Consider the following 72,089-nt stretch of genomic DNA (forward strand, 5'->3'; position numbering starts at 1 on the left):
ACTAAACTCACTAATAAAGAGCCACAGAGTAGCAGTTTGCATAAAGAAACCTCCCCAAAAAAAAAAACAAAAACAGAAAAACCTCAACCATATGCTGCTTTCAAGAGATACATCTTAGCTGCAAAGACAAATATAGACTCAAAGTGAAAGCATGGAAAACAATACACCAAGCAAATGGCATCCAGAGAAAAGTGGGTGTATCCATATATCTGATGAAACAGACATTGGGATTAAAAAGGTAAAAAGAGACAAAGATGGACATTTCATAATGATAAAGGGGACAACACAGTAAGAAAACATAACACATCAATATATATGCTCCCAATCAGGGAGCACCAAAATATACAAACCAACTACTAACAAAAGAAAAGGGAGAAACTGAAAAAAACAAAATTATCGTAGTGGACTTAAACACACCATTGACAGCTATGGATAGATCATCCAAACAGAATATGAATAAGGACATGTCAGCCTTAAATGACACATTAGACCAAATGGACACAATTGATATTTACAGAGCCTTTCATCCTAGAACACCAGACTATATATTCTTTTCTAGTGCACGTGGAACATTCTCAAGGATAGACCATATGTTAGGACACAAAACTAACCAAATTTAAGAAGACTGAAATCATACCAACCATATTCTCCAACAACAATACTTTGAAATTGGAGATCAACTAAGAAAAGGAAGCAGGGGTAAAAACAAAAATACGTGGAGATTAAACAACATACTACTAAAGAATGACTGAGTCCAAGAAGAAATAAAAGGAGAGATCAAAAGATACATAGAAACAAATGAGAATGAAAATGTATCAAAATTATTGGGATACTGTGAAAGCAGTATTAAGAGGGAAATTTATATCAATACAGGCCTATATCAAAAAACAAAAAAAAGACCAAATAAACAAATAACATTACGTATTAAAGAACCAAAGAATGAGAAAAAGAAGAACAAATGAAACCCAAAGCCAGCAGAAAGAAGGAAATAATAAAAATTGGAGCAGAAAATTAAATGAAATAGAGAACAAAAAGACAATAGATTGTATGGTAATTCTATTCTTAATTTTTTTGGGAACCTCCACACTGCCTTCCATAGTGGCTGCACCAGTCTGCATTCCCACCAACAGTGTATGAGGGTTCCTTTTTCTCCACAGCCTCTCCAACACTTGTTATTATTTGTATTGTTGATAGTAACCATTCTAACTGGTGTGAGGTGACATCTCATTGTGGTTTTTATTTGCATTTCTCTGATAATTAGTGATGTTGAACATTTTTTCATACGTCTATTTGCCATTTGTATATCCTCTTTGGAGAAATGTCTATTCAGGTCCTCTGCCCATTTTTAAATTGGATGGTTTGTATCTACCCGAAAAATCTGAAAACATTTATCCATAAAGATATATGTGCTATTATGTTCATTGCAGCTTTATTTATGGTGCCCAAGACATGGAAATGACCAAAGTGTCCTTTGATAGATGAATGGATAAAGAAGATGTGGTACATATACACAATGGAATGCTATTCAGCCATAAGAAAAGATGAAATAATGCCATTTGCGACAACATGGATGGATCTTGAGATTATAATGCTAAGAGAGATAAGTCAGACAGAAAAAGTTGAGAACCATATGATTTCACTGATATGTGGTATATAAAACTGAAAAGAACAAAGGAAAAAGACAAACAAATGAAGAAACAAAAATTCATAGACACAGACAGTAGTTTAGTGATTACCAGAGGGTAAGGGGGGAGAGGGGGTGGTAGATGAGAGTAAAGGGATCAAATATATGGTGATGGAAGGAGAACTGACTCTGGGTGGTGAAAACACAATGTGATATATAGATGATGTATCACAGAATTGTACACCTGAAACCTATGTAACTTTACTAACAATTGTTGCCCCAACAAACTTTAATTAAAATAAAAGACAATAGAAAAAATTTAATGCAACAAAGAGCTGTTTCTTTGAAAAAATTAATAAAATTGACAAATCCATGGCTAGACTCACTAAGATAAAAAAGACCCAAATAAACAAAATCAGAAATGAAAGAAAAGTTACCATGGATGCCAAAGAAATACAAAGGATCATCCAAGAATACTATGAAGTATAGACTATATGCTACCAAATTCAATAACATAGAAGAAATGGACAAATTCTTAGAAATATATAGCCTTCCTAGGCTGAATCATGAAAAACTGGAACATCTAAGTAGACCTATCAACAGTAAGGAAATTGAAACAATCATTCAAAACCTCTACAAAAGCAAAAGTCCAGGACGGGATGGCTTCACTAGTGAATTCTAACACACATTCAAAGATGATTTAATACCTGTCCTCCACAAACTCTTCCAAAAAATTGAAGTAATACTTCCTAACTCATGAGGCCAGCATTACCCTGATATCAAAATCTGTTAAGGGTTACACAAAAAAAGAAAACTACAGGCCAATATCTCTGATAAATATGGACACAAAAATCCTAAACGAAATACTAGCAAATTGAATACAACAATACATTAAAAAGATTATACACCACAATCAAGTGGGGTTCATTCCAGGGGCACAAGGACGGTTCAACATATGCAAATAGATCAACGTGATACACCACGCAAACAACATAAAGGATAAAAATCATATGATCCTATCAATAGATGCCCCCAAAACATGTGACAAGATACCACATCCATTTATGATTAAAACAATAAAATGGGTATAGAAGAAAAGTACCTCAACATAGTAAAGGGCATATATGACAAACCCTCAGCTAATATCATGCTTACTGGTGAAAACCTGAAAACTTTTCCTCTAAGATTAGAAACTAAAGACCTAAACATAAGACCTGAAACTATAAATTGCACAAAAGAAAGCATAGGCGTGCAGTGTGATCACAAAATATGGTGAATGTTTAAATAATAATAAAAAAATGTATTACAGTAAAAGACACATTGCCTTTAATCCCCCTCAAAATACTCCCTCTCGCTTTGAACACACTTATTTCATCGTTCTTGCCACTTTCTGAAGCAGTTCTGGAAGTCCTCTTTTGTGAGTATCTTTACTTCATCCTCCATCATGACAATGCTCCGTGTTACACATCCCTTCTGGTAAGGCAATTTCTGTCAAATAAAAACATTAAGGGGTGTCCTTATCCACCTTATTCATCAGATCTGCCACATGTGACTTCTGGCTCTTCCCCAAAGTCAAAATTACCATGAAAGGAAAACATTTCGAATTGTTTCAGGGCATCCAGGCAGCCACAACAGTGCAACTAAAGACGCAAAGAGGGCTTTCAGAACTGCTGAAAGCAAAAATAAATGAACGGACTATATCGAACTAAAAAGCTTCTGCACAGCAAAATAAACCATTAACAAAACAAAGGCGACCAACCGAATAGGAGAAGATATTTGCAAACAACAAATATCTGATAAGGGACTAAAATCTAAAATACATAAAGAAATCACGCAATTTCATAACAAAAAAACAAACAATCCAATTAAAAAAATAGCAGAAGACCTGATCAGACACTTCTTCCAAGGAGACAAACAAATGGCCAACAGATACATGAAAAAATGCTCAACTTCACTAACTATTAGAGAAATGCAAATCAAAACCACAATGAGAGACCACCTCATACCTGTTAGAATGTCTATTATCAACAAGACAAGTAATAGCAAGTGTTGGATGGGTTGTGGAGAAAAAGGAACACTCCTCACTGCTGGTGGGAATGTAAACTGGTACAGCCACTATGGAAACAGTATGGAGGTTCCTCGAAAAATGAAGAATAGAATTACCATATGACCCAGCAACCCCTCTTCTGGATATCCACCCCAAAAAATCTGAAAACATTTATCTGTAAAGATATATGTACCCCTATGTTCATTGAAGAATTATTCACGGTGACCAAGACATGGAAACAACCAAAGTGTCCTTCGATAGATGATTGGATGAAGAAGATGTGGTATATATACACAGTAGAATATTACTCTGCCATAAGAAAAGATGAAATAAACTATATTGTTGCTTCTTTATATAATTAACTTTATTTAAATATAGTTTATATACAATAAACTGAAATCATAAAAAGTGTCCAATTCCAGTTCTGACAAAAGTATCCGCCTATGTAACTGATACCACAATCAAGCTATAGAACCTTTCTGTCACCTCAAAAAATGTCTTCATGTCCCTTTATAATCACCCTTACCCTGGCCTCAGGCAACTAATCTGTTTTTGTATATTAGTTTACAATTTCTAGGATCTTATATAAGTGGAATTATACAGTATGTACTTTTGGGAGTCTGGCTTCTTTTGCTTAGCATAGTATTTTGAGATTCATCCCCGTAGTTGCCTGCATCCATAGTTCTTCTCTTTTTATTGTCGAGTAGTATTCCATTGTATAGATGTACCACGATTTGTTTTCCATTCACTTGTACCACATGTGGATTGTTTCCAGTTTCTGGCTGTTATGAATATAGTAGCTATGAACATTTATGTAGAAGTCTTTGTGTAGATACATGTTTTCATTTCTCTTGGGTATGAACTTTATAAGAAACTGCCAAACTGTTTTTCAAAGTAGTTGTTTGAAAAATTCTACATTCCCATTTTACATTCCCATTTTACATTCCTACAAGCAGTGTGGTAGAGTTCTAGCTACTCTATATTTTTGCGAATATTTGATTTATTAGTCTTTCTCATTTTAGCTATTCTATTGGATGCATAATAGTACATCATTATGGCTTTAATTTGTATTTCCCTGATGACTGATGGTGTTGAGCTTCTTTTCATGAACCATTTGTATATCTTATTTTGTGATGCATCTGTTGAAATATGTTGCCCATTAAAAAAAAAAAAATTAGGTTGTCTTCTTATTACTGCTTTGTAAGAGAAACAAGTCCTTTGTCAGATGTAGGCATTGCAAATATTTTCTCACAACCTGTGTCTTGCCTTTGTACTTTTTTAATGGCGTTTTCCAAAGAGCAAGTATCTTTAATTTTAATAAAGTCCATGAGTTATTTTTTTGAAAAGAAAAGAGAGAGATTAAATTGTGTTTAGTGTAGTTTTTGCATTGAGTCATACAATATTTCAATTCCTTGGAAATTGTCAACTATGTGTTAGTTAGAATATTGGATAAAGCAAAACACCCCTTTTCCTTATTGCCTTGGGTAACAGACTTTTCTATATTTACCAGTGTCCTCGTGTAGCGACTCTGAAATTTAAATGCCATCTTAAACCCCTTTTAAAAATGTGACTCAATTGATAAATATAGAAAATTGAGAATATATTAGATCTCTGCTCACCATTTAAATCGGAATATTTTTTCCCTAAATAAGTAGTCTACAAAAGTTTGTTGAGAGTAAAAGTAAAAACATATTTTGAGTGCTTACTATGTGTCAGGTGCTGTGTTAAATGGATTATTTCATCTAATCCTCACAGCAAGGACCCTGTGAATTGGTCACCATTGTTATCCTCACTTTACTGATGAAAAAACTGTTCAAGTTCACTCAACTTACTCCAGAGCTAGGATCCAAACCCCAGGTGTATGTGCCCAGGTGTCTATATGCTTTATACACCCCACTTTTCACTCATTCTGTGAGTTTCTTTTGGTGCATGAAAAGAGATCTATTATATGTCAATGATATGATTAACCTAGCAATGTAACTAAATTGTTGCACCGTAAGATTATTTACTACCCAAGCCATATTCTGATTTCCCAACATGTTCCCCAATATTTTAACACCAGTATTTAATACCTATTAATAGAATTGTCATGCTATTAAGAGGTTCACGATAACCAGCTATTGCATTTCAACCACATAGTCTTTACTTTTAAATAGCTTTTATATGGTTGTCTCATCAACTTTATTTAGGTATTTGTTGTTTTTGAGGGTAAACTATTTTGAGGGTAAACTATATTTTCTAATATTCATTTTAGCCTCAAAAACATTTTTTTTTCAGTGTAGAGGCTTCATTTTTAAACTCACATCCGTCAATATTCTTAAATAAAAAATTAGAAGTTTCTAGTATTGAAACTTCTAACTCTCTGGCAAGGTGTAGCTCAAAAGACAAGAATTTGGAAAAATAGAGAGAAATTGCTAAGGGAAATGAGGGCTTTCCCTCATAAATAAGACATTTTGCTGATTCACAGCTGTCTGCCTTCATTTTCAGATAGATTAATAAGAATTAGTGAAGCCATGCAGAGTTGAGGTCTCAGGGCATCACAGAGCTGGCTCCTTGGAAGGGACAGTGCATTTGGATAGTGCATTTTCAACAAGAGATTCAGAGGGGTGGTTATAGCATGATTTTTGATGGTTGAATATGGCTTTGTTATTAGGCTCTTAAGCTAATACTTCTTCATCCTCCAGAAGTACTCTAATAGTTGCCCTGGGGGACAACTTCTGAGTAGAGTTATGGAAGCCAATTGTAGGACATAGAGTAGGACCTCTTCCTTAGTAGTTTGTGCTTTGAAAATTAATAGTCAAATATACTGTGAATATTTTACTTTCTCCTCTCTAGTTTCCTTAAGCAAAAACAACAAAGACATGAAAGTGTATGGAAAAAAATTCCTTTTACCTCATATTAATTACTGAACTAAACATCATAAATTTATGGCCTTTCTTTAGTAATTTGTATCAGAAGGAATATTTTGGTGATAAAACTTTGGGGACAATAGTGTACTATGTAAATAGGAAAAGTTACTACCGACCCCATGTAAGAGTGACCATTAATTCCTGGGCCCAGGGTATATATTTTGTCAAAACAACTAGAGCCAGACCATTCCGTCTGCGTTCTCCCTCTCCCAGGCAGGTTTGGGGTAAGTGGAGGAATGAAGCGGGGAGGGTAAGTCCCCAGAGTTAGTGAGTTTTGTTCACTGATCCCAGCCAGGGCAAGTAGATCCCTGGAAAAAGCAGGGAGAGGCCCCCTCCCATGTACAGTCATCTTCTCTTAATCCATCCTGCCCTTCTCTCTATACCTCTTTTTAGAGTTTCTGAAAAGCATGTCATTGGAAGGGAGAACAGTGTGGAGGAGCAAGAAGAAAAGCCCTATTTAAGACTCAAGATGAGCTGTGTGTCAGAAAGCTCCTTGGGTTAACCTTCCTCATTTTCTAGTCTTATTGCTTCCATTTATTAGCTGAGTGGTCTTGGATAAGTACCTTCACTTCATTAGGCCTTGTCCTCATGTGAAAGGTCAGGGGTCTGGATTAGAGCTAGATGATCTGGGAATGCCTTTAGAGACTTGACGAAGGTGACTCACCTGTGATTCTTTTCGTTCCACTTGCCTCATCCAAGACAAGCAAATCAGTGTGTGCTTTTTGGCGGGGGAAGGGGGTCAGTTAGAAAAGATCCAAAGACCTTTCTTTTAAAACAACTCGTTTTCCTCCCATCAAGTGTTTCTTTAAAAACAAGTATCAGAGGATTGAATCGATCAGAATAAGGTGCTTCTAGAAATATCTAGTGGCAGTAAGGCCACTGATTGATCAAATGCAGTACTTATTTCTCCTTAAGGACTGACTATATATTGGCCAGAGTACAACTCCATAGGCGTTTCCTTCCTTTGAGCCAGATCTCAGCTTGTCCATTCTTAGTAAGGACTGAGATGAAACTGTGTGAAAGGTGAAGAAAGCTTGTCTTTCAAGAAGGAGAGTGAGCCTTGCCTCCCCACCTACAAATCCACTGAAATAAAAGTAAATAAGTCCAAACAAAAGTGTGTGATAGGAAGGGGTAGAAACCCATGGACTGGAGATTTCAACAAACTTCTAAAAGAGAAAAAGTAAAAGGGGAGAATTAATGATTGAATGGGGCAGAAAATGCCACAGGTTCGACTCACAAGGTAAAATGCCAATTAAGAACTTGAGAAACAACAAATTCTGAACAATATAGTCACAGACCACACATGAAACAAACGACAACCCCGCGTGAATACAAGCAGTTAATGGAGTGTAAGAAAAGGCAATCCCTTTGACCTTGATGCTCGAAATAGCCTCATTTGAGAGACCCAGACGTTATAACATTGGATCTGTGGAAAATATCACCCTCGCATATTAATATTGGACAATGTGTATATTGATCATAATAAAGTATATGCAACATATTGGCTTACTTCCATTTTTAATATTTTGATAAATTTTAATTTTTAGAACAGTTATAGATTTACAGAAAAGTTATAAAGGTAGTACAAAAAGTTCCCCTACATAAATATCATCCATTTGGTACGATCAATGGATGAATATTGATACGTTATCATTAACTGAAGTCCATGCTTTATGCAGATTTCTTTAGTTTATACCTAATGTCTTCCTCTATTCCAAGATCTCATTCAGGATGCCACATTACATTTAGTCATCCTGTCTCCTTAGGTTCCTCTTGACTGGAACAGTTTCTCAGGTTTTCTTTGTTTTTGATGACTTGGACAGGTTGGAGGAGTACTGGTGGGGTATTTTGTAGAATGTCTCTCATTTGGGATTTCTATGATGTTTTTCTTATGATTAGACTGGGGTTATAGATTTTGTAGGGAAGACCACAAAGTTAAAGTACCATTTTTGTCACATCAACTCAAGGTTACATGCTATCTACATGACTTAACATTCTAGTTGAACTTGGTAACCTGACTGAGGCAATGTTTTGTTTTCTTTAGGGTAAAGTTCCCCCCACCTTTCTCTCCCCCTGCCTTTTCATACTTTACTGTTTGGAAGGGAGTATAAAGTCAGCATTTTTATTGGTGGTTGCAATTTTGATAATGGTAAAATGTTGCTGACAAAAATGAAAAGGACAGGAAAAGTGGAGGAATGTAAAGAAGGGCCGACACCTTCATTTTATAGAGTAGGAAATCCACAATTACTCTCTTAAAAAGAAATAGCAACTGGAGTCCTCATTTAAAAATACAATAGTTTAGTTCCAATAGAAGAAATGAAAAACTATTCTTGCTTTTAAACATTGGGAAGATAAGGGTAGTATGAGATGCATGCTCATTTTCATAGTGTGGAATGAATTGATATTGATTACAGTTGGTGATCCAAGAAGAGAGATATAGACTGAGGGGAAGTCAACACCAAATGGCTTCACCCCAGATGAAACCAGAGTTTTCCTCTGCAGAGGGAACTAGAACTGAGCGAAAAGAAGGGGAAAGGCTGACGTTTTTCATTGGAAGTTCTTTTATACTGTTTGATTTATTAACACGTGCACAAATCATTTGCTTTACAACCAAGATGATGTGTAGGGTGGTGCCAGACTCATATTGAACCATCTATTATGACCCACTTGGTGTAGCACTTGCCATCAGTGACCCAAGCAAACCAGCCAACTTCCCAAACTTCATTAACACAAACCACACTACCATGTGGCGTTTTGTTGAGGTAGTAACCTCACTTCTGATAGAGTAAAGGGGTAATTTTCTTAGGTCTTTGGTTTGTAGGAAAAGCATCTAGTAAAAAAAGAACTCTTTTGGTTTCCTTGAAATAAACATTAGGAAGATTTCATTTGCAAAAGAGAAATTGGCTGCAAGATGCATCAACTCTGTCTGGTTGAAAAGTATCGGCAGTCAGTGGAAATCCTCTGTGTTTCCTGTTTAGCATTTATACAGCATGTTTTAGTTTAAAAGCCCTTTACTGTCATTAGCTAATTATCCCCCGAGGGCTGCAGGATAGTTGGAGCATTGGAACCAAGCCAACTGTTAGGCCTGTAAAATGTACATGTATCTGGACCAGCCCTGATTCAGGGTGTGGTTGTTACATCATTTCCCCCACATGGATTGATCGATTAATGTGTGGTTATTCAATCTCTAAAGTTTTTTTTCCTAGACTCCACATCTTCTCAAGTAGTACAATTTACTGAAACAGAAGAGAATTTATTCCAACAGCATATTTTGTAAGTATCTTGAAAATAGTTAAACAGTGGTAACAATTTTAGGTTCATCATTAAATCAGAATCCCCAAAGTGAGGCCTGAGTGTTGCCCTTGATGATTCTAGATGATTCTAAAGTAGAGACAGGCTTGAGAACCCCTGGCTTAAATAGCCAATAGAGGCTCCTTCCCTTCCTCCAACAAGATCTACAAAGAGAATGAAACATAATATTTGGCTTAAAGAGAACTTTTTATAAACACTAATTGTTAATAAATATTGCACCTTATTTTGTATCATATTTTATATGTATATGTATATTTACATTATAAAAGTACTCAAGAAATTTGGAGAATATAGAAGAGGAAATATGTATGCCTATGTGTATGTAAAATGTCATCACAAATAGAATCACTGTTCATGTTTTGGAATTTTTCTATTTTATTTTTATGCTTTGTCTCTTTAAAAAAATATTGATATAGCTGTTATCAGATTCCATACACAATTTTGTACCTTGTTTTTCATATTCACCATTATAATTAGCATTTTCTATTGTTTCATGCTTTGAAAGTCATCTCTCAAAATGAAATCTAGTGAAATGAGGCAAAGAGGAAAATTTATGCTCACAACTGAAAATAGAAATTGCAGGTATCTGCAGAGTATACACCCACAGGAATATTCTCTACCCGGTGTTCATTTAGAACACTCAAACCAGCAGGAGCTGGAATACACGGTCAATTTCTATAGTCAACTATCTATATTTAGTGTGTGGTGCCCTCTACTGGCTATCCTAGGACTGTGCCTTTTTCTGTTTGTAAACTACACATGTGTGGTGGGTAAGGTCTCTAGATTGTATGTTATGTTTGAATATTGTATGTCTGTATTTTTATTTATATGTGTTGCCCTAATGTAGAATTGAAGCTATCTAAATACAGGAGAGGACTCTGAGTCCTTTTTATTCATTCAACAAACATTTTAAAGAAGCTACCGTGCACCAGGTATGATGCTAGGGAGCTGGAGACACAGAGATGAAATCTCCACCGAGAGACACAGCTAGGTGGGGTAACCTACTAAACAAGCCTTGATATTCCAGCAGAAGAATTCGGTTTCTTGTAGATCCTTGTCCTCCTTTATCTAGGAAAATCACCCTCTTCAATGAAGCGTGCAGCTTTGGGAGAAACACACAGGGCAGAGCCAGGAAGAAAGGAGACACCTTCCCAGCAGGGCAGATCCACCAAATTGATTCTGGCAATCAGTGGGCCTGACAGATGTCACAGACAGCTTGCTCTCAACTTACTTAGTAAATTAAAATTTATGATGAGCTATAACACATTAATAAGATAAAATTAGTGGCAGTAATTCAGAGGTTTAATTGAACCTCTATAAGGGAATAAATTTAATTTTCTAGAAACGTATACTACTTTATATAATATGTACCCAAGGGAGGAAGGTAACTATTACATTTGAAAGCACCTTTGCATTGGAATTTTACCTTGCTCTTTTGGGAAGGAAATGCATATAAAACTAATTGAATTTTTCTAATTTTAGGAAGGCCTAAAGCACAGGACAAAGTGGGTAATCTATAAAGCATTCCTGACCACTTCTTTTGGTATGTAGTCTCTTCGACTACATTATACACAATTATGCGAGATGATCTATAGATTAGCTAAGTCAGTTTTCTTTTAACCTGAGACCCTGATGATAATATTGGGTTTACAAGGTTGGTTCCATACACCAAAAAAGAAGCATAACTGTATGTTTATCATGCATATGGATCCAGCAATTACTGATTGTGGGGTCTTGGATGAGTAACGTAACTTCCTCTTTAATTTTCCTCATTTGGAAAAGCATGGAACCTATCTTTTTTGTCAGGATTGGAAATGAGGTATGTAAAGTATCTGTCAAAATTCCTGGCCCACAATAATACCATGTTTCCCCGAAAATAAGACCAGGTCGTATATTAAGTTGTGCTCCAAGAGACGCATTAGGGCTTATGTTCAGGGGATGTCATCCTGAAAAATCACACTAGGGCTTATTTTCTGGTTAGCTCTTATTTTCGGGGAACCATGGTAGCTAGCTGCTCAGTAGAGCACAGTAGGCACTTTAGAATGATAGAAATACAAGCTTGGGCTCTGGAGCCAGGCTGCCTGGGTTTGAATCTTGACTCTACTTTTTCTTCAACTGTGTGACCTTGAGCAAGTAACTTTACCTCTCTGGGTCTCAGTTTCCTTATTATTAAAGTGTGTGTGTGGGGGGGTGGATGGCAGTACTACATCATAGGTTTATTGGGCAGGAAAAATAAGTTAATACGTGTAAAGAGCTTTGGAACATTTATTAATATGTAGGGTTTAATAAAGGTTCATTATTATTTTAATTGCTATTCCTTTTAGATTTTAGAGACACCTGCATCCTTTTGAAGTTGTATCTTAAATTCAGGGAGAGAGAGTTTCCCATACGTAGAACACATCAGTCAGCGCTGTCACATCAGCTGTTTTCAGCAGGTTTCCATTGTCCTGGCTCTGTGACCAACTCTTGAGATAAGTCCTCAGAGACCTCAGTAGGAATTACTTTGTTTATGTTAAGTTTGGCTGCTTTGCTATAAAATAGTAATTCTTAGTGCTTGAGTTCCCTCTCTAAGTAGTATTTATGAATTCCCTAAGGAACATGAAGAGGAAGAATTATTTGGAGCAAATCGGGAAAGCACTGAGAAATTAGAACTCACATTTGTAACCCCACTTACCACTTCTCTCCAGAATAATTGTAGGAGGCTGTGGTTTTGTGCAGATGAAGCTCTGGGCACCAATATTTCAGTCTGATTACATCTTTTCTTCATTGGCAATTTGGTTAATGCTCTTCCCCCTTAATATATAGTGACAATGTGCTACACGCAGGCCATATAAAGGGGTACAAAGAAGGGTCTCCACACCCAAGGAGTATGAACAAGAAGCTTGACAACGATCTAACTCATTCATTAATCATAACAAGAATCCAAGTGTGATGACTGCTATTTAGGGTAACATGAAGGAAACAGGATTCTGACTAAGCTTAGGGGGAGGTTAAAAAAGAGGTAACATTGGTAATAAACCTTTAAGAATGGCAGAGGAGGAGGTGAAACAATAGAAGCAGAGAGAACAAGGATGAGTAAAGGCATAGAAATGTCAAAATACATGGCTTGTGTGTGGAACAGCAGATGGTTCTGTGTGGTTGGAGCAGAAGGTATGTAGGTGGAGGGTTAGGAGAGGAGGAACAAAGGTTTCTGGGTCCTCAGGGAGTCCACTCAGGGAGCCTTCTTAGGTTCTAGGGAATGGCATGGGGGGACTTCTCTGACAACGCCCCCAGGGTCAGGTCCTAGGTGTCACCTCTCATTTCTTCCTTCTCCCTGAAGTCTTCTCTTGGTCTTAGCCCACACATTCTTTTGACCTGTGCACTTCAAAAGCCCTATTCTCTTCTTTTTTCCAAAGGACTTTGCTAGTCTTGCATTTACTAACCTGCTACCTATTATGAAATATATGGAAGACGAAATGGCATAAGAATTTGTACAAAACATTGGCTTCTCAAGGTAAAACAAACTGGGAACAGGCCGGGTCACCTGGCTAGACTCTGGGGGAGGAGGTGAGTAGGAAAGAGATAACAGTGAATTAAGAAAATTATGTTTGGCACATCGTGGCACTCAATCAGTATCTGTTTAATAAATGAATTAGGGGACAGCTTGATTAACTCGTAAGTATTATGAAGTGTCTCTGGTGAATGGCTGCCTGCCTCTGTAAAAAACACTTTCTATTTGGGAAACAGGAAGGAAGAAGAAAAGTGACCTGTGTATTTTGGCTCTCTGCATTTGTGCCAAGGCCAGGTTTCTTCTGGAGTTAGAAGTTCTTTGTCTGGCAGCTCTCTCTTTCAGGGAAGAAAGGTCTGTGTGTGTGTGTGTGTGTGTGTGTGTGTGTGCGTACATGACACACAACTACAAACAGTGACCCAATGTTTATTTCCTTCCAGTCATGCCAAGACTGAAAGACTTCAGGCTACAAATTCATTCCTTTGCCAGAGGTAAATTAGGGGAGAGGGCAGAAAATAATATGAAAAAAAAGTTAAAGATGTCAGGAAGAGCTCAGTTTTCCTTGTAAACATATGCACTTGGCACTTAGGATAAAAAGAAGACTTGATTCGAACCTCAAAGAGCTTTTAGTGTGGAGAGACATAAAGCCGAGCAAGTATGTAGTACAGTGGAGATAATGTTGTTAGGTTGGTGCAAAAGTAATTGCGGTTCTTGCAATTATTTTTAACCTTTTAAACCACAATTACTTATGCACCAACCTAATATAATAGCGGTTAGTCCAGGGAACTCAGAGGAAGGGCTTTTAATAGACCCCAGGGCCTTGCTACTCTAAGTATGGTTCAACCACCACCAGCAGCCTCTCCTGGAAACTTGTGACAAATGCAGACTCTCTGGCTCCAACCCAGCCTGACTGTGAAGCTGTGTTTTAATGAGATTCCTAGCTGAATCATATGCACATTAATACTTGAGAAATACTGGCCTAGGGGGCAGGGATGGGATCTGAGAACATTTCTTTTTTTTTTTTTTTTTTTTTTTTTTAAAGATTTTATTGGGGAAGGGGAACAGGACTTTATTGGGGAACAGTGTGTACTTCCAGGACTTTTTTCCAAGTCAAGTTGTTGTCCTTTCAATCTTAGTTGTGGAGGGCGCAGCTCAGCTTCAGGTCCAGTTGCTGTTGCTAATTGCAGGGGTCACAGCCCATCGAACCGGCAACCTTGAAGTTGAGAGGACTTGCTCCAACCAACTGAGACATCTGGGAGCTCAGCAGCAGCTCAGCCCAAGGTGCCGTGTTCAATCTTAGTTGCAGGGGGCGCTGCCCACCATCCTTTGCAGGACTCGAGGAATCGAACCGGCATCCTTGTGGTTGAGAGCCCACTGGCCCATGTGGGAATCGAACCGGCAGCCTCAGGAGTCAGGAGCATGGAGCTCTAACCGCCTGAGCCACCGGGCCGGGCCTGAGAACATTTCTTAGAGGAAGTAAATCCTGGGTTGTGTTTTGAGGATGAGTAGGGTTAGACAGATAGTGTCCAAGCAGAGGGAACAACATAAGCAAAAGTTCAGTGGCATGAAAAAGCATAGGAGTGATTTGGAAAATGCAAGTGGCTTAAATTGCTGATCAAAAGGGAGAATATGGGAGTGAGGATGAGGGAGAAATGTACGGAGATGACTGATCAGGCAGTGCAATGCCCAGATTCTGCTGGGTGTGCTCTATTTAAGAGCTTTGCTTCGATGTAATCCATGATAGAGACACATGATGACATGTTCAGATTTGCGTTTCGATCACTGTAGCCCCGAGGAGCCTGAGAACGTTAAAGTCAAAGGGCAGATAAATTAATCAGGCTGCTATGGTAATAGTTCTGGAAAGAAATGAGTCTAACTCAGGTAGTGGCAGTGGGGATGCAGAAAAAGGGGCAAGTTTAAGAAATTTTAGGAGGTAATAAACAGATGAAAGACTTTAATATGGATTGGAAGTGGGAGGGTAGAGGACAGCTGAGTCCTGACTGGATGAGTTGCAGGCTTCTAGCTGGGATTAGTGGGTGATTACTCATGATGAAAGAGAAAAGGAGGATGAGCAGGTTTGAGTAGGGGAATTATGAGTTCAGTTTTCAACACGCTCAGCTCAGGTGAACAGAAAACAAGACAGAAATAGACTCATACATAGAGAACAAACTGATGGTTGCCAGAGAGGAGGGAGGTTGGGGAACTGGGTGGAAAAGGTGAAGGGATTAAGCAGTACAAATAGGTAGTTACAAAATAGTCACCGGTATATAAAGTACAGCATAGAGAATATAGTCAACAATGTTGCAACAACTATGTATAGTGACAACTAGACTAATAGGGGGATCACTGCATAAATTATGTAACCATTATGCTGCACACCTGAAACTAATACAAAATGATACTGAATGTCAACTGTAACTGAAAAAAAATGAATAATTTTAAAAAAGAAAGAAAACAGGTATAGGAGAAAAAAAGAAAACAAGAAAAGGATGGAGAACTCAGTGAGTCAATCAGGGTGCAGGAGGAAAATAATCAGGAGGAAACAATGCCCTGCCCAGATTTGAGGCTACAGTAATACACATAGTATATATCTGTGATATTTCCAGAGGCTGCCTTCTTGGAACTTGGTTCCAGCAACTGGTTGAACTCCAAACCCTGCAGAAGAGCAAATGATTTGATTTATGGTTTCCTATCCTGTGATCAATTCATTGTTGACACCATTTGCTTTATGAAAAAAAAAAGAAATTTTTTTTTTTTAACTTGGAGTTTAGGCTGCTCCAGGGTCAGAATGTCCAAATAGCTGTTTTTTTCCATATTGCCCTGTAGGTAACTTTGCCTACTGTCCCTGACACTATTCCCAGGGGCAATTATACCATGCCAATATGTGTGTGTTTGCATGTGGTCGTCCTTCAGTTCTGGATACGGCCACAAATCTTCCCTGAATGTGAACTTTTACACTTTTATTTTGCACCTTAAAATTCAGAACTTGTAATAGTCTCTCTCGAATCATTCCCATAATTGTTTCCTATTTTATCAACCTGTTCTCTTCTGCTCACAGAGTTCTACAAAACTTCACGGACTTCTGTGTCTCCACGCCAGAAACTCCGAGTATTTTAACATTTTCTGATTAGCCAATAAAAAGCTGAAGGTCGGCACGTGGTTTATTCGTCTGGGCAGGAGTGAGGTATTCCATCCAGATCCCTTCGCTCTTGCCAGGATCAAACATGGCGGGCTGCAGCCTGCTCTTCCAGAACACCTAGCTCGCTCTCCAGCGACTCCAATCAGGTTTTGGCGCTCCTTCTTTTACCTTCCTTCCCCACCGCGGCTACAAGACGGTAGGCACCTGGGAGCGTGACAGCGGACCTGCTTCCCGCCCCCACTCGAGGGTCCGCCCTCTCGTCCGCGTCAGCCAATCGCAGGCTGCGCTACGGCGGCTGGCAGCTCCGGCCGGCCCCACCCCCCCAATCTCGCTGTGACCTGCGGCTCCGCGGCCGGTAAGCGCCGCTCTCTGTGGTGCGTGTTGGTCGTGTGGAAACGCGGTTCGCGGACGCTCGCTGCCGGCCACATCTCAGCCCAGCGCCGCGGAGGCCTCCGCCATGGACTTCGAGGACGGTAAGCGCTGCCCCTGGCTGCTTGCCGCAGTGGGCGGGAGGCGGGGTGGCCTGCGCTGGGGGTCTGTTTACCGTCTCAAGATGGCCGTGTGGGCTTTGTTCTGTGGGCCCAGCAGCCGCCCGCCGCGGGCCCAGTGCCGGGAGTCGGCCTCTTTGGGGACCCGCGCGCCGCTATCCCGCCCGCCCGGCTCCCGCTGTCTCCGGGGACCTGGGAGTTCCGTGCCGGCCTCGGGGGTGGGGGGAAGGACGCGCCCAGAGCGCGACGGCCTCCGGACTCGGGCTCCGGACTCGCCCCGGCCCCGGTGCCTGAAAACTGCCCCGACGCCTCCAACTTCCCGGTCCCGGGCAAAGGGGCGAGTGGGGCCTCCGCCACCTCGGCTCGCCCAGATCATCCGTTTAGTAAATTCTCGACCTCAGGCACAATTTTCAGAGGCTTGTTCACAGTGATACAATAGTTCTTAGTGACTTGGTTTAAGCTGAGTTTAAAGGGCGTCTCTAAGTGAGAAGGATAGGTAGATATATCTATACAGAATGGAAAGTAAGACATTGCTGGTTAGCAAACGGGGGTATTTACCCACCACAACGACCTGTTCCTTAATCCCTAATTGGAAATACCTCTGAATCAAAGCATTTTTCTCTGGATTGTGTATGGATGGGACTAAAGTTAGTCGGAATTCTGGCACAACATCCCATGCCCTTCAAATTCAGACCTGTCCACAGCTGCTTGGGTTGGATTTACACATTGTATTTTAGCAACCAGTGTCTTTCAGTCTTCTCTCATACCAGTTCTTTAAACCATTTCACACGCTCACGAAGTAAAATAAATTGGGTCTTTACCTTGTCTTCAAATCTTGCCCAACCTTGATAGAAATTGGTGTCAAGATCAAATGAGCGTATAATGACAGCATTTAGGGAAACGTGAAAGGGGGCTTGAATGATGAAACTGGATTTAATCCTGAGTAACCAGGCATTTCTAAATAAAAACAGTGCATTAACTAGTTGTAAGCCTGGAACCCAACAAAAAAATTTTAACATTGAATGTGGTGTGGTCTCAGCATGTGGGTGATACTAAATGATCTTTTGGTCTTTGATTTGATTTCATGCTACAAAGTTAGAGCTGCCAAATTTAAGTATATGAAAGTAGACTGGAATAACGCTTTTGTGGATACTTTTAAGTTACTTTGAAATAGGAAGGTCAGCTATTAACAATAGCACACACTGGTTGTTTCAGTTGGACTTTGACTTATTTTGATATAGATACTTTTAAACTATGAATGTTTGAAGTGCCAGAGTTGGGAGTTAAATTTAAAAATACTGTGTTTTTATGTTAAAGTTTGATGATAGTACCAACACCCAAAGTACAGCAGAAGCTTACCAAGGTGGGGGTTGCGGAACAATGAGAGTGGTCCCCTCCCCCCATAAGGGAGTCCATTTTCTGTATAGAATTAAAAAACAGTAATAAAACTTTGTATATTTGCTTTTTATTATCACTATGTACCTACAATTCTAAAGAGTGTCAGTGATAAAACTCTAAACAATGTCAATGGTAAAATACTCCCTCTCTCATGCCCGCTCCTCACCCCATCACTATATTTGGGGGATGGAATTTACTAACAATGTATCTGAATCTAATCCTGTGTAGTGTAGCTGGATTCTGTAGTATCCAAATGACCATTCTATTAAATTCCCTTTACTATTTATTAGTAAAATTAACTAAAGGATTTAACAATTGCTAAGTTAGCTTGGACAGGGAAATTGCCAATATGGTTTTCAGTTATGCTTTCTCATCCTGGGTAGGTATAGCTAGCGCACACACACACACGCACACACACATAATTTCTCTCATAAGAAAGAAATGCATTTCTCTCATAAGATTCTGAAATCTTTAGAGAGCAAATTAAGTGGTAAAAGAAATATTGACTGAAAAACTTGTATTACATGGAATGAATTCTCAGATGTCCTTGCATTTGTATTATTTGATACATAATTTAATCTGTCTTCCTTTTTGTTACTTTGTATAAATCAGTACTGCATCCTCTCTTTTGGCTGTTTTTATGTGTCAGGTGTTATAAACTAATTTTTACATTACCATAATTTTGATGATAAACCTGCCATTTGGGTAGAGAGTAAGGAGGAAGAGATATATGTTTTCCCATATGAAATATTTGTAATTATACCCTATTTTTGCAGATAATTGATTTAACGACATTTAAAAAATTGTATTTGTTTTAAGTAGATGGGTATATAATTTCAGATTTTTGCTGGTATTGCACTAATTCTTTTCTGTTAAATATGTCTTCATAGATTACACACACTCTGCCTGTCGGAATACTTATCAGGGTTTTAATGGTGAGTATCCGTTTTCATGTGCTCTTAAACATATGAAAGGAATTCATTTCATTATTTTTCTTCATACACATAAAGTATTAATGTAAAGAGCCAGTTCTGCTTTGTTTCAGTCGTTGTTTTGTCTCTTGATGTATCACTTCTTGGGATTAATGTTTTCATACCATATATAGTATTTGAATTAGGGAATTTGGGATCAGAAAAAGTTATGGCTATTCATATTAGCTTGACTCTTTGTTTTATTTGAATTATGATTCCTTTAATTTATTCCAAAAGGCCCTGCCTTTGTGTGATGAGTTACAAGAAACTGGATGAGATATTTTTGTTGAATTAGAAGCTTTGGTATTGAGTAATGTAGATTAAGTGGATTATTGGCTGGGTTCTGTATTGCTTCTGTTATAATGCATTGACCTTGTTGAGGTCGTTTGTTCAATGTGTTAGTATATAAAGAGCTGCCTAGAGGAGCACACAAGAAGCCTGATTATTAACATAAGCATGACATTGAGTTGTGACTACAAAGCTAGATAAAATCTTGAGAGATATGCAGAATACAGTTGGATATCATTTTGATAGCTATTAAACTTAAGGCTCTGCCAGACAGGATGATAACACAAAAAAGAACATGGAACAATTTAAAGAGATTAAAAAAGCATTATATGAAGGCCTCCAGGGAGTAGAATTAAAATTCTGATTGCCAGAGAAATGCAAAATTCAGTTGTTGTACAGAATATAATATATTCACAAAATAAAACTGAAGCAAATGTACAGCTGAATAAAGAAGATTATACCATTTTATGGAAATAATTACCATCCAGTTAATTTATATTTATCAGCGCTAAGAATTTAGAGAAACTTTGAGTTTGATGTGGGCTAAAAAAGTCTCAACATATAGGAAGTAGTCAGTATGTATTGAGTACTGAAGAATATATTTTTGAGCTGAAGAGTGACATAATAAAATTACCAAAGAAAGTTTAATTGGCATCCACATGTATGTTAGATAGAAAACTGAAAAATTATATAGAAAGCCATTTCATAAATGTAGGTATAAGGATTTTAAGACCCTTAACTTGGGAGATAACAGTAGTGATTTTAAAAATATTAAGACATTTCTAGAGGAAATTAGCAGAGCTTGCAGGCTGACTAGTAGTGAGTAGAAAATTGAGAGATGAATAAAAATAAATCCAGGATCTTAAACTAGAGGACTAGTGCTTTTACCAGACAGAGAGATTTGGAAGGGTAGAAGGCCATGATCTCTAGTAGGATTTACTAGAGAGTTGGATTTGATGTCTAAGTACAGGGCTCCAAAATGCAGAATCAAATGGGCCAGAAATTTATTTTCTTAATGTACAGTATTGCAAAAAGAGCTTCAGAAATTTCTATCACTAATGCTAGGATTTTTATTTTTTCTTTTAACTTGAGCTCCAACAGTGGTTCTCATCTGAGGGTGATTGTGAGAATTCCTGGAGAGCTCTTTCAGTGTATATCTGTTCAGGTCACGCTCTAGTCCTCTTCAATCTTAATTGTAAGGCAAGTGGTCCCTGACGGTGTATGTTATGAGAAAATCCTCTGAATGGTTTTGGAATGCACCTTTGGTTTAAAGCCCACTGCTTGACAACACTTTGAGATCTGGGTTGTCTACATTTTATAAATGAGGAACTTAATTTCAGGAATATAATTTAACTTCATTTAACAAATTTTTTTTGAGTGACTGGTTTGTGTCAGATATTGTTCTAGGAGCTGGCAACATAGCAGTGACAAAATGGACAGATATTCCTGCCCTTGTGGAGCTTACAGTCTAGTGGGGTGAAATAGACAATAAACAAGGTAAAGAAGGAACATATATTGTATATAAGGTGGTAGTTGCTAGGGAGGAAAATAATGCAGGGGAGAGTGCCGTGTGTGGGGGGGGGTGAGAGAATTTTAAAGAGTAGCTGGTAAAAGACTCGCTGAGCGGGTGACATTTGAGTATAGATTTAAGGGAGGTGAGGATGCAAGTCATGAGGCTATCTAGAGGAACAGTGCTATAGACTTGAGGAAATAAAAGTTGTGTAGTTATTAAGTGAAGCCAACAATACAATTAATCATGAGCATTATATTTTCCAGTGACTAAAATGAAGTAGAAGGCATTGGAAACCATGATACAGATTTCCTCCAAAACATTTCTTGGAAGAAAGTTGTATTTCCAGTGTGTCTATGTTTCCTTCTTGCTTCATAATACATATCTCTTGTATCAGCAGACACACAGTAAAAGCAGAGAGCATTTCAGATAGAGAGGAAGCAGGAACAAAGGTAGGGCAGAATGAATTGTCCGTCAGAGAGACTTAAGAAGACTGGCTTGACGAAAGCAGATGATTTTTGACTAGCAGCCTTAAGACAAGGTTAGAGTGGTGAGGTGTAGCCAGAAGGCATTGAAAATCAAAGACAATTTGCTTATATCTATGAAGCAGTAGAAAGTGAAGACATGAAAGAGGAGGGAGTGAGCAGTGCAGATACAGGGGGAGAGCATTCCAGGCAGAGGGAGCAGCAAGTGCAAAAATGATGTATGTATGTTGTATTCTAGAAACAACAAGAGGCCTAGTATAGCTGGAGTCAGTGGAGTAAACAAGGGGGATAGTGGATGAAGTTAAGAGGTGATAGGGCGCGTCATATAGGGCAGGGTTTCTCAACTCCAGCATTACTGACATTTTGGACTTGGTAATGCTTTGTGTGGGGTGATGTCTTGTGCCTTATAGGGTATAATTAGTAGCATCCTTAGCCTCTAAGTGCTAGATTGGAGTAGCACCTGCCCTTCACTTGTGACAACCAAAAATGTTCTTAGATGCTGCCAGATGTACCCTAGAGGGCAAAATTGCTCCTGGTTAAGAACCACGGGTATAGGGCGTTGTAGATTATTTTAAGGATTTGGCTTTATTTGGAATAAGATGGGAAAACGTTGGAAAGTACTGAGCATTGAACATGTTTTGAACAACTGACATTTTACCATAATTCTGGCTGTTTTCCTCAGAATAAACACTAGGGGGGCAAAAGTGGAAGCAGAAAAACCAGTTAAGTGGCTGTTGCAATAATCTGGGTGAGAGATGCTGGCGGCCTGCTCCAGGATGCTAGTAGTATGGAGGTGGTGACAGGTAGTCTCATTCAAGACTTAGTATCACACAACTTATTAGTTATTTTCATCATAAGTCAGTTGTTTTTTTCCTGCTACTTTACAGCTACTTCTTTGTGGTTTAATTGTAAATGAATTTGAACATTTTTTGAGTTTATAGTTTATAAGACAGAGAGATCGAAGTGAACAGATTTGATTTAAATATTAGGTCAGATTTATTTTTGAGTCAATTGGTTTCTCATTTAATATTAATACTAAAGACATAATGTGATATTCTTAGTTTTATTTTTAAAGTTATTTTTAAATTCATTTGATAACCTGGAAGAATATTTTTATATAAAAACAATCATCTTACAGACTCTTTAGCCCTACAGTCACACTGATTATATACAATATAAAGACATTGCCTCTTTTTCTTTTTAATTAACTGAATAGTAACAGTATTATGAACAATAAACCAAATCATTGCTATGTAAGTGTAGCTCTGTTAACTTTTGAGTACTCCACAGTACCTGGTACAAAGTGAGTATTCAATAAATAGTAATTTATAACTCCTTATGAAATAAAAAAACAATTAAAAAATTAAAGGATTTAGTATTTAAAGGCCGCCTCTGTTAACTCAAAATAGAAACTAGCAGAAATAACAAAATAAAAGTTTTTTTGATTTGTGTACCTGACGGAACCTATGAACCTAACTCTAAGATTATTTTAAATATAAGGCCTTAGAGGAAAGATTTTTATTTTGAAAACTTAATTTTAATCTTATAATTGTCCTCTGTATGAGAGATATGAGCATAAATTATACTGAATACTTAACTCTAAAGAAAAATACGAGGTGTGATAAAAAAATACAAGTGAATGTTTAAATAAAAAAAGTTACTACAGTAAAAAACACATTGCCATTAATCCCTCTCAAAATATTCCCCCTTGCTTTGAACACTTATCCCATAGCTCTTGCCACTTTCTGAAACAGTTCTGGAAGTCCTATGTCATGAGTGTCTTTAGTTGTGCTGTTGTGGCTGCCTGGACGTCCTGAATTAGTTAAAATCATTTACCTTTCATGGTCATTTTGCCTTTGGGGAAGAGCCAGAAGTCTCACAGTGCCAGATCTGGTGAATAAGGTGGATGAGAACATACCATAATATTTTTATTTGACAGAAAGTGTTGTACCAGAAGCGATGTGTGATACGGAGCCTTTGGGTTGTGATCACAAAATACGGTGAAGACTGCTGCTGCTCAGTGCCATCCAGTGGAAAGGCAGGGATCTTCAATATGGGAAGTGGCGTGTCGAACCTTAGTAACAGTATGTGACAAGTTTCAGCTTGTACGGTGCAGTCAGTCAGTTGGGTGTGAGCTACAGTTGAGAGAAGGTGAGTTTTAAAGTGTGCCGTAAGTCATCCATCATGACAGTGCTCCAAGTCACACATCACTTCTGGTATACAGAAATTTCTGTCAGATAAAAACATTATGGAGTGTCCTCATCCACCTTATTCATTGGATCTGGCCCATGCGACTTCTGGCTCTTTCCCAAAGTCAAAATGATTCAGGACATTGAGGCAGCCACGACAGCACAACTAAAGACACTCGGGAAAGAGGACTTCCAGAACTGCTTCAGAAAGTGACAAGAAGGTTGGGATCAGTGTGTTTGAATTGAGGGGGAATATTTTGAGGGAGATTAATGGCAATGTATCTTCTACTGTAATAAATTTTTTTTATTTAAACATTCACTGTATTGTTTGATCACACCTCATAATTGACTATTTCATTAGTCTAGAATTGTGTTGTCTAATATGGTAGCTATTAGCCATATGTGACTATTGAGCCCTTGCAATGTGGATAGGCTGAATTGTGCTGTAAATGTAAATTACACACCCAATTTGATGTCTTAGTATAAAAAAAAATGTAAAATATGTCAATACGTTTTGTATATTGGTAAACTTTTTGTACTCTGTCATATTGAAATCCATTGGTATATCTTGTGCTTTTAATGGATAGTTTTACCATGTAGGATTCTGTAATATCAGGCATTAGTTATTCGGAAAATATTGGTTTACTGAGTTATTCAGATTTTCCAAATGCATACTGACAAACTTTATTGTACAATATTTAAAAAATTATTCATTAATACTGCTATCAATTTTATCAGAAAAACCTTTAAGTATTGAAAAGCTGTCAAACTCAAGGTGGTAGATACAAGTTTTATAAAATTTTAATTTTTTGTGCGAAAGCTTGAATTTCATCATTGCCAACAAGTACTTTCACTTATTTTCCTTGAAGTGACAGTTTTACTTTGTTCGTTTGTAAGAAAATGTCTGCCAAATGCCCTAGTCTGAAAGCCATAGTTTTTTAATGCCAGTCTTTCTTTCTAGTAAAAATAGTATTCCTTGTAAAAAGTGGCTAATTCAGTTCACACACCAAACATTTACACAATGGCTTTTCCTGGAGACGACTATACTTTGATATGCAGCAAAATTGCTTTTTGTCTGCTTCCCATTTCACTACACAAATGTCTGAAAGAAAATGTACTCAAAGGTCGTGATTTAATAAAATTAATTATTTTTACTGCTTCATCAAATACATTCTTAAGTGAAGGTGGCATTTTTATTTTACTATTTTTTACTACAAGTGTTCAGTGTTGAATACGACTGCTAGTACAGTCTGGTTGCCACTGCCTTGATTTGTGCTATAACACCAGCAGTTTTACCCACCAGTGCTTTTGCATCTTCAGTGCAAATGTCAATACTACAGAAGGGTAATAACGTCTTAGTGTTATTTATGAAAATAGTTTGACCTTGTGGACCCTGTGAAAGAGTCTTGGCAACTTCCAGTGGTCAACAGACTATTGCTTGAGAACTGCTGCTCAAGGGTATATGAAAAAGTCAGACCTGACCACAAGAATAGTGTACATTTAAGATAGGGCCACAAATAGCAGATTATAAGGCAGAGAGTATCATAAGCACCTGGTAAGAGGTACAGACTTCGATAGATATTAAGAAGAAAGATGATAATCAGCTGAGACAATATCAATAAAAAGTGTTCTTGAAAGGATTAGTATTTGAAATGGACTGTAAAAGATTAGAAGATTTCAATAAGTACCATATTTCCCCGAAAATAAGACCTGGCCGGACAGTCAGCTCTAATGCGTCTTTTGGAGCAAAAATTAATATAAGACTCGTCTCTTTTCCTATAAGACCCGGTCTTATTTTTCTATAATATAAGACCCGGTCTTATAGTAAAGTAAGACCGGGTCTTATATTAATTTTTGTTCCAAAAGACGCATTAGAACTGATTGTCCGGCTAGGTCTTATTTTTGGGGAAACGGTAGGTATTTGGGGTGGTAGAGGAGAGTATTTCATGTAGAAGCAACAACATGTAGATAAAGAGGTAGATACTAATGGGACTTTGGGAAAATCATTTTATCTCTTTGGATTTTAGTTCTGATATATACAACAAAAAGATTGAATTTGATCATTTAGGTCACTTCCAGGTTTAAAGTTCCAAGATACCATGCAGTGGTTTTGTAAAGTTGCTATTGTCATTGTTGTTGTTAGACACAGAAATATTTAGATGTAATTAAAATTTATTTAATGTTTTTAAAAATATAAATTAAGGTATTTTCTCTGTGTATACGATTGTATTTATTAGTGCGTAAAATTTGGGAGTGGGTGGTAATGAAGACTTTTAAAGGGCTTTATAGAAAATACATTCTAAATGGTTTAAAATTTTTTTCATTCTTACAATCATAGTAAATTCATTTTATTACCTCATATTTATTTTTCATGTCAGAGGTTAGGATAGAGCTGGACTTGCAGTGCGCTAAAATATACTTAGGACTCCTATTGTATTAGAATTTTTTAGTGTTTGCATTGCTAGAATTCACATTCATTCCCTTTATTCAAAGTATTTGAGAATTTAAATATTTGTTGAGTCATTATTTATAGACACAGTACAACAGATTGGCCCCACTCTGTGATTTTTACTTTTTAAAAATAACTATTTCAATTACTGTATGAAGTAATTAAAATTCAGTTATTTGAAATTGTGGCTGCTTCTGGTTTTTTTAGACATTTTGAGAACAGATGCAGTGAACTATACTTGTAACAAAAATTTTCCCTTTTGACATAATTAAATGCTGATTTTTCTTGAGAATAGTAATTATTTATTATTACTTATGTACTCTATAGTATCTAACACCAGGCCTTATAGTAAGTGTACCCTAGTTAAGTAAATATTAGTTATATTGAAAATAATTCTAATATAGAACTTTTTAGTTGCTAAAGTTTTTCTTTGAAACATTAGGTTTCTATAGCAAATCTGATTTTTCAGATTATCATCTGTGTGTTTTCCTTGAATGTCTCGTGTGACTTTAGCTTAAATGTTAATGGTGAATTATTATTTCAGGTGATTGATGTGAATATCTGGTGTTTTATGCAAAGATTCCTGAAGAGAATGGTGTATTTTACTGACCTTTTGTTATGACTCTCTTTTAGGAATGGATCGTGATTATGGCCCTGGATCTTATGGAGGTCTGGCTTTCAAGGATATTTATCTAAAAATTCTTCTTTTGAGTGCCAGTAAAGGTGAGAGTCACTTAATTTTTTTCTTTTTAAACTCTTTATAGGGATGGACCGTGACTATGGCCATGGATCCTATGGGGGTCAAAGATCCATGGACTCCTACCTAAACCAGTCATATGGCATGGACAATCACAGTGGTGGTGGTGGGGGTAGCAGGTAAATTGCTTAATCACTTGGCCGAATAATTAGAAGACTATAAGATTCTGGATATTTTAATTTAAGTATTCCTTTGGCATGTTATGATACTTGAACTTACTATTTGGTGTTGAATAATCACCTTAAATGTTTAAAGGTGTTAGTTTACTAATGGTTATAAAAACTATCTCAGAATCACTGGCAGACATTATTTTAGGAAAACCTCAGATAACATCATTTCAATATAGAGAGTAAGATTTTATGTCTTTAGCAGTGAATATTTCTTTTCCTTCTTTTACTTTTAACTCCTTGTCTATCAGAATGTCCCAAACAAATGATATAAAAATGTTATTGGAAATATTTGTGAAGCTTTTTCTTAATGATTTTTAAAAAAATCTTTCCTAATGTGTGGTGCTGTATAAAGCAGCAAAGCAGTCTTTGACTAGAATAGGTTTAACTGAACCAGCCTAGCCACATTGTCTCTAAGAAACATTTAAGATAGTTATTTTTTTAATTTTAGTTTTAAAGTAGGTTGCAAAAGCATATTGTAATAATAAAAATGTTTTTTAAATCATGTCTAGGTTATTTGTTGGCAGGTACTACTTACATCAAAAACACTTGTGTTCTAGATAGGAACATTGTATTAAAGCCATGAATACTATACTTTTTGCTTATTTTAATGCACTAGAGTTTAGAATGTATTTATATTTGCTGTTGATACTGTGGAAAGCTTAAACCTAGTTGAACTTCTACAGGCTGTAGGGTTGACCATATTTCAGGCAAAGGGGTTGGGGGATCTGCTTTTTGAGATACAAGGATTCCTACTAAATAGAAGCAAAACTAGTTAGGAAACATTTTAAATTCGTCCTTCTTCATAAATTGAAGGATCCGGATTCCTTAAGGATGGATTGAATGATGCTTACTTTCCTTCTTTCTGCTTCAAGTGTGCCACTATGGTTTATAGTAGAGAAAAATCAAGAAAATGAACAGTTAAAATAATTTTGCTAATGTGATAGATATTTTGAAAAATGTAGTTGGAAAGAGGAATCATTTTTGTATGGTTACTAGGATTCAGAAGTAAATAGTACCTTCTATTTAGTGATCTGTAAATAATTGAAGTAATGTAACACATCTCAATGTTTTAATATATCAGTTATTGCCCTGTTACATTGTAAATATAATGTGCATAAATTATGTAGATGTTTATCGTTTATCTCATGTGTAATTGTGGATCTTTATAAAACTGTGTTGTAAGGTATGAGGCAACTTTTATAATCCATACTTTGGATTTGTGAGAAGATGATTTGTTTTCCTGTTGACTCTATTAAAACCTTGAGGAGACTGTGTGCTCCCCTTTTTAGAGTAGTTTTATAATTTCCTGCCAGGAAATAATTTTTCAAAGAATTGAAGACGTTATAAAATATATTCTTCCTCATCTGCCTTGAAAATTCATATGCAGAGGGTATATGTTGGTGGTCCTTTACTTTTATGTTCTATTTTATGTGCTTAGCCATCTAGATTTGTTAGATTTACTAGTCTATAAGTGAAAGTGACTGAGGATTGATTATTGATTGACCTTAGCCAAAGTTTGGCAGATTGTAAAATTTTATAACCAGAGATAATTCTCCAAATTTTGACTACTGCAGACATAATGAAGCAGTTTTGTGATATAGATTATTGGGGGTGCAAAAGGATCTCTTCTGTGTCACAAGTGGCCTACCTCTGTATAGTCTTCAATTTGTGTCCTATTGAAAGCCAAAATACTGTGTATATTTTGTATTTTCCAATATTAGGGATGGATTCAAAGAAAGTTTGAGTAGTTTGTGAATTTTAGCAAATGACTTTTTCCAAGACTAGGGCTGGGCTTAAATAATGACAGACAAATCTTATTTTTAATAAAATAGAAAAGCTGCTAAAAAGCAGATTTTTAAGCTAAGCTTTACTTAACTCAAATCATATTAAAAAACTGACTCAGATAGCTTTCTATCTGGTCTCATGTTAAACTGCCCAGCCCTAATCAAGCGTGAACAAAAGTAGAACTGTGCAAACCAGTATGGTATAAATGAATTTTAGTTGATAAATGTCATCTGATAATTTGTCTTTTGAATTGTCTAACATTAGTAAGCTTACTTTTGTTTTTTCCCTCATTGTGCAACTTTTCCAGGTTTGGACCTTATGAGTCTTACGACTCCAGGTCTTCTCTGGGTGGGCGAGATCTGTACAGATCTGGCTATGGTTTTAATGAACCCGAACAAAGCCGCTTCGGAGGTAGTTATGGTGGTCGATTTGAGAGCTCCTACCGGAATAGCCTTGACTCTTTCGGAGGTAGAAACCAGGGCGGGTCTAGCTGGGAAGCACCTTACTCCCGTTCAAAATTGAGGCCTGGGTTTATGGAGGACAGAGGAAGAGAGAATTACTCTTCCTACAGCAGTTTTTCTTCACCCCATATGAAGCCTGCTCCTGTAGGCTCTCGGGGGAGAGGAACGCCTGCTTATCCTGAAAGTACGTTTGGAAGCAGAAACTATGATGCTTTTGGAGGACCATCAACAGGCAGAGGCCGAGGCCGAGGAGTAAGTACAACAGAATCTTTTCAGATTCTTTTCACTAGTCACTCTTTTAAACCCTTTCAAGACCATGGTTTTCAACTAGAGTAAACACTGTTCATCCCAGTGTATTTTGAAGCAAAAGCTGAGTCATAAGCATAATTTTTAGGTTGCCTGTAAAAGTTTTTCCAGCACCTCAGAAAATAAGTGGCAGTTTGAGATGATTGTTCGTAAAGTTTTGCCAAATCTCCCTTTATTAAAAAGGTGAGGATGTTAGGTTTGGTCTAAAAGGGGTTAAAAGGAGTTGCATTTTTCCTTGTAAACACTAGCAATTTTGCTGGTGGGACAGTTCTTGGATTATTGTAAAAGGTAACTGAACCCTTTTGGAGTTTTTGAGTAGGTTAAAGGTGCAATGTATGATAAAATGTTTATACTTTGCTGCTAAACTAGCTCCATATCTCTCATTAAACACAGGAGACTGAAAGTTGGTGATAGATGAGGGTAGCTTAGCCATGTTTACATGGTGAAGAAGTTGATATGTATAATAGGTTGTAAAATGATTTGTGGTCAGTATAATTTTGCTAACTCACTCTCTTACAATATGTCCTATTACTGGGTGTTCTGTTTTCCCTGTGTCAGTAGTTTTATTATTGAGAGATAATTTCCCACCTGTACATGTGTATGGCTCCTTCCTAGGAAGTAATATTTTGTAAATTGCTTAAATGAATAGATACACTAGTCTTCAGGTGTTTAATTTCAGGATATGTAGTGTAAAGATAATGCCTATGTTCTTAGGTAACTTGACTAACATGAAATTTTATCTAGTAAGTGTATGTAGATTGTGGGGTTATTATGTAGTTTGATCATATAAAGATTACTGTATTTTTGCTATATGTAAGAAATGTTTTTTCTTTTTTTGAGTCAGTTGCTCTTAATATTCTCTTTGCAGAGGAAAGTAGTTCCGATAAAAAAATTTCGTAGAGTTCACATTTCTGACTATTCATTAGCTTTTGGTACATCAGTGTAGTTTGTAATACTTGTATAGGAATTTTGCATTTATAACAGCTAACTCTTTACTTATGTAAAATGCATTGCACCTTTAATGGATATTAATGAAGATTTTTCTGATGTGATTATATAAATTACCTGGAAACACTAATTTATTCAAATCTAGTAGGTTAGATAGGTATTCTAAGCATAATATACAAGTGTGAGCAACTGGTATGTGGCTGTTCCACCATACTTATGATTGTAGGTTGATTGAAAATAGTTGGGGTAATAGGCTTTGGGTTTTGAAATTGAAAATCTATTCCAGTTTGAAAATTTGGAAAATACTTAACATTTTCCATGTTGTATATTACTTTATGGGTAAATGACTTTTTTTCTTAATAAGATTTCAAATATTAATTTGTTTCCATAATAGAAACACAGGTATTCCTTTACTTTGTATTCACCATTCTAGTCTGAATGGACTTTTCTTTCTTTCCTCCTGTTAATGAAGTAGATGAATCAATAGGACTTTCTTTTTTAATCTTCACTTGTACAATTCCCATTGGATCCTTCTCTTCAGATTACTCCTCAATCTTTATCTTCTAAAAGTAAGGTTAGCAGAACAAATTTCTATGGACATGTGGCATCTTGGTGTAGTGGATTTTGTTAATGACAAGAGAAGAAGAAGGGACACAAAGAGTCGTTTGGTTACATGACTCTTCATCTTTAGAGTTTTGCATCTCAGTCTTTGGGTCAGCATATGTTTCTCTAGGTAAGAATGTGAATGGAACGTCAGATGCAATTCTTTATCTGAAGTGTGTCTTGGAAGTTGATGCATGGTTATGCTTTAACTCTCCTATTTCATGCTAATGTTCCATCTCGCCTTCTCATTCCCTTTTCCAACAGGGAGAAATCCTAAATGATTTCTGGATCTTTTTTACTTCAAACTTCAAATATGGTCTTCTTTGTGTTTGTTAGTTTTAAGCCAGGCTTTAGTAAAGATTTCTTTTAAGGTCTTTTCATGGGAAAACATCAATTAGGAACTCTGAAGAGGAGTTGTCAGAGAGTTGTACAAGTGGTAATATTTTGACAGGCGCCTATGTTGTTTATGATCTCAAGAACTTTGCATTGTAAAAATAAAAAATAGGAAATATCCACATTTGTTCTACTGGAAATAAAAATACGAATTCACTGGAATTGAGTTCATGTAATAATTTACAAAGTTTTTCAATGTGTTTATTCAGAGTGGACATGTAAAACTTAGTTACATTCCGGGGAGTTTTCAGGTGAAAATTATTAGGTAGATAACATGTAAATCGTGTATGAATTCATTATCTTTGAATATTATGCTAATATTTCTTGATTTCACAAATTTTCAGCATATGAGTGATTTTGGAAGCATTCATAGACCCGGAATTGTTGTTGACTATCAAAACAAATCCACCAATGTGACAGTTGCTGCTGCAAGAGGAATAAAGAGAAAAATGATGCAACCATTTAATAAGCCTGGTGGAACCTTTATCAAGAAACCCAAGCTAGCAAAACCTGTGGAGAAGATGATTCTCAGCAAATCACCTAGTAAGTAAGAAACCATAATTGCTATCATTCAGGATACTTTGAATTTTTTAAAAATTCAGTGCTTTTAGATAATTTTTTCATGTTTATATAGTCAAACGACATAATAATTATAATTGTAGCAATTAGGCTAGTGAATCCCCTAAATGTAGTTATTAGTCAGTCACGAACATCAAAATTACCCAAAGTTACTTTTTAAATTCACATGTCCTGGTCTACCCCTCTTCCCAAAATCCTGATTTAGGGCAGAGCCAGAACATCTGTATTTTTTAAATTGGCCTCACACATGATTTTTGAATCAAATTTCTTTTTTGAGTGTTATATTTATTGTTGGAGGTATTGTTGAGGAAATGTTATGTCGTATTACATAGAATCCCCTTTATAAGGAAAAACGGAAGAAATGTTTTGTGGATCTTCGTACTAGGAAAAGCTGTATTTCTTCTAGAAAATTAATCTGCTTTTAATCTTCTAGACAAGGTGACTCTTAGACATAATCATATTTCCATTTGTACATTGTTAAAAAATGGAGAGAGAACTAATTTGAAAATGAAATTAAGAAAACAATTTCATTCATGTGAGCATCATGGAGAATAAAATATTCTGTTAGGACAACCAAGATGGCACAGTAGTTAAACACTGTGTTTACCTTTTCTCACAACCACTTCAAAATTACAACTAATCTACAAAACAACCATTATTGAGAATCGTCTAAAATCAAGCTGAATTGAAGCATTTCAACTAAGGACATGCAGAAGAAACTATCTCCAAACTGGTAGGAAGGTCAGAGACGTGGAATGGGCTGGTCCCACACCCATGTGTAACCATTAAAGATTGGGAGGGCTATTTCAGCTGTGGGGGGTACCCCTATCCCCTGAAGGAGTGAGAGATCCCAGACCCACTCCAGCCCAGTGTTCCAGTGCCAGGGAGAGAAGTTCCCATAATTTTTGGTTGTGAAAAACAGCGTAGATTGTGACGGAGTGAGATAGTGCTGCTGCACTCACAGGTGCTCCTCTTAAAGGGACTGTGCGTGGACTTACCCACCAACGGAATCACTCGCTCTGAGCTGGAAAGGTGGCAGGAATTGAGTTGTCTGGCTTGGGACCGGGGCTGGAGAGGCAGCTTTCTCCTGGATGGAGGAACTGGCAGAGTCCATTATTTCTTTGTTGAGGCCTCTCCCTTCCTGGTGCACTTACACAGGCGGCCGCCATTTCTGAGTTTTCACTGTTTGGTCGCCCTGCCCTGGCGATTTGAGACCTGGCCCTGCCCTACTTTCAGGCACACCCAGGCTGCTTTCAGTGGCTTTTTTGTGTAGATTGCCTACCTTGGCTCAAGCTGCACTTTCCTAGGGTCTCTCAAAGGTTCGTGGAACCTAGACAAGCAGCATCTGGCTTGAGCTTGTCCTGTACCTCTGGCTGAGCAGTCCTAAGCCAGCACTAGTGACAGTCAGCCTTGGTTCCCAGCTTGGTCTCTCAAAGGCTCTTCTAAGCACAGCACGAGAGGCAGCCATCTGCGGATTTCTTTCTGGCTTCCGCTGGGTGGCCTCGGGTGGGGCACAGGCTGTGGCTGAAGTAGACCTACCGTGGATCCCCTTCAAGCTGGTCCTAGGGCTGGCGTCCCCAGTAGCCAGCTTCAAAACAGCTGGAGCATCACCCAGCCGTTTCCAAGTACGACACACCCAAGGGGTGGATTGGACAGACATCAGAGTCCTGCTGAGGCAGATCCTGCTTTATAGGATCAGCCCCTGCACAGCAACCCTTCCACTATAGTGAAGGCCAGTCCTCACAACCAGTGAGCCCAAGCGTCAGTCCCTCACATTGACGTGCAATTATCAACCAAGGCTCAACTACAAGAGGAGGGCAACACAACCCACACAAGGGACACACCTGGAGCGCATGGCTCAGGTGATCAGAAAGACTGTGCCAGTGAACCCCACAGCACATCTATAACATAAGGCCACTCTATTAAGACCAGAAGACATAGAAGCCCTACCTAATACATAGAAACAAACACAGGGAGGCAGCCAAAATGGTGAGACAAAGAAACATGTCTCAAATGAAAGAACAGAACAAAGCTCCAGATAAAGAACTAAGTGAAATAGAGATAAGCAATCTATCAGACGCAGAGTTCCAAACACTGGTCATAGGAATGCTCAGTGATCTCATGGAGAACTTCATCAGAGAGACAGGAAGCATAAAAATGGAGATGGAAACTAAAAAAGAACCAGTCAGAAATAAAGAATACAGTAATAGAAATGAAGAATATATTACAGGGAATCAACAACAGATTAGATGAAGCAGAGGATCTAACCAGCGATGTAGAAGATAAGGTAGCAGAAAACACCCAACCAGAACAGCAAAAAGAAAAAAGAATCCAAAAAATTGAGAGTTTAAGGACAATATCAAGTGTACCAATATTCACAGTATAGGGGTATCAAGGAGAAGAGAGAGAGCAAGGAATTAAAAACCTACTTGAAGAAATAATGACAGAAAACTTCCCTAACCTGGTGAACAAAATAGACATACATGCCCAGAAAGCACAGAGAGTCCCAAATAAGATAAACCCAAAGAGGTCAACACCAAGACACATCATAATTAAGATGTCAAAGGTTAAACACAAAGAGAGAATCTTAAAAGCAACAAGAGAAAAGCCGTTAGTTACCTACAAGGGAGCCCCCATAAGACTGTCAGATGATTTCTCAACAGAAACTTTGCAGGCAAGAAGGGAGTGGCAGGAAATATTTCAAGTGATGAAAAGCAATGACTTACAACCAAGATGGCTCTACCTAGCAAAGCTATCATTTAGAATTGAAGTACAGATAAGGAGTTTCCCAGACAAGAAAAAGCTGAAAGAGTTTACTACCAAATCAATATTACAAGAAATCTTAGAGGGACTTCTTTAAGATGTGAGTGGGGGGTTAAGTATGGGTGAAAAGGGAAGGTATTAAGAACTACAAATTGGTCGTTACACAGCAGTCATAGGGATGTAGGGTACAGCATAAGGAATATAGTCAATAATAGTGTAATAACTAGGTATGGTGCCAGATAGGTACTAGATCTATCAGGGTGATAGATGGGAATGGGGTTGGGGGCAGGGTGAAAAAGGTGAAGGCATTAAGAAATACAAATTGATAGTTAATACAGTATGGGGAATATAATCAACAGTGTTGTAAAGATCATGTAAGGTGCCAGATGGGCACTGGACTTATCAGGGCGATCACGTCATAGACTGTGTATGCGCTATACACCTGAAGAGCTGAAGTAGAATAATATTGAATGTCAACTATAACTAAATATATAGGTATATGTAGTCACAGGATGTGGAGTACAACATAGAGAAGATAGTCAACGGTATTGTAACAGCTACATAATATGTCAGAGGGGTAGTAACTTGGGGGGTGGGTTATCACTTTATGAGGGGTTTAAATGTCTGTTATGTTGTTTCATACACCTGAAAACATTAAAAATAAAAACAATAAAAATAAAATATTCTGTAATAAATTGAACAAAAGAAGTGCAGAACTAATACTTTGAAAACTACAAAACATTGTTGAAAGAAATTAAAGAAGACCTAAATAAATGATAAAAAGAAGTTTATAGGTCAGAAGACTTAACATTTGTTAAGATGGTAATACTCCCAAACTGATCTACACATTCAGCACAAATCCTTATCAGCGTTCCATCTGACTTCTTTGCAGAGATTAACAAGTTTATTCTAAAATTCATTAAGAATTGCAAGGGACCTGAAATACCCAAAGCAGTCCTGAAAAAGGACAAAATAGAAAGACTCATTTCAAAACTTAATACAAAGCGACAGTAATCAAGACAACGTGGTACTGGCCCAAGAACAGAAATATAGATCAATATAATCGAATCGAGAGTCCAGAAACAAACTCATAAATCTGTGATCACTGATTTTTAACGAGGATGCTGAAACTATTTAGTGGAGAGAGAATAGACTTCAACAAATGGTCTGGACAACTGGATGGCCACATGCAAAAGCCAAAATGCAAGACCTAAATGTAAAAACTAAAACTATGATACTCTTAGAAGAAAACATAGGACTAAATCTTCATGACTGGATGTGGTAAGGAATTCTTAGTTATGATACGAAAAGCACGAGCAACAAAAGAAAAACATAAACTGGACTTTATGAAAATTAAAAACTTTTGTGCTTCAAAAGACATCATCAAGACAGTGAAGACAGCCCACAGAGTGGTAGGAAATATTTGCAAATCATACATCTGGTTGGGGACTTATATCTAAAATGTGTAAAGAATTTTTATAACTCAATAAAAAAGACAACTAACCCAATTGAAAAGTGAGTAAAGCATGTGAGTACCATTTTTCCAAAAATATACAAATAATCAATAAGCACATGAAAAACATGCCCACCAATTACCAGGGAAATTTAAATCAAAATCACAATGAGATACCACTTCACATCCACCTGGATGGCTAGAATGAAAAAGACAGATAATAACAAGTCTCAGTGAGGATGCGGAGAAATCAGAACCCTCATACATTGCTGGTGGCAATGTAAAATGGTGCAGTTGCTTTGGAAAACAAGTAGTTCCTCAAAAAATTACCATGTGATCCAGCAATTCCATTCCTGGTTATATGTCCAAGGGAAATAAAAATGTACGTCCACACAAACACTTATATACATATGTTTATAGAAGCATTATTCATAGTAGCCAAAAGGTAGAAACAACACAAAAATGGATAAATGAATAAACAAATGGGCAATGTCCATATAGTGAAATATTTCTCAGCCATAAAATGGGATGAAGTATTGGTACATGGTACAACTTGCATGAACCTTGAAAAGATTATGCTAAGTGAAAAAAGCCAGTTAACAGAAGTCCATATGTTATGATTCTTTTCATATTAAAATCTAGAATATGGAAATTTATAGAGACAGAAGTAGATTAGTGATTGCTTTGGGCTGTGGGGTGTGTAGGGAGTAATACCTAAAGGGTACCAGGTTTCTTTGTGAGGTGATGAAAACTTGTTAAAATTGATCATGGTGGTGTTTGCTAATGTCTGCAAATATACTAAAAACCATTTGATTACATGCTTTAAATGGATGAATTGTATGATATGTGAATTATATCTCAATCAAGATTTTTTTTAAAAAAAGTTCAGAGCCAAATTACTCTGTTACTTTATTGTATTTTGTTTTTTAACTTTGTATTGTAGCTCTAAATGAAATCAAGTACATTTGACCAAATTAGGTTGTCAGGATTCTACATAAATAAAAGCTAAAGAAATGTCTCTTCAGCATTCTCTGTGATAATAGTAAAATAATACCCAACAAATATTTTGCTTGTACACTGAATTATTTTTTGTTATTTATATTTATTTTTGCCTAGATGACTGAGAAGTGTTTTGTCTTTCCAAGTTAGGTGATGTTCCAAAGGTTCAAAAACTGTTCTCTTCTTTAGAATTAAATTTTGATTACCTAATCTAGTAGTTGGGATTGGAGAAGGTTTACATAATTGTAATGAATGAATATTCCAAGTTTTCTGGTCAAATTTTTCAAATATTTTGCATACACTTTAAAAAATAAGGTCTGTTGAGCATTACAATGAATTTATTAGAGTGTATTCCTTTGATGTGGGAAGTACTAAACAAGTGGTGCTAACCTTCAAATAATTATTTTAAAAAAGAGGGAGAAGGAAAAGAAGTAAGGAGGCCTAGATAAGTCCTAGTTCAAAATGGTATTATTATATATTTTTAGATACTGACAGTATGTTTTGTTTTTTGAATTTTATCTCCATTTAAATCGCTCAAGGATTAATATATGTATCCATTTTGATAAAAGTGGGATTGTAGTTATTAATAATAGTAAGCTAGTACTTAACTGAATGTTTACTGCACATTAGGCTCTGTGTGAAAAGGGTATAATGTGAATTATTTATGTAATTTTCACATCAGCCTGCTCAGGTATAGGTATGCCTATCAAACTGTCTTCAGCTGAGAAAGTAAGCACAGGGAAGATAAATAACTTCTGCCCAGGTCAAACAACAGGTAAATGGCACAGCCAGGAATTTTTCTAGGACAAGTGTTGCTCTAGAAACTCTTCACTTAAACCTCTATGTGATTGTAACAGAAAATTGCTTTGTATTGTTATTAAGATATCTATAATGTTTTAATTAGAAAAAAGTTGTTTTTGTAATTATAACTTTCTAAAAAACAACTTTTTTCTAATTATAACATAGATATCTTAATATATCATATTTGAAAAAATTGAAATTAGAATATAAAACGCTGGAAAGATTTAAATACTGTTCTTAAATGTACTTTTCTGCCATGCTTTGCAAATTGATATCTATATTGTATAACAAAAAATAATAACAATATTCTGGAATTCTGGACACCTGATACTAAGTCGGTGGAATGTGTGTTGTGGGGATACCTTTTATACTTGTGTTAATTGGTAGGTTGTTGTTTACCAAATTGTGTAATCTAGATATTACTAGAATAGGCAATTCAGTTGATTCTCTTGGGACAGAGTCCAAAGATATATTTTGCAGGTACAGTTAAGTAAATATTGCAAAGTTTGATACAGAAGTTGATTTGCCATTAAAGCAAATATATGTTATCTAACGTTGTTTTTTTCTTTTTAATAATACTTGAGAATAGTGTAGTGTAGTTAAAACTAAAGCCAAAATTCTATAGTCAATTCAGGCTTCACTGTCAAGTGTGACATTGGCATTTTGAAAGGTATCTGCTGAATATTCAGGAATAAGAGGTCTTGCTATCCTTTAGTAGAGACTATATGGTTTGTTGAAAAGCAGTAGGAAAGGAATTATATTCTATTATTTGGCTGGAGATACAACATATATCACAGCTTTAGCATATGGAAGGGAAATGAATGCTAGTTTGAAGTCATATACAAGTAGATTTTCCATGGAGTGAGGGTTTTAGGGAAACTGAATGAGGATATTGAAAATGGTTAATAAGAATAGAATATGCATTTAAACTCTTATAAAATGATGAAAAATAATCTAGATACTAAATTTTAAGTTACTGATTTTATATAATTTTGAAACATCCCACTATATACATAGCAAGTGCTGCTTAAATATTTGTTTACTATTAAGTTTATGAATCCCCAAGTATTCATGATTTTGTGTTAGGTATTTGTCCAAACGTAATCTTAAAGGAGAAACAATGTATAAAAGGAAAAGTTTCAGGGCAGATAAGTTTTGTTGTTGTTGTCTAAAGTTAAATGTATTATAATAAAGAACCTTCTCACAATGAGATACCACTTCACATCGTGTGAACTGGAAGGGCATAATAAAATAAAGGAAAATAGCAAGTATTAGCTGGGATGTGGAGAAATTGGAACCCTCACACATTACTGTTGGGAATGTAAAATGGTGCAGCTGTTGTGGGAAAGAGTTGGATGGTTCTTCATATGATTAAACGTAGACCATATGACTCCGCAGTTCTACCCCTGAGTATATACCTCAAAGAATTGAAAAGAAGTATTAAACAAAAGCTGTACATAAATGTTCATAGCAGCATTATTCACATTTGCCAAAAGGTTGGAAATGATCCAAGTGTTTATTAACAAATGAATGATAAAAGAAAATGTGATATATCCACACAATGGGATGTTATTCAGCCATAAAAAGGAATGAAATACTGATACATGGTACAACATATGGATGAACCTTGAGAACATTATATTAAATAAAAGTAGCCAGACAAAAAATGTCACGTATTGTATGATTCCATTTATGGTGAAATATCTAAAACAGGGAAATCTGTAGAGACAAAAAGCAGATTAGTAGTTCCCAGGGGCTTGGGGAAAGGGTAAGTGGGGAACGACTGCTTAATGGGCATGGGATTTCGGTTTGGGGTGATGAAAATGTTCTGAAACTAAGTAGAGATGATAGTAGTTGCATAACATTTTGATGTACTTAATGCCACTGAATTGTACACTTGGAAATGGTTAAAATGGTAAATTTTGTACCAGGAGTTTTATTACTTTATTTACATTAAAAATGATTTTTAAAAAGAGAGGGAATTGCTTTTATATTAGAATTTATACATTTTAAGAAATTTTGGGAAAGTTGCTATAACATATATGAGTTTTTGCATCCAGGACTCTCCAGTGTTCATTTGATTTCCATTTTCAGGCAGGGTCAGGTTACTTCATTGTTTCCTAAAGTGGTATTCAAGATGACTTTAGGTGATATGGATATTATTGCTTAAAATGAAAATAAGAAAAAGTTAGTAAATTTAAAGAAAAATATGTTGCAAATATCACAGATGAAAAGTAAAAATGGCAAAATTTATGATTTTATTCAAATGATGTTTCAGAAATACTGGGTAATCTTGAACTTTGATTTTTTTTGATGAGTTCAGTTTAGACTATCACCAAATAAACCTTATGTGTCTGTACTTTATGAATTGGGGACTGGAAAGGGAGAATGAAAAAATGGTCTGTAGTCTTGACGTTTTTTTTTTTCTGATATCCTAGCAAAAATTGATCCTAAAAATGAAGAAGAAGAAAAGCGGCGAATTGAAGCCCGACGAGAGAAACAAAGGCGCAGAAGAGAAAAAAACAGTGAGAAATATGGAGATGGATACAGGTTTGTATAATAGTCAGAAAATTGGGCTTATTAAAAAATAATGTCCTAGAAAAGGCAAATGCGTCAATTGGAATGTGAAAAAATTCCTGAGTGTCAAATGTAAAGGTTTAATAAAAAATATATAAGAATGCTTTTGATTTTTGATATTTATATGCAATCACCACTTAGAAAATATAAGAAAATATGAGGTCCCCTTCAATAATGATAATCTAAAGAAGAAAAACCTAGAAATGCAGTATTCTTAAAAAGAAATACATGTCATAACATGAAGAAAACCACAAAGTCTTTGATATTTTACTACAGTATGGTGATAGTGATATTCTTGGATAGGAAAACTAAATATTACAAATATATCAGGTTTTTCCAATCCTGATTCCAAAGAAAATTCTGAAAAAGAAGAGTTAATGAGTAGATACTAGCTTTTCTAGATATTGAAACATTAGAAAGCTGTAATAGTTAAAAATATATGGTACTAGAAAAAAAGTAATCAGTGCAACATAATTAACCTGTAAACAAATGTATCATTTATAAGAATAATATGTAATAAAGAAGAAAATGCAAATGAAAGGGGAATTGCTTGAACAGCTGAACAGTAGCAAGAAAAATGGTTTAGATCCTTTTCTTAAACCAGCAAGGATGAATCCAGATTAATTAAAAAACCTAAAAAGTAGAAAATAACAAGAAAAATAAAATGGAATATTTTAATCTCTGTAAGATTTTTTTTTCTAGGCTTAAAAGTTCTAGAATAAGTTACAAAGGAATTGATGACCAGATTTGTTTAAATAAAAATTAAAAACTTGGAAGCAAACAGACTTGGAAAATATTATAAACATGAGATTAATGTCTAAGTTAGATAAATATCACCTGACCAGAATTTTTTGAAAAGCCAGGAAATAAGATGCTTGCTTGATACATAATTTGGTGAAAGAACAACAGCTACTGTGTTTCCCCGAAAATAAGACCTAGCTGGACCGTCAGCTCTAATGCATCTTTTGGAGCAAAAATTAATATAAGACCCGGTCTTATATAATAGTAAATAATATAATAGTAAAATAAGACCGGGTCTTATATAATATGAGACCGGGTATAATATTATCACATCACATCACAATCAACATAACATTAATATAATAATAATATAGTAAATGCCGGGTCTTATATTAATTAATGTTTGCTCCAAAAGACGCATTAGAGCTGATGGTCCGGCTACATCTCATTTTCAGGGAAATGTAATAATTTTAGGGAAAATGCTAAAACTCACTGTCAGTTAAATAAACTGAAAATTTAAATAATGGGATAACATTTTATTAGCAAGGAGAAAACAAAGATTGGTTTACTAACTAGTCAAAGGACACAGTCAAAGGACACATAATTTGCCGATGACTGTAATATAACGAGTTATAATTACTGGGAAACAATTTAGCAGTTTAAAAATGTCTTAAATGTCTTGAGTTTTTTTATACTCATTGATCTCTCCAAGAAAATAACCTAAAAATACAGAGTTTACAAAGATGCCCGTTACAACATTATTTATAATAGCTCCAAACATGAAACAAATACCAGCAATAATATGTGATCAAGTGTATGTAAGCGCATCTCGTCATGGGCTCTTAGACCATTGTTAAAAATGAAAGTTATAAAGCCTGTAATAACATGGAGCAAATGCAGGCAAAATAGAAAATATATACAAAATGTAAAATTATGCATAGAAAAAAACGATTACTAGGAAAGTTTCTTTTTTTAAAAAAAATTTTATTGGGAAATGTTGGGGAACGGTGTGTTTTTCCAGAACCCATCTTTTGTGAATGGATGCAGCTCAGCTCCAAGTCTACTCACCATTTTCAATCTTAGTTGCAGTCCACCATTCCATGCAGGAATTGAATCGGCAAATTTGTTGTTGAGAGCTTGCGCTCTAACCAACTGAGCCATCTGGCCGCCCCATAGGAGGATCAGCGGCAGCTCCTTGTCTTCTATCTAGTTGTGGAGGGTGGGGCTCACTGGCCCATGTGGGAATTGAACCGCAACCCTGTTCAGAGCTCGCGCTTTAACCAACAGCCATCCGGCCGCCCCGGAAAGTTTTTTTAAAAAGACAATTTATTTCATCTTTTTTTCTCAGAAATCTGCGCTGGTACTGCTTATGCTAGAGAAATAAAGAATATAAAATTTAAAAAGTAAAATTGGTTTTCCCATTCAAAATGTATTTTTGCTCTATAAAAGTTAACTTATTTGTATAGCTTGAAACATTGCACATAAGTGCATTTTCTAGTTGTTTAAAACTTTATCTTAGTTCAAAAGATAACATTTTAAGGAGGAATCTGCAAACCTTTTTGTGGAGGTATTTTTAAAATGAATGAGTTCCATATAAAACAGGATACTTTGTTATTACTTGGTTTTAACGTATACATTGGTTTTATGTATGTAAAATGTAGTAAAAGAAAATTGAGTTGCATCTTCCAGATTTTTTTGTTTAAAGAGTATCTTTGATTTTAGTCTGCTTAGGCATTGTGTAATCTTTGTGTCCAGCTTTAATAACCTTTAGCTAGTTTTTTCTGGTTTGTTACTCCTGATTTGTTGGGACCTGAGAAACAATAGGATTAAGCTTACTAAGAATTAACTCATAAAAAGTTTTAGCTTTAAGAGGTAGCTACTTTTTGGTCCTTGTGAGTATCTCCCACTCTGATATCATTCCTTTTGGCAAGGGTTAGTTACTTTGGTGTGGAAATAAATTGAAATGAACACTATAGCAGATGTATAGGGGTCCAAAGATAATTTTACATTATAAGATTAACTTCTCTATTTGATTACCCTATGAATACTTTACCCATTAAAATTACAGATTTGGATATGTTATGTGCATGTTAATATAGTATATATTGTGACTTGGAGAAAATAAAAAACACAAACTTTCATTTAGCTGCTTTCTCCATAATTTGAAATATAAACCTGATGACAACCAAAAAGAATCAGTTCAATTAAATTGTCATTTTAGGATAAGAATCCTTTAAAATAGCCTCAAATTATTTTATCAAAGTAGTTTTACTTTGAGTTAGGATAAGAGATTGACAGTAAATATTCTTATGATATATTCTTTTTGAATATTCGAAAACTATCAATATAATAAAGAGGATGGAAAGGTAAGGGATCCTGGGGAGAAAGGGATGGTTTGAGAGCGACATAGACAAACAGTATATGGCGAATAGTGCCAAGAGAAGTATCAAGTCTTACAGGAGATGACTTCTACACAGGAGTGCAGGGAAATCAGGGAAATGGATCATTGGATCAGAACAGATTTAAGAATGGTAGGTAGGGTTGCAGTAGGAATTGTTAGGCAGCTCAGGTAGAGGTCATGGCTTGAGATAAGAAAATAAAGAAATAGTAATGTTTCACTGATATTAAGGAAATGGAAACCTATGTAAATTGAAAATGACTGTAGTGGGGTGAAAGGTGTAATCTAATTAAAACATTTAATGAAGACATGCTGTGTTTCCCCGAAAATAAGACCTAGCCAGACCATGAGCCCTAATGTGTCTTTTGGAGCAAAAATTAATACGCGTTAGAGCTGATGGTCCTGCTAGGTCTTATTTTTGGGGACACACGGTACTATGTGCCAAATACTGTTAAAGGTATTAGGGGGTAAAGCCAGAAAGATAGGAGAGATTAAGAACTTTCCTAAATGGCAACTGAAAGTATTTTGACTTTATTTTATTTTTGTTTTTGAATCTTAAGGAGCCAGTGAAGTCTTTTGAGCAGTAATGTGCTATTGTTGCCACCTTTAGGAAGTAACAGTAATTAATTGAATAATTACTATGTGCCAGGAACTGTTGTAAGGGCTTTATATGTATTTTTAAAATCTCACAATACACGTGTGAGGGTTCTTATCTCATTAAGGTAATAAAACTAAAGCCCAGAGAAGTTAAGTAACTTGTCCAAGCTCACACAAGGGGGCTAGGATGTAAACCCAGCAGTTGATTCCAGATCCTATACTCTTAACCAGGAAAATAAATCCAATAGTATAAGGAATTAACTGGAAAATGAAGACTGGAGACACAGAAATCAGTTAGGAAACTGTTGTCACAATTCAAGGAAAGGAAATAACAATATTTAAGGTGTTCCTACCTTAAATGAGAGGAGTGAGGGATTTATTCTGGGATGGCTCCTGAACTTGTAAATGTGTGCAATTGTTCAGGCCTATTAGTCATCCTGAAGTAATCTTTAGGACGTTTGATCACCCAAGAGCTCCAAGGGAGTGAATTATGGTTGTCTGGTGTTACACTTGGCTGCGTTGATAGTTTGGAAGCTTGAGAATGGAACAGAGTGTAAACCAAGTAGTGAAACTTTGGAAATTGATACTTCTCAGGGTTTGCTTTGGCTTTCTAACTGGTCTAGGCTGAAGTGGAGAGTTTAGGACTAGATAAAGTAGCTACACTTATTCCATCTTTCATACCCAGAAGCTCCAGAGAGGGCCCGAAATGCAAAGTAGTATAATGACAGTATTGTCCAAATACTTAAAAGAAATACTGTTTTTTCTGACTTAAGCTAAATTAAAATCAGCCATAAAATGGAAGAAAGGAAATCATTGATGCTGGTAAAATTAATTTCATTGTTACATTTTTATGAACTCTTTGTAAGTAAATTAGGTAATAATTAAAAACTATTTTTTTTTCTTATAGAATGGCATTCACATGTTCATTTTGTAAATTTCGAACGTTTGAAGAAAAAGATATTGAACTGCATCTGGAAAGCTCTTCACACCAGGAAACATTAGATCATATTCAGAAACAAACTAAGTTTGATAAAGTAGTTATGGAGTTTTTGCATGTAAGTAGCTGTTTTTGAAGTGAAAAACACTTTATCTGATTTCAATTTCTTATTTTTTTATAGTTCTCCATCTCCCATTTTATGTTTTCTAAAATTTTAATTCTCTTTACTTAAAGAGAGTTGTTTTAAAATTAGCCCAGAATTATATGTGAATTCCTCCTCTGTAATTGAATTTAAATTTGTTATTTGAGAGAACATTTGAAGTTTTTCACAGTAATTTCTGGTAGAGATGTCAGGAAAAAAATTCCTTTAACTGTTTATTGATGTAGAATCAACTATCATCTATGGATGTGGTGTTGTGCTGGGTACTTTAATATTTCATTTGAGCCTCTTAAGAACTCCTTTATATCATGAAGAATTACACTCAGAGCAGTTGTGACTTAGTAAGTAACAGAAGGTGAATTCAGAACCAGAGAGCAGATGTCTGTTTGGTGTCCTTTGTATAATGAGTGTGTGGTCATCAATTCAATAATTTTTCTCGAATACTTATGAAATACTTCAATGTTCTGTGCGGGCATTGAAGACACAGGCACTACCGTCAGTGAACTGACAATAATTGAAAACAGACTATACACACACATTCACAGATGACATAGTTAAGTGGAAGAGCCAAGAATGATAGTACAGACAGAAGGGTTTTGAATTAAGGGAGGATAGTTGGGGCCAGGGGTGCTTGAGGAAGGTACGAGAGCTGGACAGCTAATTGTATATATAATTAATATGGGCAGAAGAGATGGAATTGTTGGAAAGTTAGAAGAAATATAATAGTCGTTCACTCCTCTATATCCTTGCAGAATTATGTCCCTTAATTATAGTTTTCTATAATTTCATTTCTTAATTGGTTCCTGTCATTTAGGACTTAAGTCCTCACCTGCCCAGAGAAGACCTCTTGACTAGTCAGCTCTCTCTACTCTATATGCCTAAAATAGATTTTAAAAAGTGAATATTTTTTGTAGTTTCCTTATATTTTATGATAGACTTTCAACTAAATTGTAAGCTCCTGAGAACAGATATTAGTTCTTATATAACAGATATCATTACCTTCCATAGGCTGAGCTTGGTGGTAAGCACATACTAAGTGCTCACTGGTAACTTTTTGTATTCTTCCTATTTTGTTTTCTAGGAATGTATGGTGAATAAATTCAAGAAAACGTCTATTCGTAAGCAACAGACAAATAATCAAACAGAAGTAGTCAAAATAATTGAAAAAGATGTTATGGAAGGTAAGTACCAATTGTTTTAGAAATTTACATGTATATTTTACATACCATAACCTATTTCAATGTAAGTGATGCCCTCTAGAATGATACAGTACGTAGTTATATGTGGTAGCCCTGAGTGGCTTTCAGAAATGAACTCCTTTGACTTCCTGATCTCATGCTTACAAATTTATCACTACTTACCCTTCTGTCTTTCACTTCAATTTTAGAGGAAAAATTAGCTTTCCTTCTCTACCAATCTGTCCTCTGTCTCTTTTACCCTTCTCATTTCCTTAAGGATTTTTGCTCCTCTGTTTTTCAGTCTTTCCTTTTTTTTGGATCTCCTCTCTGAAGCCTATATTCTTACAAACAAACAAACAAACCCAAACAAACCACTCCTCCCAAAGAAAAACACACTAATTCACCTAAAATCTACTTTTCTCTTTAAACAACCACGCTGCTTTAAGCAAAGTCCACACTGGTCTCTGTTTCTTCACTTCCCATTTATTACTTTACCCACAGTGGACAACTTTCTGCTACCATGAGTTTACTGCAACTGCTCTGACAGGATACCAACACCAACTTCAGTAGATTCTTTTGAATCATTCTTACTTCTGCAACGTTTTTCACTGATAGCTTAATTCTTCATGAATCCATTTCTTCTTTAGGGTTTTGTGGTATCTCATTGCCCTGATGTTCTCTGAGTCCTTTGTCATTTTTTACTTTTTGTGCTTTTCTTTCTCTACCAGGCTTTTAGAAGTTGGTATTTCCCAGTATTCTGTCATTAGTCCCATTATCATCTCTTTATGTTCCATACTCATGAATTCATTTACTTACAGAGCTTAAATTGACATTTTTGTTAATTACTTATACATCTGTAGCATAGATTTCTCTTCTGAACTCAAATATCATACATCCAACTGCCTATTGACATCTTTCTTCAACAGTCCCACAAAATCACCATATCCAAAAAATTTATCCTCTCCTTGAGCATCTTCCACTCCTTAAACAAAACAAAACAAAACAAAAATTCAACAAATATCTCTTTTATTTATCTTGGAAAGTGGCCCCACCATCAAAGTCAGAAGTACGAAGTTAACCTAAACACTTAAAACTTTTAACTTACTACATCTGTAGGATTGTGTGCTTTGGGTTCTATCTTTAAATATCTACCAAATCTATTTGTTTACCTCCTCTTTAAATATTACATTTGTTCAAATCTTTATATGTTTTTTTGATAATTATGGTATTTCCCTATTGAGTTTTCTTACTTCCAGTCTTTCTTATCCCTAATTCTACTACATGTTTTCATTGCTTCAGGAATTTTCAATGGCTTCCCCATTCTCTACAGGGTGAAGTTCAAATTCCTAGGCATGGCACAAAAAGCTCTCCATGACCTAGGCCTCTCTCTTTCTCTCTGTTCTCATTTTTGTCTGTTCTCACCTTCTTTATACTCTGTGCCCCAGCCATACTGATTTTTGTTCCTTATGAATCCAATTTTGACATCTTTTCCCCATCCCTGCCCACTCACATTCATAATCATAGAAATTCTTATTTTAGTACAAAATCACATTTGTTTTCTTCTATATTACACCTTGGGGATTGACTTACAGGCTTCAGAGTGTGATTATATAACATGATTAGGAAATATAATGTAATTATATTTTATAATTTTAATCTGTTATCCGTAATCTGTGGATATATAATCTGTAAACCTGCATATTGCAGTCCTGTTTTTTGGGAAGGAGCGGTATACATAATTATGGAAATGAAATAGTAAAATTTGATTTGTCAGAAATAAGAATATGTGAGTCGTTTCTTTTCTTACTAATAATTGGATTTCTCCTGTAGGTGTTACTGCAGATGATCACATGATGAAAGTGGAGACTGTTCACTGCAGTGCCTGTAGTGTGTATATCCCTGCTTTACATAGTTCAGTTCAGCAGCACTTAAAATCTCCTGATCATATCAAAGGGAAGCAGGTAAGTTTTGATCTGTCTTAATGAAATCATTTAATTATTCATCAATCCCTTATTGTCCTTTAAAGGCTGTTGTTTCACACCTGCCTACTTGTGTACAATCCTATTAATCTCATGTGTGAATAATTAAAGATACCTAGAGAGGCAGTGTAAGATAGTAGTTAAGGTTGTGGGCTCTGGAGCAAAACTTTCTGGGTTTGAGTTATGGTTCGGTACATAACATGTTAAATAAGTAAATTAACTTTTGTCTGAGTTTCTCTTATCTGTAAAGTAGGGATGGATAATCATTCTTCTCTTATGTGACTGTTTAAGGATTAGGTTAATTAAAGTGTAAAAAAACACTTAAAATAGTGCCTGGCATGTAGTAGGCATTCAGAAAATCATAGCTGTTGTTGCACTGTTCTTTTTATTAACATTTTTTTTAAGTTGGTACAAAATGGTTTTATGAGTGTGTGTGTGTGTGTGTGTGTTAAAAAAGAAAGGAAATATTTGATTATAACATTTCCTGATGGTTGGGAAAAATAAATTTAAAAAGTATGATTATCAGTTATATATTGTTACATTTTTGAGTAGAATTTACTCAAAAAAACTAGAAAAATTTACTATTTTATTTTTGATTAGCATTTTCTGCTTCTATATGGGTTGCTTTCATTTAGTCAAATTTATTTCAAATAAAAATGTATATATTGTGCAATATAAGTTTGAGAAGCAAATTTTAAAATTCTAACATTAAAGACTATAAGTTTTAAATAGAACATACCTGGGTCTTAAGTTCATATTTTGTATTGAAGTGGACCTCATTTAACTCAGACCTTTTAAGACTTTTTAAAGCTACTTTGAGCACATACAGTCTTTTTAAAATCTTTGTCTTTTCACTTTTGATATTCCCTTGACATCTTTTAACAACTAGACATTCGATGTTATTACCATCTCTCCTTTGTATAATAGTCTTGTGATAGCCACAGCCCAGAGGTAGATTAATTACTCTTAACTATATGAAAAACCATTCTTTTTGATCGCATAAACATTAGTACTGTTTCCCCAAATAAAAACAAGACCTAGCCAGGCCATCAGCTCTAATGCGTCTTTTGGAGCAAAAATTAATATAAGACCTGGTCTTATTTTAATATAATATAATATAATATAATATAATATAATATAATATAATATAATATAATATAATACCCGGTCTTGTTTTAACATAAGACCTTCGGAGAAGTTGGCACAGGGGGAAGTGGCTGTAGAGTAGAGAGGAGAGAAAAACAACTGTCTACTAGAACTACTAGACTTACACTATCTGGCGACTGGGTGTGTTTTGTTGAAGGTGATCTGCTCATTGAGTCTTCATTGTTTTAATCCATAGATGATTTACATTGTGGTCACAGTAGCTATTGTTGCATTATAGCTTAATTTGCCAGAAAGTAAATCATTTAAATCTAAGGATTTGAGCATACAATGTCATTTTAATTATGGAAATATTTCTCATGGTATGTTTTTCAAGTACCTCAGTGTGTTCTATTTTTCATAGGCTTATAAGGAACAAATAAAAGAGAAAGTGTCTTGATGCTACAAGCATTTTAATAATCCAATAGTGAAGGCACGATATGACGTTTTGTTAAGGTAAGATGTTGGGGCATAAACTTTTTTTGGTTACATATATTATAATATTATAATAATTAAATGGTGACATAGTAAGTCTTTGTCATATTTAAATATAGTAAAACATTAGGCAGAATTTTACTTCGTATCTTGTATATAGGTAAAACATCTTTTTTCCTAAATTGTTGGGATTTGTGGGGGGAGGGAGCAAAAAGCCATTCCTCTCAACCCCTTTATAGCTCTGAATCATTTGAGAGATACAAAGGAGTTTGATAGAAGATCAAAATGTTGACTTTATTTTTCATTTTTAGAAAAAGGATGTCTTGAAGGATATGTTTTAGATGTATAATTACTGTGGACCTTCTAAGATTTCACTCCTAAATTAGATAGGCTTATGTCCACTTAACCTCTGTTACTGGTTCAGCTGGACAGACACAGGTTTCCCCTAGTTTACCACATGACATAGACTAGAAGGTACCCCTTTTTATTGCTAGGAAGACCCCAAAGAAGGGACCCAGAAGGTATTGAGTTGTGCATGCTCTGTATCTTCTTCCAAGCATACTAGTTGGATAAGTCATTCTTCTTCCTTGGATAAAGTTGGAAGGGAAGCAGGAGGTTAGATATGTTGCTTCAGAAAAAGCTCCCTCATGGAATCAGGAGACCTAAGAGTAGGAAACTCAGATGTGATCAGTTAGGTATACCTGGCCCACTGCTTCTCACAATTTTTGCCATGTACCACTGAGGTAATTCTTCTTTACATGTTATGGAAACTTACTGTACAAATAAGAATTATTAATCAGGAACTAATAGAAATAAATATTAGAGGTTAGTTTTTGAGTCTTTATAATTAATCTCATTTAAATCATTCTACACTAGAGAGAGCTCTTATGTGGAAAATTTGCAAAAATTTCTTATATCTGTTAGTGACTAAATGTTTTATACATGAGAGAAGTTTTGTTTATTTTGGCTGTTGTGGCGATTAACAGGTGCTCTGTGAAGAAGCCTGATACATACTTAACGAGCACAAAATTATCCCTCAACCAAGTGACTTCCAGCTGAATAAATCTCAGTTCTTTTGGTTTGTCCTTAAGGGGCCTATTTTCTGATTTGTTAATCATATTTGTCACTGTTTACTATATTCTTGACAGCACTTTTAAAAGCGAGGCAGCCCATTTGAGATCCAGTTTTGCGGGAGATACAGCATCAAAAAGATAAAAGCATCATAGCTACATGAGGAAAAATTACTATTTTTATTAAAATTTTTATTTTTGCTATGCCACAAACTTTTGAGAAGTTAATGGTTTCTATTGATGTATGAAAGTAATCGTTAATGAGAGAAGAATACAAATTAGAGTTTGTACAGAGGGTTTTTAGGCTACACTTCAGTGTCACTTCATTGAATGAGAGACATCACTGGTGGGAGTGTCTTGCTCATGGACCTGCTGGGGAGATAGTACCTGAACTGAGGAGAACTCTAGAACTTCGTTACTCTGAATGTGATCGACCCATGGATCAGGAGTTGATTCACGTGCATTAAAGCTCAAGAAGCACCAGTGTCACATACTCAGTAATTTCCCTTTGGTCAGCATTTGGTCTGCTCTGTTCCCTGCTGTCATTCCCCAGAATATCTAACGTTCGTCGTCAGCTCTGACCATGGCTTAAAACTCTTTCACTTTCAAGTTCTCTCAGGCTGACAAAATACCCTGTTTAATTTTTGTCTAAGATAATCAGTTCGTCAATTTCTCCCAATTCTCCAACTGTATCATCTTGTTCTACCTTCCCTCTCTGGCCTGTACCCTCGGGTCAGCCCTTACAACAATGCAGTGCTGCCATTCCAAAATTCCTTACTTACCTGTTCTTCTGCCATGTACCAGTTCCCACCACTGTGCCATCTACGGTTACTTTACTGTCTATCTTGTGGAAAGTAACATGGAATTGTGCGAGTATTATGTTTGCCATGTTTACACTGCATTCATAATAATTTTACTTATTACCAGTCAATGTAATATGCTTTCTATAGTGACTGTTTCAAACCTTTTCCGCTCTTCACATTTCCATATTTCATCTTTACCATCCTCACTTACCATATTCTTTTCTCTTAGGGAGATTGAGACCTTTAGATGTGAACTACACAGTTCTCTCCTTTCTGCCGTAGGTTTATGTATCTTTCCCTCACCTTTATTGTTGTCTGTGAAGGAAAATACCCTTTTTTGCCCTTCATCTGTATGGTGATTTTTGTTTCATCAATTATCTTTTTTGTCACTTGGATCTGATTTGTTTTTCTTGTTATTTTACTATCATTCGCATACATGCTTATGAGTTCCCTAAACTAAAAGTGACTTAACTTTTCCTAATCTCTTGACTTCCCCCATCTATTTTCTCTTATCACCATACTTAAAAAGGTAGTTTACCCTGCATTTGGCCTCTTCTTGTATATTATTCACTCTTTAACCTAGTAGTTCTCAGCTGGAGAAATACGTAATTAGAATCACCTGTGAGGCGGAAAATCAAAAACTATCTAGGTCCTTTTAAGACCTTCTAAATTAGGGTTTTTCTAAACTTCTCTGATAAATATCTCCCGAAATGCTTTTCAATATGTATGTTACCAGACTGCTTTCCTGGAAATTTGATTCAGGAGGTCTGAAATTCATTCAGGAATTTTTTTTTTTTTTTTTTAGCAAGAGCTCCATTACTTGACAAAATTAAAATCCCAGAATGTGGGACCCGGGCCTTTGTTTTTTGAGTGCTTCACAGGAAATTGTGATAGTTAATTTTTGGACAATCATTGCTGTATTTCACTTATATTATCCTTTGGAAATTGCTCTAAGATTACCAGAGACCTAATTTTCAAATAAAAAATGTTTTATTCTTTATTATTTTAAACTTATGAAAGTAAAGGGAATAGTCTAATAAATCCCTCAAATACCCTCACTCGGCTTTAATAATTATCAACTGTAGTGACCTTTTTTCAATTCTTTTCTGTTTGTGTTACCTGACATTATTGATCTATCACTTATTCTTAAAACTTTGTTTTGCCAGATAATATTTTACTATCCTGGGTTTCCTCCTGAATTGAATGTTCCTTCTCTAACTGCTGCCCCCTGTATAAGCATTTTCATAGGGTTTTATTCTAGGCCAATTTTTTCTATTTACTCCCCCAGCCTCATCCCTGGCTGTCCCATTTATGACCTTGGCTTCACTATTCACTCTATGCAAGCAGTTCACAAATGTAAATGTCTTACTCTGAACTGTCTTCTCTTTTGAGCTGTAGATTTATAGCTGCCTATTAGGCATTTAGACGTCTGAAATTCTGATTACATACAGCATGCACCTGCTGCTTCACCTTCATCATCCTGCTTTACCTATTATGTTAATGGTGTCACTACTGGACAAAATTAAAATCTCAGAATGTGGGACCCGGGCCTGTTATACTTCAATTTTGGGGGCAATTAGGGGCTATTGCAACCTCCTCACTAGTATTTCTCCCCTTGCTATTCTAATTCATCCTGCACATTCCTATCTGATTTACCTTAAAGTATAGCACAAGTCTTATACTTTCCTTTTTAATAACCTTCATTGCCTCTTCATTTCCTGCTACATTAATACAGCCTTTTGATATGGTCTCATTTTTGAGACTTAATGAGATACATAATTCAAGTATTTAAATTAAAATATTAAAATGAAATTGTGTCTGAATGTTTAGTAAATTAAAGATTTGTCTACTTTTTTTAAAAAAAGTAAGGCATGATGTCTAATAGGTACGTGATTTTCATTTGAGGTTTTTAAAGATATTCTGCAGCAATAGTACAATGACTACTAGTATAATTAAGTAGAATATGAATCTTTGCTTCATCATATACTTAGTTTCTGTGAAAACCCATATATTTACCTTTGTCATGGACCAAGGGTGCCAAAAAAATGTATACACATTTTAAGAAAGGAAAACTGTTAAAATTGTAGTACTCAGTATGTACTGATAACAAAAGATGAATACAAGTCACGTTTGACTTCTACAATTACAAGAGGTGCTCAAAGTGGTTACCATCAGTGTCCAGACACTTCTGTTATGGCGAGCTACTGCTTGAGCAACATTGACCAAAGTGTCCACTTGTCTACATTTTTATGGCACCCCTGGTATATGTATATAACTTTGGAAATTCAGTTAAGAAAATATGGCCTTTAATGCTTTCCAGTTTATGGAATAACAACTTTAGTAATGTATATATACTCACATTGGTAGGAATAGGTACTCAACAGATCTTCAGTGGATTTGTCATAAGTTAAAGTAAAAAGCTTCAAATAGTATTATTTTGATGATACAGAAAATAAAAATTTCACTGACACAAAACTGAATGGACTGATTTTAAAAGCTATTTCTCATGTTTTTAGGGTGAGAATCCTTTTGAAATTCAAGATCATTCTCAAGATCAGCAAATAGAAGGAGATGAGGAGGAGGAAGAAAAGATTGATGAACCTATGAAGAGGAGAGAGTGAAGAGGAAGAAGAGAAGGAAGTGGGAGAAGGAGAGGAAGTGGAAGAAGTGGAGGAAGTGGGAGAAGGTGGAGGAATAGAGGGAGTGGGCAATGTAGAGGAAGGGGGAGACATAGAGGGCGTGGGGGAAGGGACAGTGGGGGAGGAAGGGGCAGTAGTGGAAGGGGAGGGAGTAGGGGAAGGAGAGGGAGCGGGTGAAGGAGAGAAGAGCGAGCAGAAGAGTCTGTCCACTTCCCTGTTGATCAACATGAAGAAAATTAAATATAAGGTATTAGATTTAAAAGAAGCTTTAAATCTGTCCTAATGTGGGAAAGGGTAAGAATTTTAATAGTTTAAAATATGAGAGTTAACACCCATGTTGCATGCATTCTACACATTAAAAGTTGTTTTATATAATTTCTAAATGTTTGGCATTTGTTTAATAAAATGAAAGTAAGACTATTTTAGTTTAGTTTTTATAGCTACCAAACTTAGATTCGATAAATTGTTTGTATAATTTTTAAGCTTAGTTTTTATTACTTTATTGGTGTTAGGATAACAGATATGTATTGTTAGTATATCTATTCTAATCATTTGAACTTAAATGCTGCTCTTGGGAGTATATATTCAAGTGTGCATTAATGTTTTGACTTACCCTGGAAGAGATAAATTGGGCAAGTATTTGTGCTCTGTGTATTTTTTTACTGCATTGGACATTGAATAGTTATTTGCGTTAAGATACGCTTAAAAGGCTTTTTGTGACCATGTTTCCCTTTGTAGCAATAAAATGATTTTTACAAAAACTCCCTGGATTAGCAATTTTAAATGAAACAGTTCATCAATTAAATTAGTACTTAAAATCAGATTTGCCTTAATGCATGAGGTCAGCTCACAAGTATTTCAAGATGATTGAGAAGACTTGAATTAAAGAAAAAATTTACCTCAGTCATCATATTTTTAAAAAAGTATTACTAAATTATTTTGTAAACATATTTCAAATAGATGTTAGTCTACAACTGACCTGTTTATATTTGTTTTAATTCATTTCTTTTCGCTGTTCCTGTGTCAAATCTTAAAATCTTTTTGAAAATACATTTGAATACAAATAATTTTTCATAGTTGTGTTCTTTTGTCATGTCAGTTTTTGGCTGAAGAACCAAGAAGTAAACTATCACTTTTTTTAAAAAGAATTATTTCTCTTGAATATTTCTCCTTTTATAACTTTTTATAGTTCATATGCTTACGTACTTAAAAAGAGAAGAAGAGATTGATAGATGACCCATTTTCAGATGACCATATATGTCACTGAAAAGTAGTGCTCTGAATCTTTACTCTGGCCTCTTTTAAGAGGGGGACTCTTTCAGTGAAATTAGCGTGTCAAAATTTTGAAGCACCAAATGGATCAATATATGGGTATATTAAGTAATTTTAAGATGCTTAGTGGATGATTGCATGGGGATTGGTAGAATTTTACAGATAATTTCTCTTTTTTGCATACATCAAAGCTTTTAAAGATAGATTCTTTTTTTTTCAGGCCAATATGGGTTTACTATTGTGGGCTAGATTTGCTTATCTTGCAGCTGGGAAAATCTAGTAGGCATTTATATCCATCCATTTGTAGGGATTTGGAGCCAAATAAGTTTAGTTGAAGACTGGAGCAGTTTGGATCCTTTCTCAGAGTCTGTATTTACCTAAAAAGCCTTCAGAAAGTAAGTCATTTTTGCTCAGGAGTTCAGATTTTAAGGCTGTTAGGATTTGATCAACTCTCTTGTTTCTCCTTTAAAAGAAATATTTGTGGAAGGGCTAATGTAAAAGGAGAATATATCCCTTTGGGTTAAAATTAGTAGGTTCATTTGGCACTATGTAGGGTACTTTTTTGTTTGTTTTTATTTTTGTTTTTAAGAAACGTTTGGAAAGAACCCTGTATGAAAAGAATCTTGCATAACAACTTCTAAATAAATGTTTTAGAATGAGAGATAGGAAAGAACATCTAAGTAGTAATTTTGTGGGAAACATCTAAAAACCTTTATTCAGACTAGCTTATTTGCAAGGTATTACTGAATTGCATTTTGTTACTGTGTTTAATTCAGAAATTCAAATTTATGTGTATCCTATTGGGTAATTTGTAGATAGTTTAGTTTGCAGGCAGATTAATTTTTGTGACTGTTTATATTTCCAATTCTTTTGTGATAAGGATTTATATAATATCTTTAATAACTTTTCAACTTGTTATCTTAAGTATTATTTGTTTTTTTTTATTTAAAAGCTAAACATTAGTTCTAATAGCCAAAAAAATTACTTACAACCTACAGAGTTGTTTCAGCCAGATGCCTTGAGATTGTCCTATATTCTTCCCTTTTTATCCCCTCCTTCCTCCAATGTATCGGAAGGTCTGTATTTTCTACTTCCAAAATTTGTCTGCCCTCACTGCCATCTCTGCTGTTACCAACCCAGCTCAACAACATCATCGCTTTCCTGGACTAGTGAAATGGCTATTAACTAATCTTGCTTCCATTCTGAGCCTGCTAGAGTCAATTTTCCACACAGAAGTATAATCTGTTAAAAATGTAATTCATGTTATGCTAGCCTCCTGCTTATTCTTCTACCTATACAATTCAGAGTCCTTATCATGGCAGTCAGGCCTGGCCTAGCTTTCCAACTTTATATCATACTGTTCTTAAAACCAGCCATCATGGCCTTTTGTTATTTTTTCTTTTTAATGAAACCCTTCCCTACCTCCAGACCTTTGCACTTTCTGTAACTTATGCCTGTCAGTTTTCCTTGGTGAACTCTTCATCCTTCAGGTCACCTTAAATATTAGAAGAGGCTTTTCTGAGGAAACATAAGGGCAGTAGTTCTTAAATTTTTGTGAAAGTGAGGATTTGGGGCCACCTATATTCCAGATTTACTAGATCATATTCTTTGGAGATGGTATATTTTTAATAACTATCATGTTGTTCTGATGGTCGTGGTCAGCATTTATAGGGCTGTCGAACAAATTCCTACTACGTACACCTCTCCCACATTAAAGCAGGAGATTCTGCCCTTCAGTGAGCAGGCATAGGTTTGGCGGATTCTCCATACTTTAGGAAAGAATTGGAATGACCTTTGTTAATAGATTCTGGGAGTCAGAAAACTGGGCCTTGTTCTTGTTCTTTTTTCCCCCATTAGATTATTTATTTCTTAAACCATATTGTGAAGTTTTAATAACTGGAATAGTACTTGACCCATATAACTGGCCCTGTCTTGTGTCGTTCCCCTACTTGAAATACGTCGTTGGCTTTCCGTACCAGTCAGTATTACATCCACATACTTCTAGTGCGGCTTCTGTCGCTCTGTGTTTTGTTCCTTGCCTGCTTTCCTAGCTTTATATCTTAGTCTTAACATATTTGTATTAACTGCCTATATCCATAAACATCTGCATTTATGATCTTGCTTCAGGAGACAGTGGTTCCTAGAGTTGCCAATATTTGACTATAACCTGACTACATTATAACATTTAGATATATTTTATAATATCACATTATTATAAAATATTTTATAATGTGTCTATTATAATTTATAATAGTACAATATAATCCTTTCTAATAATGAGATGAAACAACTCAAAATGTCTACAGAAATTTGTATACCAAAAGTCATGGACATACAGAAAAAAGAATTACAAAGGCAAATAGTAGTAGTGCATGTTAAAACATATTTGAGAATTCTGTTTTTATGGGTAAGTTCACTATTGTAGAGGAAGATATTAGGTTGGTGCGAAAGTAATTATGGTTTAAAAGGTTAAAATAATTGCAAAAACTGCAATTACTTTTGCACCAACCTAATAGTATCAGGTTATCTTATTGTCAGACTTACGTTATTTAACATTTGCTATTTTGAATACAAACTTTTTTATGTATATATAAAATATATATAGCATAAAATTGATCACTTTAACCATTTTTTGAGTGTACATTCAGAGGCCTTAATGGCAAGAAAACTTGATTATGGTTTGACATCCATTGTAGTTCTGCTTAAGGACAGAAAATGGAATAGTTATTCTGGCAGAAGTGTTTTAGTCCATGTGACAGTTACAGTTCATATTATAAATCAACAATCTGATATTATTTGATAGTTATGGTCCCTACCCTGATAGCTGGATCTCTGTTAGGTTTGCAAACACAAGCAGAGAGCCTGCAAGGCTGATCCTTGGCAGTGGTAAATTCAGTCAGCACTGCCATCATTCGAGGCTCCTTTGGAAACATCTCTTCCTGCTTTTCTCTTCCTCTTCTACTGATTTTTGTTTGTTTTTGTTTAAATTTAATTATTATTTTTTAAAATTATTTGTGGTAGGTGTGAGGTGATGTTGATGGTGACAGGAGATGGCCTCCTGGTGGTGACTGGGAGTGTGGAAAGGAACTACAGCAGCTTGGTTATTGATGAATATTAAGTATGATGTGTGGAGAATTCTAGATCAAAATGGCATACTGGATTCAAGTCATTATCTTCTAAAGTTCTGTTAAAATTACAGAAGATATACAATGATAGAAAATTACACTAATAACATTAGATACATTTATAACCACACTAGAAAGAACAAAGGTGCCGTGAGGCATTTCCAGAAGATATAAAATAAGGAACCAGATCTTAGTGAAACAAAGAACCATCGCCACATAAGGATGAAAATTAAGTAATTATTTCTATTTTTAGAAGCAGCTGTGAGTGGGTGGCTGTAGTATAAGCCACGTCTTTAAAGGACTGAAGAGTTACACCAGTTCCTGACTCAGAGTTGTTGGTCCGTAGAATTCCTCCAAGCTAAAGCCATAACACAGCTTGCTGTTTACCAAATAGAGTAAGATTTGATATAGAAGATTCCCAAAGCATATAGAGGGGCCATTGAAGTGTGGCAGTGCCCACGGTGTTTTGTGGATACCACAAGAAGCTTTGATTCCTCATACGTAGAAAACAGGCAAAGGAAAACCTGGTGGTGCTTCAGTTTCCATTTTTCCTACTGACGGTTCCTCCTTCCTCACAGAGTTAAAATGCTAGGTTTCTTGTAATCAACATGTCCAAGGGAATTTCACTCAAACAGAAAATAAACTTTAGGTAACAATATTGAAAAATCGAGCAGTTGGCAGACTACCATCTGTAAGCCTCCCATTGTCAGTTTTTGTGTGGATTTTATATTTTAAAGGGTTGTAGAAAACAAAAAGAATATGTGACAGAGACCAATGTGCCCCTCAAAGCCTAAAGTACTAACTGGCCCTTTACAGAAAGTGTGCTGACCCCTCGATTCTCATTTACCAATATTGACAGACAACCCAGAAACAACAAACATATAAGGGAAAGAACCACGTGAAAGATAAGCAGTGAACTTAAAAAGCAGAAATAATTCTGGGGGAAAAATTCAGGAAAAAAAACTTTAGAGTGAGGATAATTAGTATTATATGTACTAATAATTAGTAATTAGTAATATATGTAAAATAATTGGTAATTATTTTATATGTAATCCTCAGATACAGTATAATAATTTTCAAAGAAATTTTAGAGACTATTGCATTAATTTTAAAAATGCCGACTGCTGTGAAAAAGAAGTATCTTAGAAATAAAAAATAGTTGCTAGAATAAAAATCTCTAGGCCAAAAACATGGCTGAAAATCAAATTACTGAGCTAGAATTTAGAGCTGAGTGATACTTCCAGAATCTTACAAGAAAAGGTTAAATAGATAGAAATTACGAGAAAATTTAAGAGACACAAGATCCAGGTAACTACCGTCCATTTAAAATTAAACTTCATGAGGTTAGGAGCCATATATATATATAGACTTCACTGTGGAATATCATATATATATATATAATTTACACACACACACACATGTATGTGTATGTGTATATATATATCACTGTGCCGGGTGCATGGTAAGTGCTCAGTAAATATTTTTGAGTGAATGAATGTATTGTGTATGTATGTATATATGAGTTCTAGAAGATGAGAACATAAAAAAAAGGAAAGAAGTAAATATTAGGGGAAAAACTTCTGATGAAAGACTGACCTCATCGAAAGGCCCAAATACTGAGAAAAAATAATGAAAAGAGACATACACTTAAGATACATCCTGATGAAATTTCTGTAATACCAGTATAAAGAGAAAAATCTCAATGTTTAAAGAGAAACAATTTACTTATTAAGGGGAAAAGAATCATACTGGTCTCAGACTTGTCATCGGTACGTTGGGATACTAGAAGATATTTTTAAAGTTATGAGAAAAATTATTTTGAATTTGGAATTCTATCTTGAGTCAAACTGTAATTTTAAGAATTAGGGCACATAAAGGACATTTGAATAATTCTGGAAAGTGGAAGGACTCAGAAATTAACTGTCAAAATTATACAACATGATATCACTTATGTAATGAAAAACTGTTGACAGAGAAATAGACAAATTTGCGGTCATAGCTTAAGTATTTGAACATGGCCCTTTCAGAAATTATCAGATAAAGAATTCAAAATTGAGGACACAGGTTTTGAATCACACAATTCACAAACTTTAATAGAGTCTTTCGAGTATGAAAAATGACTATGACACAGGCCACAAGGAAATCATACTGGCTTCATCCTGTTTTCACAATGCAATAAAGTAGAAATTAAGTGGTTATCAATAAATCAATAAAAATCTAATCAGATATATAAAACACTGTTCTTGTAAATGCTTGCATTTAAAAAAAGTAAAAATGCATGAAATGTTAAGAAAAGAGTATTCCTATTTAAGCTGTTCCAGATTGTACAGAAACCTGAAACACCTCTCAGTTTGGTTTCTGAGGCTGGCATACCCCTTATTCCAAAATATTATTCATCAAAGACAACTATAGAACAGTCTCAATTAGGAACAAATGAAATCATTTACAAAACAGCAAATGAAATCCAAAAGAGTATGTATCATGGCAAGGGAGGATTTATCCAAAGAGTACAACAATCTATTAATGTAACTCAATACATTCGGAAATGTATTACTATAACTTTTTAAAACATTAAATGAGAAAAAAAATTTTTTTCTAAAACATTAAATGAGAAAAAATTTTTTTTTCTAAAATGTAATGCTCCAGATTTAAATTTTGTCAGGATAGGAATAGAAAACCTTTCAAACTTGGCTAAGTACGTCTGCCAAAAACCTTTAGCAAATGTCCACATTCAAGTCAGGATCAGTCCTGTTCGCTACACAACAATCACTTATTCAAAAGAAACAGAAGTAGTAGGCAGAGACAACACAGGCATTATTTCAGGCAGTGTGATTACGGAGACAGTCCATCCAAGAGAATCGAAAAACAGAAATAGCTTTGTTTACTAGTTCAACATAAGTCTGTAGATTTCTATAGACTAGTTTCAGCCAATTGAAAATGTGATTTAAAAATTCTCATTTGCAATAAAAATCTGAACTACATCCTTTCTAGGAATTAATGGGCAAAGTACTGGTCCATATGAGGAAAACTATATTTTTATGAAGGGTGTAAAACACCAGATAAACATTCTGTATTCCTATTTGTTAAAAATATTGTCCAGACATCATCAATAACCTTCAAATGAAAAATGGATTTTGTTACTAAGAATTAGTGTTGGCTGTGAGAGCAAGTTAAAAATAACAGTGGCTTAAGCAAGATGTAAGCCTCTTTCTCATAAAAGTTCAGTTGTGTAATGCAGGGCTCGTGGCACCTTTCCAGGTGTCAGAACGTGCTCCCTGCATATTGTTGTTCTGCCTTCAAAACCTCTGATCTCCAGTCATCCTGTATGTATTCCAGTCAGTGGAGAGGAAGAAGAGAACAAAGCCACACACCTTCACTTTAACAGGTCCCAGCAATAGCACCTATGTTTCTACATTAATCCCATTGCTTAAAACAGGCACATGAAAACACCTGCCAAGAAGGCTAGGAATTGTATTTATATGGCCATGTGTTCAGCTAAAAAGCAGGGGTTCTATTCAAGGAAAAGGGAAAAATGGACATTAGGGTATTATTAGCAGTATATGCCATTTAAGATGATTCGAAATTGACATGCAAAGTAACCAAGGTAAAAAAAGAACAATTTGGCTTATATGTCTTACTAGAGGAGACTTTGGCTTATTTTACGCCTTACTAGAAACATACTACAAAAAAACTACAGTAACATCAACGATAAATTGATGAATAGATCAATGAAACATTAAGGAACAGACTCATGTAATATGTAGATACAAGTATATGATAAAGATATAATTTTGAATCATGGGTAAAAGATAAAGTAGACTGAATGATTTGGAGACAGTAGAATAGTCACACTGGGGAAAGAATAGATGCCTATCCACAAAAATGTATGTTGAGTGGATTAAAAAGGTTAAAAAAAAAGTTCTAATATAAAATGTAAGAAAATCATAATTTTGGGGTAGAGGTCTTCCTAAGCAAGATATAAAGCCCAGAAAACAAGAAAGATAACGGACAAATTGGTACATAAAGAACTAGTGCAGGGTGAAAGACACACTAAACAAAGTTGAGAGGAGTGACAGAAGGGGAGAAAATATTTGCAGTATGTATACATAAGAGACAAAAGATTAAGTCAATAAAGAGCTCCAATTGAGCAATTATTACATTGATAAATATTCAAAGATTTTTACTAGCCACTTTTGATGAGGAAAACAGGCCCTCTCGCAGATGGTTGACAGCTGAATAAATTAGTTCACCTTTTTTTAGAGGGCAATTTGGAAGTAACTAGCAAAATTTTAAATGAACATGCTATTTGATCTCACCTATAAATAGCTATTCATTTTCCTGAAGTCACAAATTCCTGAAATACACATGAATGCAAAGATAACTTATTTCATCTAATCTAAAATGTGTTGGGACTAATGCTTTTTTCACTATTACCAGAAGGTGTCAAAAAAAGATTTTGCACAAGTGCCAGCTGGCTGACAGTGATGGTGAGATGCCATCAATTGTAAGATGCTTTCCAGCCCCAGAGATAATAAAATACGGGGGGAAAAGTGTGTCTAAGAATTGCTGAACCAGGGTATATTTAAAAGAATGGTCTTTGCAACATTATTTGAAGTAGTGAGAAATGGGAAACAAGCTAAATAGCAATAAGGGGAATAATTATGTACAGTCATAACAATTGAATATTCTATAGCCATTAGAAAGAATGAGAGAGATTTGCATTCTTTGACATGGAAAAATTTCCAAGATGTGAAAAGGAAAAAAGCAAGTTACAGTATAATGTATGTACTAGAGTTTTACTTAGGAAAACTACATATATGTATATATGTAAATATTAAACTCCAAACTATATATTTGTATTGAAATGCATAAAAATATATATACAACAAAAAAAACAAACACCTGAAAGGATACTCAAATAGTGTCTACATGTGAGGAGGGATTTGCATTGGGTAAACAGTGACTTTTTTTTTTAACCTTTATTCTGTTTTTTAAACAACAAAGATATAATCATGTGTCTTGTTTATAATGTAAACGTTTAAAAGGAATCTGGAAAATACAGAGAAGTATTAAGCATGAAATAAAAAACGTAAAATCCAACCATGCAGATCATAGCACCGCTAATAGTGTTTGTGTGTTTCCTTCTAATCTGTTTTTCTTTGCAACTAGGTAGATGTTGATACTGTTCCTTGGGGGTAGGAGAGCAGGAAGAGGAGCCGGTTTAGGTGAGGAGGATGATAAATCAGTCTGGGGGCATGTCAAGTTGGCATTGCCTGTGGGACACTGAAGTGGTGATATCAAGCAAGCAACTGCATATGTGGGCATGGAGCTCAGGGGAGCTCCTGATCAACTTCCAGTATTAATGCTTTCTCTTTCAAGTGATGAATTTTAATATTCATGTGTCTGACACAAATAAAAATGTAATTTCTTGTGGCTGCATAGTGTCACACAGCTTTTAGCCTTGGAATTCAACAGATCTTGCTTTCCGGCTGTACCCCACCCCTACCCCAGCTGTACCATTTTGTGGTTTTGTCCGTCTTGGAAAAAACAACTAAATTAAGAAAAACCTGTTTTCTCATCTGCAAAATGAAGATGTTACTTTCCTTGCACGTTGTTAAAAGAATTAAATGAGTGTAAGTAAATACCTAACTCTATCTGAGGTACTTAGTTGGTGCTCATAGTTTGCGTTTTAGTTTTTATACTGTTACCTAAATATCAGAGCTAATTTGTTTATTTTTAATTAGTGATGAAAGAGAAGAGGAAATATTGGCTTGGTAAATCCTTATCTAAAATTAATACAGAAATTTAGGTGTTTTTCAAATTCATCTTAACCTATTTTTGATCTTTCATAACTTGTTTTGAGGATTACATCTACTCATTTCTCCATAAGGTTTGCACAGGACTTTGGTCAAAATGAAAATCACAACCCGATAATTTGATATAATTGAAGGGAAATAATTCATGACTGTCTCATTCCCAGTGACTTTTTCCTTCGGTATCAGAGGACCTCAACGGACCAGGATATTAACAACCTGCTGATAATGTTAGAGCTCCAAACTGAGCCACCCACAAAGAGTTAAATAACCCTCCTCAACTGGGATTTGAATTGCTTGTCAGGTCACTCTCACTGTTAAATGACAGATGTTTTCCTGAAAATCCCTTGTATCTCTTTCTGTGATATAAAGTGCAGTGCTGGCAACAACAGGGTGGTATGCTTTAATAACTGTTACATTTATTCTTTAGAGAGTTTACAAAGATGTCCTCTTGCTCCTGGAGGACTCCCTCGACACCCGTCTGCATTTTCTTTTTGCATAATGGCTGTAGTGTAGAGCCACCAGGCTCCCTGTAGTCTAGCTCCTGTATCCTTGGTTCAATATAACCAAAATACTCATAAATCTCTTTACTTCCAATAGCTTTCTGCAGCAGCTGGGATATGACAGTGATGTCCCTGATCTATAATCCAGACAGCCCTCTGGTGAACAGGTAGACCAATCCAAAGCTGCTACGTCAGATAAAGTGATGGGGTTTGCCCATCTCAGTATCCTCAGGAGGAAGTCATGTAATACTCCCAATTTGTATTCTGCATAAAACTCCTTTTACAACTTATAAACTTCCTATAGGGAACAAACGTATCCAGCTAAAGGATGCTGAACATATGACTGTAATATAATTTTAAACTCAGAAGGAATTGGCTAAGCTCTTTCCATCCTGGAAGCTGAAAGCTATGTAAGAACCCACGATTTCTGTTTAAGTATAACATTCTTTACTTTGGAATTCTAATTAGGCCATGTTTTCCTGAGAACCTGGGTTTGATATGCAATGCTAAGGTCATGACTGATAAAGATAAATATTTGAATTGAATATACCATGAGATTTAAGTACTTTATTCATATTCATCACAACATTGATTTATTATTTGTATCTTATTGACTTACAGTTGAGGTAGCTAATTAAATGATTCCTATTATCACATTAATTGCATTAGAAAAACCTTGACTAAATGAGGTATTTGTGTTTTTATTTGCATCGTACTTTCCAATTCTTCTCTCTAGATCAGGGAGTCTCAATCCTGGCACTGCTAATATTTTGAACTGGATAATTCTTTGTTGCGTGTGGCTGTCCTGTGCATTGTATGATGTTTATCCCTGGCGTCTACTTAGTGGGTCCCAGTAACACACCCCAGTCATGATAATCAAAAATGTTTACATTGACAAATGTCCCCTGGGGGAGGCAAAATGTCCCCAGTTGAGAATCACTGGTCTAGATACATTAAAAGTAGTTGGGTGTGGAATTTGAACTCTAAATGTTCTGTTTGAGGATACTTGGATTGAAAAAAAAAGCCACCTGAGATTCAGCTGTTCTAGGAAGCATTGCTGGGTTTTCTTGAGCTTTTCTTCCTCTACTCACAAATAAACCATGCTATAGATGTTTCTTTCTTCACTCTATGCTGTAGGCCTCTGCTTTCCAGAAAGGATTTTTTCTTTTTTCCTATCTCCAGCTAGCACAGTGCATGGCACATGAAAGGTGCTCAAAAAATGAGCTGGTTGGAAGAATGAATGTTATTTTTCTCTCAGAAGTATATGAGTATGTCTATAAACATACAGACCTTTTTTTAAAAAAAGTAGATGTGTCCAGCTATTTATTTTGCTTTGTGTTCTCTCTTTAATTTTATAAGACTGCGAGACTTAATTTTCATGATGTATTATTTATTCACATAATAAATGTTGTGTGCTTACTATGTGCCAGACACTCATGCTTGGCGCTGACGATACAGTTTTTGAACAAAATGGACATAATCTTGTCCTTAGGAGTCTTACAGATTCAAAATCAATTCCAATTCAGGAATAGCCTACTTACTTAGGTCTGTCTGACAATACTTGTTTCCAAACAAATCAAAATCATGTAGGGCCTAGAAATCATCTCTAAATACACAGCACGTAACACACATGTGCTATAGACTTTAGGTGTTTCCCTCTGCTCAGAGATCCCAAATTATTCCTTCTAGCTTGTCCCACACTCCAAAACACCAGAGAAGGAGAACTGAGTCAACGGTGGTGGGATTATCTTTAGGGAGTAATGAAAGAGGAAACAGTGCTGTTTTCATCTGGCCTCTTCCCAACAGGGAAGAGCCAGGAGCCTAAAGAGGCAACATCCCAAGGAAGCACAAGATTCTGAGAGGAAAAAAGGTGTTGTCTAGCTTGCTTTCTCATCTAGTCACAAATGGATCTGTAAGTTTCATTAGGATTAATCGGCTGTCTGTGGGTACTGACAGTATATGATTACAAAAGTAACTCAAATTCTCCTGCTCGCACCTCCACCTGCTCCCGAACTTACTCTTGTTCCCCTGTAAAGTCCCCCTCCCAACCCCAGCTCCAGTTTTCACATCCACCAGGGAGTGTCCAACATATGCATTACTGCTCACATGACAAGCAGTCACTGCCAGGGACTGAGGGTTCTCTCTGTGTGACATCTCTAAAAACGCCATTTGAATCTACATGTGGTACCATGCCAGCAATACCAGATGTGATCCTGCCAATGTCTTTCTGACCTCCTCTCCGGCCTGACTCTTACTTATTATGCCACAGGGACACTGGCCTTCGCTCTGCTCCTCTGAGACATCACACTTGCTCCTGTCTCACAGTCACTGCATTCACCGTTTTCTCTGCCCAGAACGCGCTCTTCCCAAACAAACCGTTGCGTGACTGGTTCTTTTTCATCATTCAGCTAGGTTAAACTGCAACTTCCTCAGAGAGGACGTCCCACGGAGTCATTCTCTACACCATTACCCTTTCACCACTCACTGTATCTAAAGTCATTTAATTTATTTGCTTATCACCTGTCTCCTTCACTAGAATGCAAGCTCCATGAGAACGGAGATTTTCTTACTTGTATCATATTGTATTAGGATAAGGTTTCTCAACTTGGGCACCGTTGACATTTTAGACCAGATAAATTCTTTGTTTTGGGGTCCTGTGCATTGTAGGGTGCTTAGCAGAATGCCTGGTCTCGGCTTACTAGATGCCAGTAACACCCCTCCCTAATTTAAGACAACCTAAGGTGTCTCCAGACATTGCCATATGTTGGCCTGGACCACCCCTGGGGTTGTTAGCTACTTTATTAGAGAGATCCAAAAGCAGGGAAACTTGTGCACCTATGCCTTACAGAGTTTTTGGAGACAAAGTTTATTTTGTTCATTTTTATAATAATGCTGCATCATCTACCCCAAACTCTATGGCATACAACTTTACGAGTATACCATTTTTTCTTGTTTGTTTTTTCTTACTCCTGCCTGCAGTTTAGCTGGGGTTGGGCTGATCTTGGTTGGGCTCACCTAGGTTTGGCTTCAAGCTGCAGATTTGATCGAGGTCTGATCCAAATCTCTCATTCTCCTTGGATCAGCGGCTACCTGAGTCATGGTGAAAAAAAAGATGTGCAAAAAGGCAAGCCCAATCCTGCTTAAGTTTTTCAAGCTTCTGCTTTTGTTACATTCTCAAATGTATCATTGACTAAAGCAAGACACCTGGGCAAGATGAAAGTCAAAGGACAGGAAGATACACCACCTCCAGTGGGAAGTAGAGGGAATTGAATGTTTGCTGACTGGTAATCTGAACTATTACACAGATGTTTCAGTTTTACCTCCGTTTTCTATTTAGACATAAAACCAATAGAGGCCAGAGCAGGAGACATATCTGAGTGATAATCACACTGAAATCTTCCTTGACAATTAAGGTTTTCTTAATGGGTCTTTCTAGCTTTTCCCCGGACCCCCCACCCAGTTCACCCAGGTGGTAAATAGCAGAGCTGGAATTCATACCTAGTTTTACCTGATTCCAAAGCTTGTGCACTTAACCCTGTTATGAGTACAGTTTAAGTGATGAAGAATTTTTAAAATCAAGGAATCCACAGAGCTTCTTAGACTCTCCAACTTAAGAGTTAATCAGTTACTGGAGCTTGGGAAGTAAGTAATGACCCTGAAATTCAACTATTTGGTAACATTTACTATTATTAATTTATTCAAATACTTATTGAATAACTCACATATACAATACTCTCTGCTAGGTATTGTGTGTGAGAGAGGCATAAAACATGAAGGAAGCATTGAAACATTGATACTGCACTTATGAAATTTTCAGTCTAGAAGGGAAAGTAAATATACATGCACAGAAAGAGAATACGAGTTGGAAAGTGGTGAATATGAAACTGTAAGAGACGCAAGGATAGAGATCACGTCTGTTTTTTGTTTTCCCCAGTGTGCCCAGACCTATAATATATTCCTGTACACAGTAGGAATTCAATAAACATTTGCTCATTTGAACTGGAGAAAGAAACAGAATGTGACTGGACTTCAGAGAAAGAAAGATTTGTTCCAGTTGCAACGATTAGGGAAGGCTTTGTGGAAGAAGTGGCATTTGACCTAGGACTTGAAAGATGGAAATCACTCAGACATGAACTGGCTAGTGGCGGTGGGGGCGACAAAGCATTCAAGGACGGAGTGTGAGCAGGGGCAAGGCGCCGAGATCAAGCCGGGCTCTAGGGCACCGAGTGTCCTTCCGCGTGGCGGCGGGGTAGGGCGCTTGACTTCGGTAGTGGAATGGGCTGGGGCCTTGAATGCCAGAGTAAAGGGTGTGGATATTGTATTCTGAGGCAAGGGGACAGTGGGGCGACACGAGCAGAGTTCTACTTCGGGGGGAGAAATCTGTCAGCAATTTTAAGATGTACTGGAGGGCAGAAGAGCTGGTATGAGGTGGAGCCTGTCGTTAGGAGGTTAGTGTTGCATTCCAGATAGAGATACTAGCAAGGGCCCAGTGGAGGCCTGACCCAGGGTGAGGGAGGTGGGGGGACAAAAGACTTAAAAGATGTTAACCGGAGAAGGCAGTAGCTGAAATTCATTTGGTGCAGGGGCTAGTGAAAGGGGAAAAAATAAGCAAAGATGGTGTTTGTGATAGTTTTTTTTTTTTTAAATCTTTCGTGACTGGAGAATCGTAGTGCCATGAAAAGAAATCAAGCTCCCTGAAGGAAATCCTCATTTCGGCTGGTCTGTGAGGAAACATGCGTTGGGTTTCGGCCATTTGGAGTCTGAAGATCTTGTTCGATGTCCAGATGAGCAAGGCCTGGTGGTAAGGGTTGGAGAATTTCCATCAGCATGGAAGTGACGGCTGGAGTCAGGATAATTCCAGGAAGAGAGAGATGGGCCGGTTCTGGGAGCCCCATTCACGGTGCCCTTCAGCTGCCGCCAGCCGGGGCCTCACGGTGCTTAGCGCTGCGCTTCGGTCACCAGTGTTTACCTAGTAATGGGGTTGAGATGATAGATGATGTTTTCGAAACCCCTAAGTTTGGGAGGGGTGTGTGTGTAAGAAGTATTGTCCGTCAATTATTTCGTGATTTTCAGTTCTCTCTTAGGCAGTTTTTATAGTGGAAGGCAGAGGGCAGCAGACTCCCACTTTTCAAAGGAGAGTCAGGCCCTAACTTCAGAAGAAAGGTTTTTGGGCCCGGCCCGCCCTGCCCCCCCGCATTTATTTTGGTTAATGAAACCATCCCCCCTCCTTTTAACGTTGGAGAACTTAATTTGTTACCTAAGCTGCTGTCTTGGGGTACAGCATGAGGACCTGAAGCTTTACTTGGGGGGAGCTTGTCTCCAAGCTGATTATGTCAACCTCTTTTAAAGAAAGGAGTTAAGAACGTACTTCTGATGGGCTGATGTTATTTCAGTGGAAGGCGTGGGGTTAGACTTGCAATAGGGAAATTGTAGCCGGAGGGCTAACTCCATCCTGAAGACTTTGTGTTTTATTTAAAGAAAAAACAATTAGGTCCGTCACAGTAACCCTTATGATACATTTGGCCCCATAGCTGTGATAAGTACAGCCCACAGTCCTAGTTGCTGATCCTGGCTGGGTTTGCTCAAGTCCAGCTGGCCTGGGATATGGGTGGACAATGAAGCTGCACTCACAGATATAACCTACAGTTCTTGGGGTTTTAACTGAACTCAAGGTACTGTGGTATCTATCCCTAGTCCTTTCCAACCTGTCCTTTTACCTCTTGGTCTTCATCTACTGTCAGGACTGTCTGTGAAGCAGATGGCGCTGAGGCTTCTCATTTCTGTTCCTAGTGCTGGCCTGTGCCGTCTTCCACCGGGTGACGTCACCGCTGGGCCCTGAGCACGTCACCCTGTGAGCACTGTGGCCCTTCAGTGTGCCCGGCAAGCTGGGCCCCATGCAGAGCTGCAGGGTGTGCCTCTCCGCCCGCGGGTGCTACGCTCTGTTACCTGGACAAGGACCTTATCTACCCTGTGCAGTACCGTACCCAGCACCAGCGTCATGCCTGCAGTGGAACAGCTATCTGATCTTTTCTTTTTGCGTTATTATTGAATAGGCTCTGAAGCCTTTGTATCCCAATGCCTTAAGGAATTGTAACTTTTTTTTTTTTTAAATAAAAACAGGTTTTGTTTTCAGTTCTTTTACTTGTCCTTCTTCCCTGTCTCGGTGTTAGACATGCTGTCCCTGGGGATGAGTACAAAAGGCCAACTTTCCTGGGCACCAGGAAGAAGGTGGGGGCAGCGTGCAGGTAACTGGGTGCTCAGTGCCAGTGGCTGAGTTGGGATGAGTGTGTGGCAGGACTGGCATTTAGGTGTACTCTGGTCACACTGTTGTTCTGCCAATTCTTTGATTATGCGCTTCCCCTGAAACCTCCAGGCCTTGTTCTTACCGTTTGCTCCCTTGGGATG

At 36.3% G+C, this 72,089-nt stretch overlaps 1 protein-coding gene across 1 annotated transcript; it reads left to right on the plus strand.

The window, feature by feature from the left end:
- The first annotated feature begins 16,455 nt into the window (after positions 1-16,455).
- Positions 16,456-55,346, plus strand: ZNF326 (zinc finger protein 326). Its single transcript, XM_033114501.1, is given in 15 exon segments — positions 16,456-16,991; positions 19,295-19,339; positions 26,930-26,965; positions 27,061-27,172; positions 29,316-29,721; positions 32,064-32,262; positions 40,753-40,864; positions 45,535-45,682; positions 46,806-46,905; positions 48,733-48,863; positions 50,389-50,480; positions 52,562-52,610; positions 54,849-54,943; positions 54,945-55,147; positions 55,150-55,346. Coding segments are annotated over 15 exon segments (1,806 nt in total). The 5' UTR covers positions 16,456-16,975; the 3' UTR covers positions 55,212-55,346.
- The last annotated feature ends 16,743 nt before the right edge of the window (positions 55,347-72,089 follow it).

Source organism: Rhinolophus ferrumequinum, chromosome 9 (genome assembly GCF_004115265.2).
Source record: "Rhinolophus ferrumequinum isolate MPI-CBG mRhiFer1 chromosome 9, mRhiFer1_v1.p, whole genome shotgun sequence".
Taxonomy (NCBI): Eukaryota; Metazoa; Chordata; class Mammalia; order Chiroptera; family Rhinolophidae; genus Rhinolophus; species Rhinolophus ferrumequinum.